Raw genomic sequence first — 72,089 nt, forward strand, 5'->3', positions numbered from 1 at the left:
ATGGTGACCTTTGTTACTTTGGTCCCAGCTCTCTGCAGGTCATTCACCAGGTCCCCCCGTGTGGTTCTGGGATCTTTGCTCACCGTTCTCATGATCATTTTGACCCCACGGGATGAGATCTTGCGTGGAGCCCCAGATCAAGGGAGATTATCAGTGGTCTTTGTATGTCTTCCATTTTCTGATGATTGCTCCCACAGTTGATTTTTTCACACCAAGCTGCTTGCCTATTGTAGATTCACTCTTCCCAGTCTGGTGCAGGTCTACAATACTTTTCCTGGTGTCCTTCAAAAGCTCTTTGGTCTTGGCCATGGCGGAGTTTGGAGTCTGACTGTTTGAGGCTGTGGACAGGTGTCTTTTATACAGATGATGAGTTCAAACAGGTGCCATTCATACAGGTAACGAGTGGGGGACAGAAAAGCTTCTTACAGAAGACGTTACAGGTCTGTGAGAGCCAGAGATTTTCCTTGTTTGAGGTGACCAAATACTTATTTTCCACCCTAATTTACGAATAAATTCTTTACAAATCCTACCATGTGGATTCATGGATTTTTTTTTCACATTCTGTCTCTCACAGTTGAAGTGTACCTCTGGTGCTAATTACTGACCTCTGTCATCATTTTAAGTGGGGGAACTTGCACAATCGGTGGCTGACTAAATACTTTTTTGCCCCACTGTATATGCGCACACATGTATCAGTGCAGTAAAAGAGGCACGAGCAATGCATGTGTGGTGTGTTTTTTTTTTTTTTAAACCTTTCCCTTTGTGGCACTGAGAAAGTTATGGTGATGATCTCAGTATTAATTATCCCTGCCAATACGACATGGTAATTCAGACAACTACACAAAATTACATTTTCGAAGAAGAAGAAGAGACTGAAAAATTAGGACTTCAAAATGACATACAAAATCCAGATCTAGGTATTAGGGGTCCAACGATACTCGTATCGATATTGAACCGTTCGATACAGTGCTTTCGGTTCGGTACGCATATGTATCGAACAATACAAAATTTTTAATTAATTTTATCAACTTTTCTTCTGACAATGCAGTCGTGTGTTGAGAGCTCAGTGGATCTGCGTTCAACTACTCCGCCTAGGCCAGTGTTGCCAACTTAGTGACTTTGTCGCTATATTTAGCAAGTTTTCAGACCCCTAAGCGACTTTTTTTTCTAACAAAAGACGTGAAAGCGCGTATCGCTTTTACTCTCAACAAGCAGCGAGTGCTGTAACGCAGTCCTTTTACTCTTATGCTGTTTTGTGGATCACAAGGTTTAAAACTACACACACACACACACAGTAACTCCACCAGAGTGCCTATTTCGGGTCACTTTTGCCGGTCCAAGCCCGGGTAAAGGAGCAGGGTTGGACTTGTGACATTAAAAAAAACAATAATTGCTAAAAGAAATTTAATTTGTAGTTCTAAATAAACTCTAAATGCAGTCAGGACATTTTTTACTCTGTCTCTTCCACGATGTTATTTCTCTCTCCAACAACATAGGTTACAATTAGATTAGCATGACCAATTATGCAAATTAGGCGATGACGTCATTTAGCAACTTCTAGCGACTTTTAGGACAACCAATAGCGATTTTCCTTACTGAGGAGTTGGCAACACTGGCCTAGGCTTCACTGTCGAGCGCAGATCCACTGAGCGCAGCACAAGCTAGCAAGACAGAAGCTAAGCTCGTTGCAACATGGCAAATTGAACCTCACCCACCCTCATTCAGATCTCGCCTTTGGAACTATTTTGGTCTTCATGTGAAGTATGATCCTGAAGGTAAGCGCGTCATGGACAAAAGTAAAACAGTATGTCAGATGTGCCACGCTATGCTCAATTACACGGGTGGGAACTAGTGCGTTAGCGCAGTTTGCTCGTTAAAGTGTTGACGCCGTCCAGCCCCATGCACGGTGCGATCCGCGGTAGCTCGTTAACGGAGATTTGCCGTGTTGTGGCATTAACGTCATTTCAGATTAACGCTGACAGCACTAGTGAATGAATATGACTGCACATTTACTCCGACATCATCCTAGTGCAAAGACAAGTGGAAGCAGACAAAAACAACAAGCACGCATGATACAAACTTTACCCGAGTCATTTAGACAGCTGTTAGCACATTATTCTCCTTATGGAGACCTGATATGTTTAATATGCTGCTGAGAATATACCCCCGAAGAAGCGTATAGTATAGCTTTTATTTTTGAAAGAGCCATTTCTGTCATAAACTCTCTTTTCCAAAGATGAGTGATTTCTCGATCAGATTTATTTTTTATTACTTTGTTGTTTCAGCAACATTAAATTTAAAAACTGTACTTGTGAGTTAAAATATATTTATAATTTTAATAAATGACAAATTAAAAAAAGCATGAACTTTTTTTGTATCGAAATAATATCGAACCGTGACACCAAAGTATCGAACATTTTGTGTATCGCTGCACCCCTACTAGGTATTTAATGTTGGATTGTACAAGCCATAAAAACCCCTTTTTTTTTCTTTTTTTTTTAAAGCTGGCTAGAGACATAGAAAAAATACTCAGATACGTGTCTTACCCACTAACATTAAAACCATTTTCTGACTTGTTCAAATATACCTCGAGTGTCTGGGCTTTAATTACATAAATGCCAAGAATATGGATTTATTGGAAGCAGGGTTTATGCAATAAATGACAAGTTAGCAGCACACTGAGTGGGTTTTATATGTGAATTAGAATAATTGTATTCCATATGATGTGCAAGGTATGTAAAATTGCCCTGTCAGCTTACGTTCTATACAAAGGCAGATTGCACCTACCTACTGAATAGTCTTACACTTTACTACACTTTTTCCTCTCCTAATAGGGTTAATTAATTTTTTTATAAGGCTACAGAAACACATACAAAAAGACACATCAGTACATATACAAAGATGCATAAACAGTTAAAGACACAATCTAGTCCACCACTTACAATAAATCCACTTTCAGCAGAGCCACAAATTGAGGTTTTAGAAGCAATCAGCATTTTGCTGCCTGACTCAAATAAATGAGGAAGACCATAAATAGTAATGCAGTTTCATCTCAAAGGGTAATTGTTAAGTAATGGTATGCGCTGTGAGCACTGAACACCACTTACACTTATTCCTAGCAAAATGATGTATGTGTGTGTTGGTGAGGGAGTCACAGAATGCAAATGGAGAAGAACATTCAATTGTCACTATATGAATAGACAGACAGATAATGCACCTTCATGCATAAATCCACTTGCTACAGTGGAAAAAATGGACAGATGGAAGCAGAAAAAAAGGAGAAAAGAAAACCTATTTTTTGATTGTCTAGTGCAAAAGCCATGTTTAAAAAAAAATCATATGATGCAGTCACAAAAGTTCTTGAAAGAAGGTAATTTCTTTCACTCAGCATCATTTAGATCTTTTCTTTGGTAGTTCTAAATGGCATGGTCTTGTCAAAGCATAGTGCACCAGATGAGAATCTATGAATGTACCTCTGGAAAGTCTGGAATGATAAAGGTTTTGTTGGCTCTAGTGTTTATCTAAAATGTATGGTGGACCTGAGAGGCCAAACGGGCTGCAATTTAAGAAAACACAAGCAATAAGAAAAACGCTGCAAAAGCACACAAAACACAACGGAAATAGGAAAAAAACACAAGGGAAGTGTTTCTGGGGACACAATAACCCAACGGACCAGTTGCAGGAACTCAAAACATGGTAGGCATGTTTTATCATGACTTATATACTGATGATGGATTTTTAGGTGAATAGTTAGGTTAGGGCTAACACACTAACCTCATTTTTTCTTTCCTCACAAAACCGATAAATCCTCCCCTTCTTTTAAGTGTCTCCCAGCGCAATTCTTAGCATATTTTGGTCGTGTCCAAATTCATGGGCTGCATCCTCCTGAGGCCGCATTTGTAGACGGATTACGTCACAGCACGCGCTGAAGGCTGTCCAAATTCGTAGACTCCTCTGAATGCAGCCGACAAATGAGTCCTCCTTCTCCCCGAATTTGAAGGATGGGTTGGGTGTGTCCTTCGTGGCCTACCATATCCCAGAATTCATAGCGCGGCCCAGCCAAACTCCAGTTTCCAACAATGGTGGCGCTACTAAGTTTTAAAATTACTCTTACTAATCTTTCTGGGTCACAAAATAAACTTTTAACATATTTTCAGGCGAGAAAGTAGCTGTGTAAACATCAAATAACTGCTCGGTTTATCAAGATATTGCATATTTGCAAAAGTGCTTCGACGTTTTTGGAGACGTCTGCTAGCCACCAGCTCGATAGCTAGCTGGGAGCTCGAGGGTTACTGATGCGGCCGAGAACGGCACAGCTCCCGGCACATCGTTTTCAGATCACCGCGGACTTTCGCTACTCGGGTTAAACGTAATATATAAGTCACTTAGACAACCTAAAAATGTTATTGTTGGGCTTTTTTCAGTGTTTTGTTTGTTCGTGAGTCAATCGGTTTGGCTGAGATTAAAGTTATTAGATAAAATAAAACTTTATTAATCCCCCGGGTGGGTTCCTCCTTGGTTTTTACACAGCTGACTAAACGTCAAATAGAAAACTGATTAAACAGAAGTATGAGACGGTCGAGAATTTACACCAGTGTCCTGTTATATTTTAGATAGCAAGGAGCAGACGGCTGAGTTTATTAAACTCCACCGAGACAGTGGTGACGCTAATCAGAAGGCTAGACCGTCCAATTTCCCCAGCCGTTTACTTCCGGCCTACCCGACCTTCTGAGGACCCGGGCCATGTAGACCGAAGGCCGGGTCCTCAGGAGGATGCAGCCCATGAATTTGGACACGACCTTTGTTTCCTGCAACTGGTCCGTCAGGTTATTGTCTCCCCAGAAACACTTCCATTGTGTCTTTGGAAATAATTTTTTTTTTCTTTTTTCCCCTATTTCTGTTTTTCCTATTTCCATTGTGTTTTGTGTGCTTTTGCAGCATTTTTCTTATTGCTGGTGTTTTCTTAAGTTGCAGTCTGTTTGGCCTCTCAGGGCCACTGTAAAAAAAAAAAAATTCAGGAGCACATTAACTCTGAGGTATGCGTTTTCTTCCAAGTCTAAACCTGACCCTAGATATAAAGTTAAATCCATAAGGTGTCATGAACTAGCTGTGTACAGGCAGATGAGGACCCAAATGCAAAACTCCCAGAGACAAAAGCTCAAAATCTCTGCTTTATTGCAGGCTTCACAAAGAAACAGAACTAAACTGGGGACCAAAGAGAAAGGTTCAGGGAAGAGACATTGACAACGCGACACTGAACTGAGGGAGACGTGAACATAAATACACAGAGGGTTAACGAGGGAAGTAGAAGCACACAGGGAACACAGGTCACACTGATAATCATAACGAGACACAGCAGGAGCAAACACAACACTGACCCACACTGACGGGAGACTATCAAAGTAAAACACGAAGCACACAGGGGCAGATCAGAGAGAGAGAGAGAGAGAGAGAGAGAGAGAGAGAGCACAGACATAACGGGCTGGGGAGAACATGGAATAAAACACAAGGAGGGGTAACGAGGACTCACAGATACACAGAGGGGGCACACAGGGGGTAAAGTCACGAGGGGAAATCAAATTCTTAACATCTTAACAGAACAACCCAGGAACCATGGCATGAATAAAGAACAGAATACAAAAACACACAAAAACTAAGAATGCTGGGTCAACATGACCCAGGATCATCATCATAAGTATTAAGACAGTTACATCATTTTGGTAATTTTGTTGTTATGCACCACAACAGAGGACTTTTAGCAAAATTCTAGAAGCAAGTGCAAACTTTTAGCTTTAATTAAAAGGAGTTTAACAAGAACTGCATAAAGTGTTTATTAATTATAGACAAAGTCATGTATTTTCAGTGTCTTTTTTAAAGATACTGACTGGTGTGCTTCATTTAACAAGCTTAAGATTTTTTCTGTGAGAGTTTAACCTGGGCTTCCTGTTCTTGAATTCAACCTTGTTGTAAATCATCTATATTTCTTGTGACTTGACTAGATGTTAAAGAGGTTATAATGAAAGAAGGAAATGAGTCACAACAGTAAGTGTCTTCTGTGGTCTTTCAGGGCTTTGAGTATTGTTGAACTAGCTAGTCCATTTCTTCTGTTTAAGAATGTATCAGATTGTTGATTTTGCCACAATTAAACTGGTTGCTCACTCTGATAGATTTATTTAAATTTTTCTTGCATTGAGAATTCAGTATTTGATATTAACTCTATATGTCATGGAATAATGAGGGAACAGGACTCACTTTGCCATAAAACTGCTTCACAGTCAATTGTGTTATTTGCAAGCCTCTAAAAAACGGCTGTAATTCATAGATAGTCAAAGAAATACTTTTTTCAAACCCCTTGAATTAAAGCTGAAAGTCTGTTACTCTCATATTGATAGTTTGATTAAGAATAAGTTGTGGTGATGAACAAAGCAAAAACCTCAAGAACTATGTCAAATGCCAAATGTTTGTTTTTGGCTTTTGGTTTTCAGTCATCACTATTCCCCACATGCCTGATGCCCTTCTCTCCTTCTTCTCTATCTTATCCATGCATTATGTTTCCTTTAATCTTTGCTGGCCTCTTAAACTGTGTTGTGTCTTTTTCCCCTTTTCCCTTCTCTGGTTATACCTTTACATGTGACTCGTTCAGAGCTACAACTTCCTACTGTCAGTGGTTCTCTGAGTAAATAAAGAAATGGGCATAGATTCCAAACCATATATTCCTGAGTAAGCACTGACATCCATAAGACAAGCTCTGACTCTACCATATCCCATGAGCTTCGATGGATAGTGCTTACATAACCACTGTGCTTTGCATCCACCCACAAAATTCAAGTGGCAAGCTAGCGGAAAACAGACTTTATTCTGTATTAAAAATATGTTTTTTTTATAGTAAACATGCTGCCACTAAAAGGCCTGATATAAACATTTAGTAAAATTAAAATACTTTAAACTGATACATGTATGTGTCCTGTCACTGAGCCAAATGTGACCTAGGCTAAGACACTGTACATTGCAACCTAATTTCCTATGGAAAAATAGGAATTGAGATATGATATAATTCACAGGTGTATAAACCGACAACCTTTCCTCCTGTTGTTCTACCTATATGCAATCGGTGGTGTGTAACTGACTGTCAGCACTTATTTTTGTTTACTTCACCATGATCCATACTCCCACAATGCCAGCATCCTGTGCAATTGACTAATGCATTGTAACTTGTTCTGCTTTATGTCAGAGTTCTTGGGGTCATGTGCTATTATAATAATCATCTATGTTTAGAATTCTGATTCTGGATTTGCCCCTAAAATTTTCTATTTAGGTTTGTTTTTTTCTTTTTTAAACAGAAAGCTAGAAGTACTGGAAGATGCACACCAGGTGAACCAGGTTTACCACTCCCCTCCACCTCCACTGCATCCCCTGTATTTGTGCAGCTAAGCCGGAAACTACACCCCACTACCACAATAGAATTCAATGTAAATAAATAATTATTTTTAACAGAGCCTGAAGTTTGTCTCTTAAGAACTCACTGGCATTGTAGATTTCTTGTGCTGGAGAGAGATAGCAAAAGAAGAAATTCAGTTCAACTTTCAATTCAATGTTATTTAAATAGTGCCAAATCACAATAACAGTCACCCAAAGGTGATAAATATTGTAAGGTAAAAGACCCTACAATAACACAGAGAAACCCCCACCATTTAGATGACTGCCAATGTGCAACACTTTGGCGATAGAGGGAAATAAAAATTTCCTTTTAACAAGCAGAAACCTGCTTCATAGCCGTTTATCTTCCAGTCCTCTCTTATTACGATTAGCGATGTGCGATAACACTGATTTCTAGTTTTTGGAGATCTGGAATATAATTTCTGTCTCTAAAGCACACAAAGTTTCAGACATTTTTTGTAGTGCATGTTTGAGTTAATTTTTTCCAAAGAAATAATTAACACAGTTCAGCAGGCTACATACTGAACTTGAAGGATAAAAGAAAAGTATCGATCTGATACCAATACTTGTGTTGGTATCAATACTATCGCTACTTGGATCGATCTCCCCACCTCTAACTATGATCAAATGGAAGGAGATCATAAGCAAAGATGATTATTGGTGAAATATATTTTTTAACTGTAATGTTATTAGGTCCACCATAGTTGATACAAGAATGGTGAGTCATTCTTGTCACGGTCTGGGGGGCAGACCGTGGGGGATGTTGGAGAAAGGACCCAAACGCTGGACTTAATGAAATGAACAGTGGGTTTATTTACAGTGAGGTAAATGTACACCACACATTGAATCTCCAAAAGTGCTCCCTCGACTCCCGTGACGTGTCTTCTCCCAAGTGCTGGTATCCCGTGCTCTCTGCCCCTGTGCCTTCACACACCCCGTGTGTCTTGTAGTCCTGTGTTCCACTCTCCTGAGGAAAAAACACAGACACAGCCGTTATGGCACCAACTCCAGCAGGCATACACTGACCAGCACTACAAACACTGACATGGAGTCTAACTCAACGATCCTGCGCCGGAGGAAGCTCCATCGCTCTGTTAAGTAGCTCCCCCGACGATCCTGATCAGAAGCAGGTGTGTGGTAAGCTAGGCGTGACCAGCAGCTGGCAGGGCCACACCCATCAGGCCTGCAGGTGGCTGTCCTTCATCCTCCAGCCTCACACACATACACACACCAGCATTGAACACAAGAACACAGTGCAGCAAACATACATCCAATACACTAATAACAATAAAGGTCCACACTGTTCACGAACCCCGAGTCCCCAGAACCGGGTCCGTGACAATTCTTCCCGATAAAAAAGGAATTTGAACAGATTGGAAATACTTTAAAAATAAGGAAAAAATATCCTACAAAATAGTAAAATTGATCAAGGTAACAATAGACCAAGACCATGTTGTAATGAAGTGTATGCATTTCTGAACAGGTGGGTTTTGAAATGTGATCTAAAAATTGAAACAGATCTGGTGCATTTCAAAAACTTGGGGCAGAGCAACTAAAAGATCTTAGCCCCATAGTAGTCCAGGAAGCAGATGGAATAGACAAAATAGAAGCTAAAGAGAAGCAAATTGAGTAAGTATGAAGAAAACTGGACAAATATGGAGGAGCAAGGTTATCGAGGGCTTCGAAAGTGAGAATCAGTTGAAGTTGTTGCACATCTTAACTGAAAAGCCTATAGAACTGTTTAATAACAGGTGTTAATTATTCAGTGGATCTGTTTCTGGTGCAGGCAGCTGAGTTCTGGACCAACTGCTGTTTATAGAAAGATTTATAAGGTAAACTGTAAATTAGAGAATCACAATACTCAAGATGCACAATAAGCACCTTAACAAGTACCCACTAAACACTGGACATCGGATAGACATGCAGATCATGTATGAATTTGGATTATAAAAGCCTTTACATAGAGGTCCTACGGATGTTAACACTAGTTTAATAGACATAGAAGGAAAAAAGAAAATGACTTATAAAAGACATCACTGTGCAGTGGGTATAGTGCAGGGGTCAGCAACCTTTAACACCCAAAGAGCCATTTGGACCCGGTTTCTACGGAAAAGGAAACACTGGGAGCAGCAAATACATTTTGTCATCCAAAATGAAGATAACAGTACACACACACACACACACACACACCCTTCATTTTGGATGACAAAATGTATTTGCTGCTCCCAGTGTTTCCTTATTTTTTATTTATTTATTTTTACCTTTATGCTTTGTATAAACAACTATAGTGTGTTGCTTATGAAATCCATGAAGTGCTACGGAGAAAATAAAATTTTATTTATGTAATGAACACATTGTAAACCCTTAAAAAAATGACTAAAAATAAAGTCAACCAGTTGAAGGTCTCTTTTAAATGTATTAAAAAGCTGAACTTAAATTATCCATGTAACAAACAAAAACAGTGAGCCGTCATCCTTATATCACCTTCTGGGCTTTCGGAGTGTAGCGTAGCCTTGACCTGTCACGAGGGAACAGGGAGGACTCGGCGCAGACTGAAATCACAGAAAACTGAATTTAATTCACACACTCCCGGTGCACTATATACAGGTGAAGGGGACCAAGGTTCCCAGGGGTACAGGAAAGAATCTGGAAAAGTGTCCTCTCTTGCTCCGCTCCACACGAACAGAACAATGCACTTGGAAAGGTCCTTACCTCACACACGCCACTCTCACTGTGGCACTCACGAACAGGCTTCGGTGTCCAAACCGAGCACGAAGAATCTGTATACAGAAATCAGGAATTAACACGGAAAACTTTCATGAAGAGAGCTCAAAACTGGCTTAGGTTAAAGTAGCACTGACGAGCGTTACTCAATAGTCCAGCGGCGAGGTGTTCTCAGTCACTGCCTTGAGTAGCGAGAGCAAACAAGGTGAGGAGCCACAGGTGATTGCTTGCAGGTGGTGAAGGCCAGGAGCCCATAATGAGCTCCGCGCAGGCAGCAAGTAGAGAGAGAGAGGAGAGAGACAAAAGCAACACACGTGTAGCCACACAGGGCCAGCCGGGCAGGCACGGGGACCATGACAGTACCCCCCCCCCTCAACGGGAGCCCCCCGGCGACCCACCAGGCTTACCCGGATGCCGACGATGGAACTCCTGGATCAAACCCTTAGCCAGGACAGCCGACCGGGGCACCCAGGAACGTTCCTCTGGCCCATAGCCCTCCCAATCCACCAGGTACCTCAAACCTCTCCCCCGGCGCCCAGAGTCCATAATACGAGAGACACCATACACCACCTGACCATCCACAAGCCGGGGGGGGGGGCTGGGAGGAGGGCACAACGGGGAGGAGCGCACAGGCTTGATCTGAGAGACATGGAAGACGAACCTTTGCGCCCAGGGTTGTGCAGAATTCTTCCCAAACACGCGAGGTAAACCGAGGTCCTCTGTCGGAGACGATATCGTCAGGGATGCCGTGCAGCCTAAACACGTGTGCGGTGAGCAGTCTCCAGTGCAGTAGGGAGCTTTGAGAGGGCAACAAAATGTGCAGCCTTGGAAAAACAGTCAACAATGGTTAGTATTACTGTGTTACCTGAAGAGGGCGGCAGCCCCGTGACGAAGTCTAGGGCGATGTGGGACCAGGGCCGGCCAGGAGTAGGGAGTGGCTGGAGCAACCCGGACGGCGGTTGATTAGGGTGCATGTGGAACAGGTGGTTACATATTCTTTAGTGTCTTTTATCAGAGTGGGCCACCAGAAGTAACGTTGTAAGAAGGAGATTGTGCGATGAATTCCAGGGTGGCAGGAAAAGTGGGCGGTGTGACCCCACTGGAGAACACGTGACCTAACGGACGTGGGAATGTAAAGCCGCCCTGGTGGGCCCGTACCTGGGTCGGGTTCGGTGTCTTGTGCCTCACGGATCTGGGATTCAATCGCCCAGGTAACTGCTCCGAACACGCAGGAGGAGGGGAGGATGGGCTCAGGGTCAGAGTCTGTCTTCTTAATAGTGAATTGCCGGGAAAGGGCATCAGGTTTAACGTTTCGAGATTCGGGCCTGTAGGTGATAGAAAAGTCAAATCGTGAGAAAAACAGAGCCCACCTGGCCTGCAGGGAGTTGAGACGCGTCGCTGACCGGATGTACTCCAGGTTTTTATGGTCTGTCCACACAATAAAGGGATGCTCAGCGCCCTCCAGCCAGTGCCTCCATTCCTCTAGTGAGAGTTTTACAGCCAGCAGTTCACGGTCCCCGATGTTGTAATTCCGCTCTGCAGACGAGAGGCGGCGAGAAGAGAAGGCACACAGGTGGAGTTTACCTTCAAAGCGCTGAGACAGGACCGCCCCAACCCCCGACTCAGATGCATCCACCTCCACCACAAACTGTTGATTGAGGTCAGGCTGTTGAAGGATAGGAACAGTGGCAAACCTTTCCTTTAAGCAGGTGAACGCCTCCTGGGCTGGCGGGTCCCACTGAAACGAAACTTTCAGGGAGGTGAGTTTTGTGAGAGGCAATGCGATCTTACTAAAATCTTTAATAAAGTGTCTGTAGAAATTGGCAAAGCCCAAAAAATGCTGGAGCTGCAGGCAATTGGGGGCTTGGGCCACTCCAGGACTGTTTGGACCTTTGCTGGGTCAGGTTTCAGATTACCTTGAGCGATGATGTACCCCAAGAATGCCACTGAGTCGACGTGAAAGTCACATTTCTCCCCCTTCACAAAAAGTCTGTTTTCCAACAGGAGCTGGAGAATTTGTCTCACATGAACTTCATGCTCCGCCACAGTCTTTGAAAAAACAAGAATATCATCAAGGTAGACAAAAGCACAGCGGTTAATAAAATCCCTGAGGACATCATTGACTAGAGCTTGAAAAACAGCAGGGGCGTTTGTCAGACCGAAGGGCATTACCAAATACTCAATATGACCAAGATGTGTATTAAATGCCGTCTTCCACTCGTCTCCCTTTCGAATTCTCACTAGGTGGTAAGCTTTTCGCAGATCGAGTTTGCTGAACACTGTTGCTCCTTGAAGTAATTCAAAGGCAGAGGAGAGAAGAGGCAGCGGATATTTGTTTTTGATGGTAATCTTATTGAGGCCACGATAGTCTATACACGGCCGGAGGGTCTTGTCTTTCTTGTCAACAAAAAAGAAGCCCGCGCCCACAGGAGAAGAAGAGGGCCGAATGATGCCTGCGGCCAGCGAGGTATTTCTCCATTGCCTCTCTCTCTCGGGTTGGGTGAGACTATATAAGCGGCCAGAGGGAAGCGGCGCCCCCGGGAGGAGGTCGATGGCACAATCGTAGGGCCTATGGAGGGGAAGCGAATTTGCTTTGTCCTTACTGAACTGCTGCCAGGTCGTGATAGACCGAGGGAATACCAGACAAATCAGAAACCTCTGTGGGCTCAACTGTGGTTAGCGGAGTGACCGGGGGGGTGGCAGTTTTAAGACAGTTCATGTGGCATTCAACACTCCGCCCCGTCACCCGCTCTTTTTTCCAGTCTATCTGGAAATGTTGCACCAGCCAGGGGTAACCTAACACAAGGGGAGTGAATGGAGCCTTGAACACGAAGAAGCTAATTCTTTCAGTATGGTTACCAGAGAGTGTGAGGGACAAGGGTTCAGTAACATGAGTGATGTCTGGCAAACATTGGCCGGATAAGGCAGATACACGGAGCGGGTTAGGCAAAACTGTGGTAGCAATGTTTAGCCTTGTGACTAGTGAAGAATCAGTGAAGCTTTGCTCAGCACCAGAGTCTATGGTGTCCAGAGTCCACAGAAAACTATTAGCAACAAATAAAGCCAGTCTAGGCAAAAAGTTGCAGTGTAATTCAAAAAATAAGAGCTAAATAAGAACATTCAAACACTGTAATGGAGCGGTGTGAGGGCCCTGAACTTCCTCTGGGTCTGCTGTCAGGGTTTACACAGAAAGAGGATGAGTCATAGTCTGTAGAGTGTTTACCAGTACCCTCTCCACTACTGGTGGGCGCGCCCTTTTGCCAGAGCCGGGCAGGTGGAGATAAAGTGACCCTTACGGCCGCAATACACTCACCAGTGGAAAATTGGCACTGACGTTCCGCGGGTGAAAGGCGGGAGTGTCCTATCTGCATCGGCTGCTCCCCTTCCTCGCCGTACTCACGGGCTCCTCGTGATTCGGGGGGAGGGTCTCTGGATGCCAGTGGCTCCCGCAGAGCGTGCCTCCGCACGCCCGGCGCGCACGCAGCCGATCATCCACCTGAATACACAACGACATTACAGCCTCTAGAGAAGGAGGGAGTTCACGCATCATTAATTTGTCCTTTAGGTCCTCGTTGATGTTATTTAGTAATGTGGTTCTTAATGCCTCCTGCCCCCACTTTGTTTGTGCTGCCAGGGTCCAAAAATCAACAGAAAAATCAGCCATACTGCGCTTACCTTGTTTAAGGTTAAGTAAGCGGTGACCGGCAGCTTCTGTGCTGGAGCCTTTATCAGACACAGCCTTAAACTTGGAAAGGAAGTCTGCATAAGTAATTTCAGGGTTTGCTTGAAGTTGAGCCTGAGCCCAGGTCAATGCACGGTCACGTAACAACTGAACAAAATAGGCAATCTTGACTTCATCGCTAGAAAATATATGTGGTAATTGGCTAAAATGCATAGCGCACTGCATCAAAAATCCTGCACACTTCCCCAGCTCCCCAGAAAATGCCTCAGGTGTAGGCAACAGTTTATCTAAAGACACAGAGGAGTGAGGTGGTGCAGCAGTGCTTGCAGCAAGGCCTGATGTTACCTGAGGAGATGAGGCAGAGGCTGGGCGCTCCGGGGGGCTCGCCTCGGGGGGGCTTTCCACTAGTGGGGTTCGTTGGGCGACGGCCTGAGATAAGGCTGCCACCTCTCCACTGAGCCAAACTAACATCTGCTTGTGCCGGTGCAGTACCTCTTCTAAGGTAACCGAGGCTGAGGCTGAGGATGCCGAGTCTGCTGTGTCCATGGCGGGCTGGACTATTCTGTCATGAGGGAACGGGGAGGTCCTTTCCTCATACACGCCACTCTCACTGCGGCACTCACGAACAGGCTTCGGTGTCCAAACTTCCAAACAGAGCACGAAGAATCTGTATACAGAGATCAGGAATTAACACGGAAAACTTTCATGAAGAGAGCTCAAAACTGGCTTAGGTTAAAGTAGCACTGACGAGCGTTACTCAATAGTCCAGCAGTGAGGTGTTCTCAGTCACTGCCTTAAGTAGCGAGAGCAAACAAGGTGAGGAGCCACAGGTGATTGCTTGCAGGTGGTGAAGGCCAGGGGCGGGAGCCCATAATGAGCTCCGCCCAGGCAGCAAGTAGAGAGAGAGAGGAGAGAGATAGGAGAGAGACAAAAGCAACACACATGTAGCCACACAGGGCCAGCCGGGCAGGCACGGGGACCATGACATGACCAGAATTTAAAAACAAAATAATAATAATTGGAAAAAAAGCACTACGCTCCTAAAAAATTAATATTTTCAAAATATCTGCATAATATTTAATTTACCTGGTTAATGTGCTTCGCGGGGCATGGCCCGCAGTGACGCTGCAGGAGAAGCATACTTACCTGAGTGGCAATCACGCCTCATCGGCTTGCTCTCTCTGCTGTTGTGTTGTTGTTTGTATGTGTCAGGCCGTGAGCTGGTCAATAAAGAGATGCTGAAGAGCATGTTCATGTAAACGGCGTTGGTTCTGCCGTGATGTGTTTACAATCGGACTTCTGCTCCTGAACCTCTGCCCACAGCGTCTGCTGTACGATCGGGGCTGTACGAAGTCACTTTCATCTTTATGCAGGACTCTAAGCTGTCGTCTGTGAGCCGTGAGCGGTGTTCGTTTTTAACAAACACCGCTCATGGTGGTTAGTTCATGGTGGAGAATAGCTGCTGACATACGTATGTGGATCCAATGATCGACACTCCACAAATTAGGCATACTGATAGGCCACTCTCGTCAGAAGTAAATACAAATGAATCTGCCCAGGCATCATTAAATGTTGTATTTTCTTCAGATATTTTTCTTTTCTTACATTTCTCCATACTTGGCCTACCTGGGGCTGAAAGTCTCAGTAAATGCATTTTGTTTCGGCGGGTATACCAGCTTCCACGAGTGTGACGCTTATTTTGAGCAACGAAAAATAATAAAATATAACTTTCTTTTTATTATTCAAGATCACAATAATTTTCCAATTTAGAACTACAAGTTTTAAAAAAAGAACACAAATAAAATACACTTCAGTTAAATACTTATAATTTATTTTTCCAAACCACGCAGAGCCGCAATATAAGGACTAAAGAGCCGCAGGTTGCTGACCCCTGGTATAGTGATATTGTTTGGAGTAAGTGAGAGACATAAATGATTAATACTGTGAAGATAAAGGTTGGCCGACCAGGCAATATTATTTATATGTGCCGTTAAGGGAAAGTACTTCCAAGAATGACGCCCCTATTCTTAACCCGAGGGAAAGGTATGACAACAGAATTATCAGTAGATAATGAAAAATTACTGGATTTAGACAGAGCAGGTTTTGTGCTAATAAGAATACATTCAGTTCTCCTTGTGGCTGCGTGCAGCAGGGCTGGGGGAGGGTCTGTGCTGGCGGACGTAAGTTACTGGCCTGGTAGCCTGGCTGCCCCTGAGTGGATCCGGGGCAGGCGTGGTGGCTTGGGGTCTCGGAGGTGCTTCGCCTCTGTGCTAGGGCTCTGGCTTGGCCTTGGGGGCTTAGGTCCTTGTTGGTGTGTCGCCGAGGTTGTGGGCCTCTGGCGCATCGGCCTAACTAGGGGGCTCTTCAAGTGACAGGGAGTTTGTTCCATCCTTGCAGGTGTCCACTCTGCAGGTGGGGGAGAGTATAGGAGAGGTGGAGAATAAACTTAACCTGGGTGTCTACTGTCTTGTGCAGTCTGGGAGATGATTGAATGTTAGGGTGGGTAAAGTTTCCTCTGCGGTGGGGTCGGGTGGGCTGCCCCGGGTCCTGTGGGGCTGGGCGGTCCTGCTGCCATAGGCCCCGATCTGGATGGGCCTGGGCTCCCTTGCCTTGGTGGGTGCCGAAGGACGGGGGTGCCTACTGGGGTCAGCGGGGGACACTCCCTGCCGGTAACTGATGCCCTCAGGGGTCGATGCGTTGTTGGTTCTTGGTGTCCGGGGCTGGGCGCTCAGGTATGTACCAGCTCACTCCCGGTGACTACTTGGCGGAGCCTGGTGCCTGTTGCTCAGTCAGGCCTCTTCCGGGGCAAAGGGGACCCTCGGGCCTGCGGCTCGGTTCACTCTGGCACAGCTAGCTGCCGGCAGAGCCAGTGGGCACGCCACTGCAGCCCCCTCTGGCTTCTGCTCCGTGGCTACTGGGTGACCCCTCATCTGAGGCTCTCCTCAGCTCTTCCCAGGAGGGTGGCACGGATGCCCCTCCGGTGGTCCTCCTTGGGCTCTCGCACTCTGGGGCCTCTGGATGTCTGGAGCCTGGATCTCCTCCATGCCTGCTTCATGCCCTGGGGGACAGGGCTATGGCTCTCTACATCCTCTAGCAGACCATTACATGGGGAAACCTTTTGAATACAAGCGCGCTGATCCACACAGGTGTGCACACGGGTGTTCACTGTTCATAGAGATAAACTACACCTTTATTGGCTGCTATTTCCAAGCACATTATGCGCTGTCGGTCCTGCTTGCTACACAACAACATTCAATATTTAGTATTTACTGCTGTTTACACTTAGCTAGATTAACGTGATGGTGTTGTGTTTAGTATGTTGCTCTGGGTTTTTTTGCTTGTTTTCTCTTCTCTTTCTCTCAGCAGGTGATCCAGGAGATTTTTTTTCTCTTCTTTCTCTTTTTAAGTGCACTTTCTCACTGTCCCTCTTCCCTTCATCTTTCTTTCTCCCTTTCCTATCCCTCAGTCATGTCTGTCCTGTCTGTAACAACTGAAAATAAAATAAAAATAAAATAAATAATAACAACAAAGGTTGATCAAATGGACCAATACGGCAAGGCCGTGATGATCCATTTGGCAAAGTAAATCCATTGGGTATCCTTGTTGGTCTTCAGACAACAATTCTGACGGCTAAAGAACCAAATGGGACAGGCAAAAAAAATAAAAAATACATTCAGTTTTATTGGCATTACGTTTAAGAAAATTAAGATTAAACAACCCTTTATTTCATTTAAAGAGAGACAGATGTGGGTGGGAAGAGACATAGAGCTGGGTGTCATCTGTGTAACAGTAACATTAGATGAAAATATTGCGGAGGTAGGAGATAGATAATACTGAGCAAAGGAACTAGAACAGAGCCCTGGGGCGCACCACAATTAACTGAAGAGGAATGTACAATATTAGCGCCAAAACATTGATTCTGTTCATCTGGATGTAGCGTTTTCGAAAAAGCTACGTCCAGATGAACAGAATCAATGTTTTGGGATTTATTTACCTGGATGATTGAGCATGCATCAAGATACAATATTAGTGATATGTGAGCAAGGAAAGGGGGGTGGAGAGTGGATCATGTTGGCATGTGAATGATTTTAACTTACAAATAATGGAAGATATTTGAATTATTTTAGGAAGTTCAAAACTAGGATAAAGAACAGATGGATAGGGGAAAAGGTCAATGCAGAACAGTTCACAATATTGCAAAAAGAGGTCAATTGTTGATGAAGGTTTACAATTTTGGTATAAAAAAATAAGTTCAGAAATTTTCTATGGAGTTTAGAAGAGTGTGTATGTGTGGCAAGAGTGTCTGGGGGGTTTAACAATGTTATGTAATGTGGAAAACACAGTAGGAACGTTTCTGCCAGCCGACTGCACAGTAGGCTGAGTCAACATGAGAAATAGCTTCTTTAAACTGTTGTTCTAGTAGTAGTTGTATACTAAATATAATGAAGTAGTATGTATATTGTATAATGACGTAGTACTTTATCCTTATAAATAGTAACTCCAGTTTTCCTGAAGAGACATTCGAAGAATACATTCTGATGAATACCACTGAGCAGGACGAAAAAAGGAAATAATTCATGTTTTCTGAGGAGCCAAGGAATCTTCAAGGTCTACTGATATAATGAGATACGCGGTCATCTGTGGAAAAGGCAAGTCCGATATAGAACAGTTCAATGGGGTGATACCAGTACACAAAATATGGTCCAAAATCTGTCCTTTGGAGTAGGTAGGAAGGTCCATGTACTACATTGACAATAGTCAGAACAGTCCATATATTGGTTCAAGCCAAAAGTATCCAGACAAGGTAAAAAATCTTTTGTGAATGAATTTTATGTACTTCCATGTGGATATTAAAATTGATAAAAGTCATATTAGATTAAGAAAGAAAAATCATTTAAAATGTCAGAGTTGGGCTTGAGTGGACAGTATAGTATAAAATATGTATTCACTAATTATTCCAAGCATACACTTTCTTTATGTTCAACTGCTTATCTAAAGCTGTCTTTCGATTTTAGAAATGGGATCAAATACTACTCTAATATGTTGTCTTTTTTTTAAATGTACAGTTCTCCAGCAACTCTAAAAGGAAACAAAACCTATCTTACTGTGGGCAGAGCCCAGCATCGTGACTCACGTTGTTGATTCCTCTGCTCAAAAAACTTTTTTTCGTGATTCCAGGAGTAGTGACATAAGTTGTTTACTCATCTTCTCCTTCTCTCATGTCTTGGTTTATTGTTTTTGACTACTATCTAAAGGATTATGACATCTGAAACCACTATTAAAAGGTGATTCAAATCTTCACCTGCCCACCCAACATCTGGTTTCAGTGTGCACAGTGGGAATTATGCTTGGCTATTACATAACACTACACTGCAAACATTTGCACAGAGATAAATGTGTTACCCATGCTCCTACTTTTACTATATGAGCTTCTTTCTTGTTTCAATAGAATATTCAAAACTTTGTCTTCCAAAAACTTCTTTGTCACTCAGTTTGTGGCCCACATTGAATGTAACTTGATTCTGCATACAGAAAATGTGTTTTTTTGGGTGGTAAATGTGGTAAATGTTTATTGCATAAACTGGAATCTTCTTTGGCCCCAAGTTCTCCTGCGAGCCAGTTTTTTCTGTCCTCATTACTTTCTCCGTCCATTAATATTCCCCTCTTCTTTGTAAAAGGGAATATTGCTTTTAATCATTATTACTAGTACCTATTTCAGATATTGATTCTAGTATGGTTCAGTGACATCATAACATAATGAAAAAACTTTCGTTTTTTTAAATGTGTTTTTTAGGGGTATTTTTGTGAAGCTTTTTGTAACTTTGATACATTACATTAACTCTTTAAAAGACCTGAAAAGGGAGCAAATTTTGCAGTCTTTCAAAAGAAGCCCCAAAATAATAACTTGGAAAGCAATAACTTATTAACAATTTATAGCATTCAATTTAATCTTCTTTTGTCTTCAAGAAAATTACATTTGATTCTATATTTGAATGTAGTCAAGTCAAGTCAAGTATTTATTTATTGTCATTGTCAAAGAACAATGAAATTGCGTTTGGGGCTTCCGTACAACCCGTAAAAAAAAAACAAATACCCCTTAAAACCCAAGTGTAAATATTTAACCCAGTGTGACTTCAGTGCAATGAGACAATCCTTAGCAACAACATGAGAACAAGACAGGTAATGTTCATAGGACATTCAGACAAAGACCTGAGAAACATGACAAAATGCAACAATGCAACCCGTTCAATTTTATTGTACTGTGAGATATGATGGTTGTCTATTTAAGAAAGAGGGGGGGGGGGAGAGAATAAAGATATAATGCACCAATGCAAACCAGTTCAGTGCTATTAAGAAGTTGGATATGGTTATTGTCCGTGAGAGGGGGGCAGAGAGGGGAGGGGGGCAGAATTCAGGAGCCTCACAGCCTGTGGATACAGGCTGTTGGCCAGTCTGGATGTTCTGGCCTGTATAGACCTGTACCTTCTCCCTGAGGGCAGCAGGTGGAAAAGGTGGCGCGCAGGGTGATGTTGGTCCCGCAGGATACTGTGCACCCTCCTCAGACAGCAAGTGGGGAAGATATTACTAATCTCTGGCAGAATTGTTCCAATAATTCTGCCAGCTTCTTTCACCACCCGCTGGAGTGCTTGCTGGTCGGCCTTGGTGCAGCTGGGGAACCACACTAGAAATCCATGCGTCAGGACGCTGCTGATGGCACAGTTATAGAAGTTCAACATCAGAGGTCTGGGAATGTGTGCGCTCCGTAGTCTCCTCAGGTAGTAGAGGCGCTGTTGGGCCTTCCGTGCAACTAAGGTGATATGGTTGCCCCAGGACAGGTCCTGTAAATTCATTAGATAGACTTCTGGGGGAAAAGTGTCAGTTATGTAGAGAAGCATTCCAACCTCAGAAAATCATGCATGCACTGGGAGTCTATGGACTGTTTGCGAGTTTATTGTCCATAAAAAAAGAAGAAGAAAATAACTGAACTCAATTATTTGCCGTGATTTGGACCCAACATTTAACTGAAAAAAACAAAACAACCAAATCTTCAAAAACAGTAGCATATCAAGGCTGAGTCTTTCAGAAATAAATATGATTAGAGGTTTGCTGCTCTGTGTAAGACTGTGTGGTGAAATAATACTTAAGATGTAAACCAGCACTGCATGGCATTGACCTTCAAACTGTTATGTGACACTGCTTGAAAAACATGCAAAATTCCATTAAAAATAAGGTTTTCTAGAGAAAAAAAGTTGAAAACAGCTGTATTCCTTTATACATAGTCTACTTATGCTTCAGGAACCTAGTTTAGCGATGATAAAACATTCTTTAAACCACAATCCATAAGCATCTTTGGATAATTAACACAATTTAGTGCTCCTTTCCCCAACTGCTGGACTAAAGCCAGACAGGTTTAAGAAATTACAAGCTGATAATGTCATGGTCCTGGGTTGTTGACCCAGCATTTTGTGTTTCATTGTGGTTTCATCTTGTGTTTGGTGTTTATTCTGAATTTGTATTCGTTCTTTGGGTTTTGTTGTCGTGTTTATTGTCCCTACCTGTGTCTTCCCCCTGTGCTCCATTTGGGTCCCTGCGTTTGGTGTTGTAAAACAGTCTTTCTTCTTCTTCTTTCTTACATTTGTATTGGCGGTTGGCAAACTAAAACAGTCTTTGTGTTTCCGGTTTTACTTTGTAGGTCTGCTTCTCGTTATGTCCATTAGTGTCAGCTGTGTCCACCCCGTGTGTCATCTCCTCATTACCTGGTGTGTATTTATAGTGTGTGTTGGCTTCTGCTCGTCGTTGGATCGTCTGTGTTCATTCTCTATGTTCCCCTGTGTCGCTCTGTCTAGCTGTCCTCATCTGCCACCTCTGAGTTTCTCCCGCTGACCTTATATCCCAGGTTTGTTTGTTAGTTTCACCCAGTTTAGGTTTATGTTCAGTTCTGCCCTCACCTCTGTTATTTTCACTGTAAATAAACTTCCCCTCGCATCTCCACCACCGTCTGCATTTTGGGTCCTCATTTATTCTACCACACGACTGCTGCCCCAGCCGTGACAGATAAAGGCTACAAAAATCTGTGAAAGCCACAAAAACCTAAATGCAGATAGGCAAACATCAAGGAAAAATGGCAATCACAAAAATAACTACAAAAAAAATGGTAAGGCAAAGCAAACATTGGCATAAATACTGGAAATGAAAACATGTAACAAATTAAAACCAAATTATACACTTTGAGAGAGGCACCCACTGAAAGGAACAGGTTTACCGAAGTGCAAATGGAAAAACAAAAACAAGAAGAGAAAGTGAAAATAATTATGGAATATCAACAGTTAAAATACTTAAACAAGAAATATTTGTTTTCAGAGAATCTATAAATATGTTTTCATTATTATGGACTCTTTAGGTTTGTCCCATAAAGAGTAATTTGTCAAATTACATTTTCCTCAGTCATTAACTGAATCACTTACCATCACAGAAATGTTACACAATGTCTGAAAAGACAACGACTAGCTAAAGTGTATCAAACAGTCATTGAATATTAAGGATATAATAAGTGTGTAACAAACACTGATTTGTGGTGTCAACGCTAACGGTTGAAAGTTATGTTCATTAGTATGTTCTGCTCAATTTTGTCAAGAGAGATTAGACTTGTTCTTTCTACTAATATAAAATGACACCCACGCTCTAACACTCTTATTACAGTATGAGTCACATTGTCCTTGCTATTTCAGTTTCTGAAATATGTTTTGTGTGTGCCTGTATGTGTTTGTGTGTGTACGTGTATGTGTGTGAAAGTGGTTGCATGTAACCATATATTACTTTGCTGCTTTGTCATTGAGACAGATGCAGAAGTCCATTATAAAAATAACATAAGAATACCACATAAGGTTTCTATATATGATTTATAACATTAATATTCTACCAAAAAACAGAGATATTACTGGAAATGGACCCACAGTCTTTCTGTGTCTGGAGGATTAAATTAAGTTGCAATAGTAATAAGTGAAAGTAAAAAGGAGTAAAAACAGAAAAAGAAGCATTTAAGTCTGTGTGAGTAAGAATCAAAAATACAAATGTCTGAGGTAACACAAGGCATAAAACAGTGGGGTGCTATGCCTACAGACAACAGAAGCAAACAGTAAATATGAAGTAAATCAAAAGAGAAATGTAAATCTATAGGTAATGTAAATATTGGGTTGCTTATTGTCTTTCTTTTTAAAATAATAATTTAAGAAAAACAAGCTCTAAGCACCATATAAATAATGGTATGATTTTGTACACCGCAAAAGAGAAACCAGTCGTTGACCCAGTGTTTTGAGTTTATTATATTATTTATCATTTCTAGTCTTTGGTTTCTTTATTAGAGTTCTATCTTATGGTTTATGTCTCTGTGTTTCCCCTGGTCCCACGTCTCTGTTCCCTCTGTTGTAGTGCCTGCCTGTGGGTCTGTGTCTGTAAGTTCAGTCTGTGTTATGTTTCCTGTTTTACTTTTAAAGTCTTTGTCTCATGTAAATGCGTCTGGTTTTGCTTCCTTTGTCTCGTTAGGCCTGATTTGCCCCAGCTGTGTTTCCCTCCTGTTACCCATTCCCTGATTGCTCCCTCTGTGTATTTAAGCCCTGTGTTTCAGTTTGTCTGTGTTGTGATCTACCGTTTACTATGCTGTGTGTCTGTTTGCCTGAGTTTTTTTTTTTTTTTTGGGAGTCTCAGTTTTGTTACCTTTTTTGAGTTCAGCTTTTGCCTCCGAGCGTCTGCACTTTGGGTCCACCATTCCTGCCTGCACACAGCCGTCTCATAACAGGAAGAAGTGGTTAATAATGATGGACAATGGGTCAACTTAACCAATGTTAGCTACTAGGGCTACAGCAGCTGCACCATTAACAATAGTACCAGCCAAAGTCCTTTAGTAAGTGATTCTTTTGAGTCCCATTCCATACAAGTGAGGAAGACATGGAGGAAGGTCAACCTGGTAAGAAAATAGGTTGAGGGACATAATTAGGAAGGAATAGAGTCAAGGATTCAACTGTCATATAAAAGTCATATAAATAACAGTTCATAGTCAGAAAGATAACAGCTAAGTCTATGTTTATGTATCTTTGCGTTCTGAATAATAAATTACAATGCATTTTCTCATTATAAATTGAAACCTTATATGGACACAAAGCTGTTTTTTCATGTAATGGAAATAAAAAAGACTTGAATAGAGTTCACTATGTGTTTTAGACATTATGTGTGCATATTTTATTTAGATGCCATACAACTTGAAACTGTAAGTGCTGACAACATAGGGCCATAGTAAAGTAAAGAAGGATACTAGAACAATGTGGGAACTGATATTATAAAGTACATAGGCCAAACAGATCTCATCTTTGTAACTGGATTATCGTAGCCACAAGGTGGAAAAATCATTGGACCAAATTCATCAGCAAAAAATTATACGTTTACTCAGCTGTGGGACAGTGACAATCATGGGTACTGAATATACTACAGGCTAAGCAGAACTTTACATCTCGCATCTACAAGTAATTTTTGACATAGTGGAATGGTTTACACATGCACTAGGTGTGAATTTTAGTGTTCTGTAAACGTTCTTTTCTTTGACTTTAATATTGATGTTTAAATTTTAAGAAGCTTTCTTGGATTATCTTCAAGTCCCAATGCAGTTGGCACAGTAACTTGTTTCCGCTACAGCACTGATATCTGTTTCTAAAAAACAGATGAGTTTACAAATGAGTTTTTTACTAAAATCATTCAAGGCAGATCGGCTCTTCTGTATCAAAAAAATGTAATAGAAAGAAAATTATTTTTGTTTAAATACTATAAATTACAATGTCATGGTCTCTGTGTCTCCTTGGTGTACCTAGGTTTCAGGCTACATGTTGTTTTTAGTTTGTCTCTCTCCCTCTCCTGTCTCTCACCTGTCTGCCTGGATGGGGCTCCCTTTGTGTTGACAAGATTGTTAGTTAATCATTTACAAATTAATAGTGTCTGTAGTGACAACAATTTCCCCCCCCAAAAAAGTGCACATGTAAAACTGTGATTTTAAGCGATGTGGTTGCAACCATGGCAAAAAGTTAGTCTAGAGCCCTGTACTGGCTTTTAAATCCTTAAATGGTTTGGTGCCTGTATATTTGTCTGATGTACTGCAGCCCTATGTCCTCAGTGGGTAACTGACAATGTTATTTTATTGTTATTTTATTTATTATTCTTACTGTACTTTTTATATTTCTGCTGTACAGCATTTTGGTCGGCCATGTGTTGTTTTTAAAGTGGTATATGTCAGATAACTAAGCAGGTGGACACAGATAGCAGAACACACAGACACCAGGGAATTACAGTGAATGGTGTTTATTTACAGTCAACGGGTTTATTTCCAGTTATGGGGGAAAACACAAAATGTCACCAGATTAGTTGGTTGGTTGCAGTCAATAGACAACAAATTTAGTTTGTGTTAACCAAATAGTAGCAAAACCAATAACTCAGGGGAAAATAAAGACACTAAAACTAAAAATCAGTTAGAGGGGGGCAGGTTTGTGCTGCCCCTGGCTGTAATAATGCTGTTACGTTAAAAAAAACAAGATATACTGTCCACTTTCACTCTCTATCTCTTAAGCAGTAAGTGGTTCCCTCGTTATTTAGCTAGCTGCACTTAAAAGGGAAAATCCAGCTGTTAGCTGTAATGTTTGGGTTTGTAAAGCCCTTAATAAATGGAGAAAGGGACAGGCTCTTCTCCACACTGTCCTCAACCAAACAATGTGTTAATGTGCAATGTAATCCAATGCACACTGATCAGTATTTAACCCTTTAAAGCCGGTTGGAGCGGGCACGCTCTGTTTTGCATAACTTTTTTAAAATCCCGGTAGCAGTGCAACCACATAAGCTAGTGCAATAATTTTTTTTGCATATGAAACCGGAGGAGATGTACATACATCTTATGCCATCAGCTTGTCCTAAGTCACGGTTTCCTTCCACATATAGCTTTGCAAAAACTGCATAAAAAGCACTTGCAGCAACAAAAACTTAATATTCCAGAAACGCGCTTTGCCGATCCGATCAGCTGTTTGTAACACTTCCTACGTCCATCAGCGTGAACTATCGCATGTCCTCCATGTCCTGCCCGAAACTGGAAGTGACGTCATTGTGCGAAAATGTAGTTTTTTACCATTAGGGCCTTGTGAGCCTATACTGGTGTTTTTAAAAGTTATGTTTGACTTTATGACTTTCTATGTCATTTCTGGGATGCTTAGGACTCATATTGCACTTCTGGAAATAGTTTATTTTGATGCATATGCTGCTTTTTTGCAAATTTGCATCATAATATTTATTTTCGTTTTTCCTGCAGTATATAAAAATTGGTGTATTTCAAAAATAAACATATGAAGACACTTAAAATAAATTTCCTGTGGTGGGAAACTATTTTGTGCAACTTTTTTGTATTTACAGTTTTGAGGGATAAGCCTCTTAAATTTCTCTAACTAGAAATATATGTTAAAAAAAACAAAAATGATTTTCAATTTTTTTGTAGTTTATTGCACTTTTTTGCAATGTATGTAATTACTATGCACTTAATGCAGACATATTATTAAGATTTGGGCTATAATGGTTGTATTGATGTATATCAACTTGAAATGCTCCCAAAAATGGCACTACAACATGTAAAAATATAATTTAAGCTCCGGCGGACTTGGTTCTATGGTAGGTCTTAAAGGGTTAAGGGTTAAGGGTTCACTGTTATCAGCCTTTGGAGCACAAACTGTCAGTAGGGATGGGTATTGATAAGATTTTCACGATTCCGATTCCATTTTCGATTCTGTTTAACGATTCGATTTTTTATCGATTCTCTTATCGATTCTTTTTTTTTTTTTTAAAGGAGAACACTAAGTTTGATTAGCTTAGAACTTTGTTTTATATCTTCTCTTTGAACAAGATAGAAATTTAGGAGTAACATGGCCTTACAAACCCAACAGTGAGATCTTAAGAGATCCAGCCTACTTTTTTGCATAGGTTAAAGTTTCAGAAGTAAAACAAAGTAAATAAAAATAATAATTAAATGATTTTTAAAAAGTTGCACACCTAATCTCTCATGTATATAAAAAAAAAATCACGTTTGTATTTGTGTGACATTTAATTTGAAGCTAAATTATCTTACAGAGTGGGAAAATAAGTTAAATATAGAAAAATATGAAAATGTAAAAAAAGATACTGCTTAATTAATCTGAAATGCGATTTCTGCTGCACAGTGCTTGTGCTTTTCTTTTAATGCAGCTCATAGACAGTACACCAGTATTTATAATTTCTTCTTTCAGTATATCCTCTTTAGCTCAGTCAAACATTCAAAAACTGGCTAAAGCCCAGAGCTACTGTTTCTACATAGAGGCTAGAGAGTTGACCTATTTCTGTCTTTATCTGGGTCCATTCCCTATGTCAAAAACTGTGATGAAGAGGAAAACATGACAGAGACTAACTGAGAAAAAGGAAACCATACCATTGTTTTATATAACTAAAAAATGTGAAATCAGGACAGAGAGATTGTTGCTAAGTAAATACAATAAATTGATACCTTGTATCTAACATTCTTTCCTCATGAACGAAGTAACACAAGGACAATGGACAGTGGCCTTCAAGTAGAGTTGTTATCACTAATTTGCATTCATAACATCTTTTTATTTAATAAAACCAAGATTATGTTCAGCATTAAACAGGGAATATCAAAAGCTCCTTCATTGTCAGATTGTTTTACTAAATGTTGCCATAGGCATCACTTGGCTAAATATAACATAAGTGACTCACCTATTCACCTTGCAACTCTAATAATGCAATTATGCCCAAAGCATAGTGGCCAAGCAGCGGATTCAAACAAAGCTGTTGTTTATGCTTTTTAACCGTGCTAAACATGAAGTAAAATGTGGAAAACTGTGGGTTATAGAAACTGTGGGTTTCTAGAAAAAAATGTTTATTTTCACACTCTCTGAACATAATCATCAAGTGTTATTCTTTCTGAAAGACATTCCCGTGTTATAGGCTTCAGTAGTTCCAACGCTTAACTAGTGTCATTTTTAAATGATATGCCAAACACTGATTTGGTTAATACTGTTTAAAGCTTTCACACCTTTAATCTGTGTCAGTGGTGCCTCACCATTTCAGTCAAACAAAAACTGGCCAAACCCGAAACTAATCTTGTCATAGATGTCAGAGTCATGACCCAGTTCTTCTTGGTTCTGGGTTCATTCCCTATGCCAAAAACTGGGATGCAAGGCAAAATGTGTCACAGAGACAGTTATAGGGGGCTAAACAATGAGAAATGGCAGTGCTTTCCTCTTAAATGGTCCCTGTGTTTAAATGCGTCAAATTTAGTCGAGAAGAAAATAAAAAATCTCAATCTCTGACTTCATGACAACACAAAATGCTGGCTCCAGCCCTGATTTTCTCGGATTTAGCCCAGTTTAATTACTACCGTATTTTTCGGACCATAAGGCGTGCTGGATTATAAAGCACACCGTCGATGAACGGGTCTGTTTTCATACATAAGGTGCACCGGATTATATGGCGCATTAAGCGAAACAAAATAGCCAGATGAGTCAAACTTTACTCAACTTCTTGCTTCCTCCACTTCTGTACCATTGATTCATTAATGTTGAATTCTCTCGCAGCTGCTCTATTCCCATGTTGTTGCAGTATATTAATGACTAACCTCATATTGTGGATGGATTATCTCAGTCATTCTCCCGACTGAAGTTTGGTCCGTTTACAGCATCCTGCCATGCGATTGCATTTGTCAATAACCAACGAGAACCCTCCCGTTAAATTTTATCAAGTGGAGAAACATTATCATTCACTGTGTTTATGTTATGCTAACATAGCTGTGTCACTAGCGATCACGTAGCACATCATTATATACCAGCTAGTCCAAACTTCAGTAACCCTACAAAAGTCACTGCTGTTTAGTTTTCTGTCTTCATTTATTTTGGAAGTGATAGCAGAGCTGTACGTTTTCATTTTTTCCAGAAATCTCTCAGTCAGAACATGGTATATCATGTTTAAGTGGAAACTAGCATTCTCCTAACTTCTAACTCTGTTTAATTTAACAAATTCTGTTTATGCCTGGATGTTAAACTTAATTGTTACACCTAGTAAAGCAGCAACGCTGATCATTTTATTAAAGATGAAAGAATGTAAACAGTTTTTAATTCTCAGTGATGCCGCTGTGTTTGTTTGACTTTGGGACCTGAAGCAGAGTTTGGACCCAGATTACTCCGCGAGGCTCCTGACTACGGTAGCCGTAATGCTCCGACAATCCATCAAGCGGTGGAGCTTCATAGTTTACCAAAACTATTTGTTATTAACTGGCAGTTAATAACAAGTAGACATTTTTCCTGTGAGCACCAGATGATACTCAATATACCAATTTTTTTTGGTAGACTATGTTGACAACTCACCTGCCTTCACATTTAGGTTAATCTACCCCATATGGAAAAGATATATATAAATCTTATAAAGTTTGTATCTGTCTTGTGTGAAACTTGTATGAAAAGCATACAAGAGTGAAAACAGATGTAAGATCGCTTGAAAAATTATATGAAACTTAATAATAATAATGCATTTTATTTTGAGGTCGCCTTTCAGAAACCCAAGGTCACCTTACAAAGAACAAAATTAATAAAAGGAACAATACTCATAAAATACATAAAATAAGTTAAAGTTGCAAAACAGAGCTTGACAACAGATGAAATCAGCACTAAAGCGAATAAACCAGTTTAAACAGATGTGTTTTGAGCTGTGTCTTAAATACGGAAAGGGAGTCAATATTTCTCATGGCTGGAGGTAGAGAGTTTCAGAGCCGGTGAGCAGAGCGACTGAAAGCTCTGTTCCCCATATTAATAAGGCGTGAGTACGGAACAGTAAGATGAATAGCAGATGATGATTAGTGGTGTGCGGATCGATATTGAAATATCGATTATTCCGATACTTTAAAAAGTGCAATACTGTAATTTTCTGCTGCTCATTTCTGTGCAATATCCCATCTGCCCCCCCCCCCCGTCATATTTCTTTTCAAGATTTTCTTATTTAATCACTAGTGTACATATATTTATATTTATAGATACATATATATTTAGTCATCTTTTCTCTTTTACCACATCTCTCTAATATTTTGCTCTTTACTATTTTTCTATTTATTTTTTTATTATTTTATTTTATTTTACTTTATTCTACTGTACCATGCTGCTCGTCAAACACATTTCATTGCAATGTTGACCCTGTGCTAACTTGCATATGACAAAACTGAAAACTGATACCAGTAATTTATGTTCTAGAACGATTCTCATATTAAAATATCGATATTTTAGTACTTTGGGGTAAATTTGTAGTTTTTCATTAACAGGAACACTGTGGAAAGAAACTATATCATTCGGATCGTTCCTCTTACGCCTTTCACAGTCATATATGAAATACGGCTGTATAAATGTGTCAGCCCCTGGCGTGCACACTCACAACAATGGCTGAGCGTGAACGGAGTCATGTGTGGATGTATTTTACCTCCACAAACGGCCAAGACGTGGTTTGCGATACATGTGGCAAGACAGTGAGGTATTGTGGCAACACCACTAACCTAGTCAAACACCTCAGAGCAAATCATATCACAGAATATGATGAGCTTATGTTGAGGCAAACTGAAGAGGAGGAGAGGGACAGGTGCTGCTAGGGGAGACAGACGTCTCTCGCAGAGTCCTTTAATGCTGCAGGCAGGCAACATGCTCAAATAGCGCAAAACTTCAGTTTTTTTATTTCTACATGATAATTCTACATTATTAAGCAATATGAACAAGTAGTCTGATGTCCTGTAATCATTATGAAGCTATATTATTACGATTACATAATACAATTATATATTGTATTATGAAATACAATGAAACATTAAGTTTTTGTACAGAGTATCGGTATCAGATCAGTATCGTCGATACCACTCTGAATTTTACTTGGTATTGGATAGGAAAGGAAATCAGTGGTATCACACATCACTAATGATGATCTGAGAGGGCGGGAAACAGTGGTGATATGGAGCAGGTCACACAAATATGAAGGAGCAGATTTATGGATACACTTGTATGTAAGAAGTAAGATTTTAAAATTTATCTTGGCTTCTATGGGCAACCAGTGAAGCTGCTGAAGAACTGGGTTAATATGAGCTCTTAACGGAGTACGGGTTGTGATCTGAGCTGCAGAATTTTGAAGAAGTTGGAGTTTATGAAGGGACCTTTTAGGGAGACGAAATAGGAGGGAATTGCAGTAATCAATACGGGACGTAATAAGACTATGGACAAGGATGGCAGCAGCATGGGGGGTATGGAAGGGACAGAGTCGGTTAACATTACGTAAGTGGAAGTATGCAGACTGGGTTATGTAACTAATGTGAGACTGGAATGAAAGAGTATTATCAAGTAGGACACCCAAACTCTTAACCTGAGGGGAGGGAAGGGTAGGAGAATCTTCAATGTTAATGGAAAAACTGTAGGATTTAGTTAAGATAGATGGTGTACCAACAAGTAAAACTTCAGTTTTATTACTGTTAAGTTTGAGAAAATTGGAGGAGAACCAGGATCTAATCTCAATAAGACAGTTTGAGAGGGATGTAGGTGGGAGGGATGAATTGGTTTTAGAAGAAATGTAGAGCTGGGTGTCATCGGCATAACAGTGAAAATTTATATTATATTTTCGGTATATATGACCAAGATGGAGCATATAAATAATAAATAAAAGAGGCCCTAATACTGAACCCTGGGGCACACCAGCAGAAACGGGATAGAGACTTGAAGAATGGGATTTAAATTGGATAAACTGAGTGCGGTCTGAGAGATAGGAGGTGAACCAGGCAAGGGGGGTATGACTAATGCCAGTGGATGCTAACCGGTTCAGGAGGATATTGTGAGAAATGGTATCAAACGCCGCACTAAGATCAAGAAGGATGAGGATTGATAGGAGACCAGAATCAGCTGCCATCAGAAGGTCATTGGTAATCCTTAACAGAGCAGTTTCTGTGCTATGATTGGGGTGGAAACCAGATTGAAATTGTTCATAGAGATTATGGTCATTGAGACGTAAATGAAGCGGGGAGGCAACAACTTTTTCAAGAATTTTTGAAATAAAGGGGAGATTTTATATAGGGCGAAGATTATCAAAGTTTTTGGGGTTTGCACCAGGCTTTTTGAGAATTGGAATAACAGAAGTATTTTTCAGAGATGAAGGGATGATTCCAGTGTTAAGGGAGGAATGAATAATATTGGTTATGAGAGGTGCTAACGAGGGAAGACAGGCTTTAACTAACACAGTGGGGAGAGGGTCAAGTTGACAGGTGGATGACTTAGATTTTTTAATAAGATTAGATACATCAGTTATGGAGGGAAGAGTAAAGCTTGAAAATAACTTGTATGTTTTGGATACTTACTAAAACAATATATGAAAGTAATGAGAAAGTGGCCACTTTCATGAGTAAATCATATAAGCCTTATATGATTCACTGTATGAAGTAGGCCACATCTTATGCAAGTCTTTTATAAGTTTTTTCTATTTCTTTTCCATATGGGACACCTAACTCAGTATTTTTTTCAGTGCCATTAATGACACAATGTGGGAATGTGAAATCTGTAAATCTTTGGTTAGGGAGAATTTCTAAAGCTGTCTGGAGCACCCAAGGTCAGTTACTCAATGGTAATAGCTTACATACATATAATTTTGAATATTTGACTGTGTTTTGCTCTTTGTTGTGCCTTGACTTCTATCAAAGATGCATAAATCTGGGGAATAGCATTCAAGACTAATGAAAACCTAATGGAAAATGAAAGCCAAGATTCAGTCAAAAATGAGCTCTAATGAATTCCAATGCCAATTATCAAAAGGCTGCAAAAAGTTTTTGATTTACTGTTTTCCTTTTCATAAACTAAAGTTTAGTTTGGATTTTCCATCAATGAGATGGTTGTGCTATGATTTATGCTTACCAGGCTAAAGTAAAACCATTGGTCTTTTCCCTCGTTCTCTCTCTCTCTCTCTCTCTCTCTCTGTGGTTCCCCTGGGAGAGCAGCGTGCGAGAATTAGGTCTCTCAGCAGACATGTGGGTATTTTTGCTTCGACAGTTTTAGGCTATAGCCAGTAGAATGAGATGGGATAGTGGATGGTATGGTAGCCTCCTGGACTCTGTTTGTGTGTTTGTGGCTGTGTGTTTCTAAGACAGACACACACAGAGAGAGAGAGAGAGAAAGAGGCAGAGGTAGAGCAACAATGTGTGCCACAACACACGCTTTTGGAGAGGGCACCATCTGGCCATGCGCTCAAAAAGTCATCTAGCACAAATGCTAGGAAATGGAAAATAGTGGTTGTGGTACATGTTCTTATAAATAAAATTTGTTCTTGAAATTCTGTTTATTTGCTTATTGTTAAGCAACCTGACCAACTTTTGTTAGCTGAATCAGAAAACTGCTCATGCCTTCTTTCCACACAGTGATGCGTTAAGTTAGCTTTACAAGATAATGCAATATAAACAACACTGCATAAAGGAACCTGGGCATTAAATTGCAGAACATACTTGCTCCAGAATGCCTGCCATATTGGACTTTTTAGATTTCCAGGCCAGACTGCTCTTTTGCCTGTGTGGTTTTGTCTAGGCTACTTAGCCTATGTGGCCTCGTTCAAGCTGTGGTGACTTATGCTGCTCTGCTGATGTGCTTAGGCCAGGCTACTTCACACATGCTGCATGGATTAAACCATTTTAACTGGTCTTCATTGGTCTTATACTGTGGGATTCTTAATTTATTATTTGTTCTTTGTTTTCTCTGATATCCCAAAAAGTTGATTAAGTTGAATAAGTTAATCTGGATGTTGCATTTTGAGTGGGAGAAATGTTTTGTTACTCATCCAAGTGACTTCTTCAGTCTCAGCTGACTGCAGGTTTCCCCAACCTTATAAACAGTACATATACATATTGACTGAAACTACCACCATTTACGAAAAAATAGGCTGTGAGGTCAGAGGCAGACAAGGGTAGGTGCACGGTTTTGCAAAAACTGTCATGGTCCTGGGTCGTGCGACCCGGTGTTTTGTGTTTAGTCTATTTTGATGTTTATTGATTGTTTAGGTTCATTAAGGTAGTCCAGCCATTTGTATATATCACCCTTGCATTACGTCTCCCTTGCCCTTCGTGTGTTTATGTCTGTGCGTCTTGTACTGTCAAGTTCATGCTGTCAGTATTGTCACCTCCCCCTGTACTATGTCTCCCCGGTTCATGTCTCATGTTTCCTGTTTTACTTTGAAGGCCTGCATTCACTGTCAGTGTATTCAGTTTCACTCCTCCTGTCCTGTCGTTAAGTTCATGTGTGTCAGCTGCGTTCCCATGTGTGGCCACTTCCCCTGATCATCCCTCATGTGTATTTAGTCTCTGTTTCTTACAGTCTGTGTCGCGTCGTCTGTGTTCCCACCCTCCTTGTTTCCATGCCCGGTCTGTTGTATTCTAAGTTTAGGTTTCTGTTTAGTTATTGCTTTTGTGCTGCCCTTATTCTTGTTTGTTTCTCTTACCAGCCACAATAAAAGGCTCGCCTTCTGTTAAAGCTCACTCCCGTCTGCTCACTTGTGTACGCACCTGGGTCCATTACACGCATTCTCCACTCGGTCCGTCACAGCGGACCGTGACAGTACGACACGACACAGACTGTAAGAAACACAGAGACTAAATACACATGAGGGATGATCAGGGGAAGTGGCCACACATGGGAACGCAGCTGACACACATGAACTTAACGACAGGACAGGAGGAGTGAAACTGAATACACTGACAGTGAATGCAGGCCTTCAAAGTAAAACAGGAAACATGAGACATGAACCGGGGAGACGTAGTACAGGGGGAGGTGACAATACTGACAGCATGAACTTGACAGTACAAGACGCACAGACATAAACACACGAAGGGCAAGGGAGACGTAATGCAAGGGTGATATATACAAATGGCTGGACTACCTTAATGAACCTAAACAATCAATAAACATCAAAATAGACTAAACACAAAACACCGGGTCGCACGACCCAGGACCATGACAAAAACAGAAAGACTGTCATGAGAATATTTTGTCACTGCTCAGTGACAAAAATACTTGAAATAAGACCCAGGAAGTGGTTACAGGAAGAGGGTGATAGATTGTCTTAAGCAGTTACAACAAGACAATGGTATTGACTGGACCTCATAAGACAGGCTATACCCAGTGGAAGCTACACCAAGTCTGTATCGTTTACCAAAGATACATAAACTTGGTTTACCTTTAAGATCATTTGTCTGAATGATCAACTTGGTCACCTATAACATCTCAAAGATGGTAGGCAGCTCTAAACACCATATCCAGAACACCACTGGATTTTGTTGAGAAGCTGAGAGATGGCATTATTGAGACAGATGAAACAATGGTCTTGTATGATGTTACATTTCTCTTCACTGACCAAGTGTGTTTGCTCTTGGAACTGTGTCTTCCTTCCACCTATTTCACATACAAGGGTCAGACCTACAGGCAGAAACATGGGTGTGCCTGTCATAAGCTGTGTGCGGCAGGCAGAAATGGAGGACCCAAAATGCAGACTCAAAGGCAGAACTAAACTCAAACCTCAGCTTTATTGCTGGAATCCAGGATAACAAAACAAACTGGAAAATATGTGAACTAAACAGGCAGGCAGGCAGAACACACACAGCGGGAAATGAGGGAGAACACAATGCTGAACAGAGGGACTAAACTAGGAACAAGTCACACAGAAAAAAACATCATGAATAAAGAAAAAAAGACTAAAAAACCATAAACACAACAACACTGAGTGAACGACCCAGGTACCCTAACAGTGTTATGGGTTCCCCATTTTCACTCATTGTGGCCAACTCGTACATGGAAGAAGTGAAAAAGAGGGCTGTGTTATCCTACCCAGGAACATCATCAAGTGATTGGTTCAGGGATGAAAATCCAATCTCAGGACGTACCAAAATTCACTGATCACGTCAGCGTGGTGAACCAACACATCAAGTTCACCAGAGAGAATATGAAAATTGACAGTTTAGCCTTCTTGGACTGGGAATTTTCCATCAGTAATGGGGGGCATTTAAAAAGTGATGTGTACTGTGTATAGGAATTTCTTTTATTTATGTATTAATCACATTATTTTATTGTATAATGCCTTGGTGCCACTGGATTTTAGCATGTCTCACACTCATACAGTTAAACAGATGGTGGGGGTCTGGTAAGGAAGTTGGGGGAAGCAGACAACTCCACAGGAAGAATCTTTTGTCTCTTTGAGGACTCTGGGGGTAGCAAGGGAATGTGAACCTTAAGGTGCGAAACAGCTGTGTACTGCCTTTTGTTCCTGAAGAAGGTATTTAACTGAGAGTCATGCTAGGCTCAGGGAGACTTTGCTGACTGTCTGCCCCGCAATCATGCAGGCTCTCCACCAAGCTGGGTTTTTCTGTTCTTTGTGTTTTGATTAAAGACTGTTAGCTACCGCTCACCGCTTGTCTGCAGGCTTTATTTAATGGAAAACTTCCACAACAACTTTAAAACAACACATTTGGATCGTTATTTAAGGTTTGACTTTATCATCCACTGGAGCACAAACGGTGTGTCATCAGGATGCTACAACACAGAGCGAACAACAGCCCCACAGACAGAGCATCGAGGGAAGCAGAAGAACATCACATCAAGAAGGCTATGAGTAAATGTGATTATCCCATTTGTCAAAGCTGGGAAGGCACCTAAAGAAAGCTCCAGGAGAGAAGAAGGACAAATGCTGCCTAAGTGAAAACTCTTAGTGATTGCTTATATGTCAAGAGTACGGTAACAGCTGAGATGCATTTCCTTTAAACACAACATCTCTGTTGCTTTCAAACCCCAAAATATGTTCTCCCAAAATTTGGTCCACCCCAAGGATCAGGTCCCCTGGCACAGAGTAATATAGTGTATGCTGCTAAGTGCCAGTAGGATTGTCTTGAGTTATACGTCAGGGAAACCAAACAACTCCTGGCTAAGTGGATGGGCAACATAGAAGAGCTAACTCGTCAGGCCAGGACTCCGCAGTCTATTTACACCTACAGGCCAGTGGACACTCTTTCAATGATGAGGATGTATACATCCTGGACAGGGAGGAATGCTGGATTTAGTGGGAAGTTAAGGAGACTATTTACGTGAAAAGGGAAAGACCATCTCTGAATCAAGGAGGGGCCTAAGGGTACATCTTTCACCATCTTTCAATGCTGTGACTGCAATAATTCCTGAGCTCTCTGTGAATGCTACCCATGGCCATAGATCAATGGAAGTGAGAGTCTTTGATCAGTGGTTGTTGATCAGTGGTCATGACAATTTGCATATTAATGATCAAGAAACTGATCTCACGGTCCACTGTTCATTCAGTGGTCCTAGTTTCAGTCATTATGCAGATGAACTGTTTATAAGGTTTCTCATGGCCCCTTGCATGCAACACCATTGTGACTGAATGGTGGTGGGTACTTGACTCTTTTGACAGATTGTGGATCTTTGGGGTTGCACTGCAAGTTCATATGTGAACACACTGCAGGGAGAATAAAAATAAAAAAAAAAAAAAAAAAAACCCACACCATAAGTATCCTGCCTGTTTCTGCCTGAACAATGACAAAGGAATTCTATTTTACTCTATTATATTCTTTTCATCAAAGTTTTTTTTAAGTATTTAGCATTTAAATGATTGAATATACAATCTTTTTTTACATTAACGGTTTTGCTTTTTTGTAATGGTTTGAACATATGTGTTCTTATAATGATGAAGCTCATAATTTCTAAAGTATATGTGTGTCAAGGATTCTTCATCAACCGACGGTAATGGAACTGACGTTAATGTGAAATATGTCTATCTGACTTGTAAAAGGTTGAATCTCCTTGTACCTCCAGAACTGCCTTAGATCTTCATGGCACTGATGTAGCATTTGTACAAAGCTCAGGCAGACCTAAAGTGCCCAAAACAAACCAAGGAAATATCCCCCACTCCATAACGTTTCTCCCACTGAAAACATTGCGTCTAGATGTAAAGAGACAACTTTTTGGGAATTCCCAACATCATTAAATGACCACCAGGTTTTTTTTTTTTAATCTAATGGTACAATGGACAGATAAAAATTCAAAAGTAGAAAATTACAGTGTGCACAAAGACAATACTGATAATGTGGATTATATAAGCTTAATTTCAGACAATACTTTAGACAGAAGACAGGTTGGCCTGACAAGATATTATACCAGGGCTGGATTAGACATGTAATCTGGCATACTGGGCATTTTGCTGGTGGGCCAACCCACCTTTGGGCGTATGGACCAGCCCAAAGGGCCAATCCTCACCTGCTGTACAAGCATTAATGTCAGCGGATTCATTTACTTTCGTTACTGACACTGGATTGGCCAATCACATCTCTTAATTCAACCGGTACCTTCCCTATTTTTGCTGTTCTCTCATGGAGCTTGTAGAAAAAAAGTTTAGTGTGGAAGAAGTGGTGAGAAGGTGGAGCTGAACAGCTGAGAGAAGACAATACAAAGAAAGTAAAAATAAATGCAGCAAAATGTGCCAAATTAATCAACATGTTAGATGTTGGAGCTGCTGCACCATAAGTAGTAGTACCATGACTCACAGTCACAAGAGGCTCCTGCTGCTAGCACCAGCTGTGAAGAAGTGAACAATAGATGGAGGGATATAATTAGGAAGGGAAAGATTCGGTGATTCAGGTAAAATGAAGGGCTATTTTCACCATGAGCCACTGCTAAAAGCTAAAGTAGGGGTGTCAAACCTCCACGGCAACTGTGCAGGAATAAAATATAAATTGTAAGATGGCAGAAATAAATAACAAACGGGAGAAATATATACAATCAAGGACTTGAGAACTAGGAGTTAAGACTGACTGAAGCTAATGTGAAGCTAGTATGACAAGCAGCTGTTGACTACCAAACCAGACACAATAGTGGTTGACAAGGAGCAGAAGAGGGCTGTTGTGACAGCTTTGACAATCTCAGCTGACAGTAACATCCAAAACAAGGAGCATGAGAAGATGCACGGAAGCCTCCAACTCCCATGCCTCTGGTAGAGGAACTGAGCATCAGGGTGACACACACCACCCCTGGTTGTGAAATGGAAATCGAATTTACATAAGCCTGCCTTTTATGCACCATCGTGATCTCTGTGTTGATTTGTGGCTTCTGACATGACATGACATGAAGTGAGGACACAGTCTTCAGTAAACAGGGCTTTGATATCTTCTTTCTGTTATATTTTAAAGATCAGCTTTTTCTTTCTTTCTTTTTTTTTACTCTTAAGACAGAGGTAGAGACTTTTAAAATTGGAGTGTTTGTTATTTTATTATGAAACTACCCACATGTTCTGTGCTCTCTTCATCTGGTCTGTCCAGTTGCTTCTGTCAAAAGATATGGCCAGTCTCTTTTTATTTCTTGGATTTCTCTTAATACCATTTTGCCAAAGTACCTTTTCAGTTTACTCATGAAACTTAATCTCCTGGCAAACATGTCATTTATGCCACCAATCCCTACCCACCTTTTTTTTAAGACTTTGCAGACTCGTAAGCCTCTAAAATGGCACCACCAGTGTTGCTTTGGCCAGCAAGTCAAACCACTGAATCCAGCAAACATCTTGAGTGTAACAAGGACACACAAGTGACATCTCACAAAAAAGAAAAAAATATTGTATCATGCCCTGGGATGATAATGCATTCGCTTGACGTGTATTTTAGAGACACAGAGCAGAGGGTTTCTTCTGTGGAATCACAAGCACTGGCTTGAATGAGCACTAACCGTGCTGACAGCCACATTTAAGACAGAAATTGACGTAAACACCCCTGGTGGGATTCAGGCATCAATCTTTCTCAGGTCATTGTCTCTTTATTCTGGCATTCATACATTTTCCCCTGCTGGCAATCTGCCTTTGGTTAGTTCTGGTTCTGTTAGGTTTTTGTTAGCCTATTGGAATTATTTGACAACTATGTGGCATGATTGATTGTTTTCAGTGATACAGTTAAGTACCTTCTCCATTAACAGCCTGCCAGCTTGCCTCTGTTTTCAGCCACTTTATAAGTTGAAAATGTTACATGTACACTCTGTAGTGTAGAATACTGTATGTGTGGTTTTCTATATCTAGGAACGTGGAAGAAGCAGAAGCATAGACTAGCGAAATGTAGTGACAAGGGCAGACAAAACAGTGTCCAGTTAAATCATTATTCATTATCTAATTATGTAAGCACTTTACAATAAACTTTGAATTACCACAGGCAGGCTACTGGTTTCCTGTAATGCTGTCAGACGTTTCAGTAACAGTGACAATATTCGTACTACGTTTTACAGTAAGAGCGCTATAAAGATGTTACAAAGCTGTAATGTTCTCGCCAGACAATGACACCTACACTTGCTCTGTTTCACTCAGATTGTGTGTGAGAGAACAAAATGTCGACATCTGTTTTATATTTGGATGCTCTTTTGTCCTGAACTTCATCCGCACTGTTGGGCCAATCACTCAGATGTGACCACATTAAAGTGCTGCTCAGTGGCCAGCACACACAAGCACACAAAGAGAGAGGGAGAGAGTTCATAAACTTAGAAAGAATTCATTGAAGCAAACCCCAATGTGACATTTAACTTCTTCTCTGGCCCTGTATATTTGCAGTGTCTAATCCTGTGAGAGTCCACTTTACAACAGAAACTTATAATACCTGATATAAAAAGATCTACATGGAGTTTAGCTTGATTTCCACGAAGAATTTTATGTGGACTGCCAAAGAATATTGAAAAAAGAAACAATGTTCTGTGGTTCTGAATATTTCAAATTCAATATAAACATTAATGGATCTTTTCAAAGGATTTTTTCTTTGTTGTTTTTAAAGTCAAAGATCTCCCCAGCCACTGTTTCTTAAAACCTAGGTCAGGGTACATTCTCACCCTCACCCATTCTCGCACTCAAATTTCAAACAAGCCCAGGCATTGAACTACAAGACTTTGAAAGAGAATGTTGCTGTGGACTCCTTTTTTCAGACTCCTTATATCTTTAGCCTCTTACTGTAGGCAATCAAGACCTCTTATTATGTTCAATGGATCTGTGAGCCACTGAATAAAGTATTAATTTTCCATCCATCCATCCGTCCGTCCATCCATTTGCAGGAGTCACCAGACTAATGAGAGATGCAAAGACCTCTCTCCCCTGCCAAAAGCTCCTCTAGGTCAATAACATAATCTGTATCCCACAATGGCCATTGACAATGGGTGCAATACACTGCACTCCTGGAGCACCCCCCACAGGATACTCTGAGGGAGTCAGTGAAATGCGCTCTCCAAGTCCACAAAATACATTTAGACTTGCTGGGAAAATATCACCTCAAGTATCCTTGAGGTCTAAACAGATTGTCCAGGGGTTCACAACCAGCCAGAAAGCAGCATTGTTCTTTCTGATTAACATGTGAACTTTCCTCTTTTGTGCCCCACCCTAGACTTTCCCGTGGAAGTTGAAGAGTGTGATTCAGTTGAGGCACCCCTTCTGGATTGCATTCTTAAAAAGGGGGACTTGAACCCCAGTTTACCAGCCAGAGCCATTGGTGCAGGGATGCCAGGAAAACCAGGATGATTCAACAAAATACAGAGCATTGTGAATATTATCCACCAATGGGATTGAATGCTATGAAGTGAATACTATACTATGAATAAATTAAAATGCTATGTACTATACAATATATATACATAGCTTTCTTTCCAAGTATTAATAACATGCATGTGGACTTTAAACAATGTCTGTTCTTTTCATAAAAAAAATTCAGTGCAAAGCATGCAGTACTTCTGCAAGTACTGAGCACGTGAAAAGATATAAAATATAGAACAACAGCTATTTTGTGTCTCTAGTACAGCGGAGAGTACATAGATGTACTACACAAAGCTAGATGGTAAATGGCCTGCATTTGTATAGCGCTTTTCTAGTCCATAGGACCCCAAAGCACTTTACACTACATTCAGTCATTCTCCCATTCACACACTGGCGATAGCAAGCTACATTGTAGCCACAGCTGCCCTGGGGCGCACTGACAGAGGCGAGGCTGCCAGACACAGTAGGCACCAGTAGGCAAACAAGGGGTTAGTATCTTGCCCAAGGATGCAGCCTGGGATCGAACCACCGATGTTTAGTGGCTGACCTGCTCTGCCACCTGAGCTACAGCCACCCCAGTGTGTGAAACTTACAAAGAGTGTAGGTCTTTTTTATTATTTAATAATAAAAACCTACCATTAGAGAACACAATAGTTTAACAACGTTTGTCACTAAGAATATTTTGAACATAGGACATATTCTTAATGACAAACACTTCTGTGTAAAGTAAGCTGTTTTTCCCAGCCAACATCAGACTCAAACAGAAAACAAAAGAAAAATATACAGACTTCCATGGTAATGAATATTGTGCATACTGATTTTAGATTTTCTTATAGGTGATGATAATAATAAAGAAATACATTGTATGTTTGTATTGTATGATACAAAATATCAAACTAAATCATGCTATCGTGTGGCACATAAATCTCAGATGGGTTTTTTTTCCTCTCCATTTTTTACCCACATCTTCTTTTGTCAATCTGTCCTTGTTAGTAAGTATAAATATAAGACAAGATAGAACTTGTAGGTGCCTAAAGGAAATCTGTCAGTCATGTAGTAACACTGACAGGCTCATAGGCAAATGGGTATAGCGGCACGGAGACAGACGGACATGAAAGAATGCAGCAGGTTGGCCAAATAAGCAGGCTATCAGGTAGAAAGACTGGCAGGCGGGTGGTCTGGTTGGCAGGCTGCCAAGTTGTGGTGTATGTGGACAGTGAGAAAGGCAGACCAGTGACACATTGGACACACTGACTCCCAAGCAGTCAGGGAGACTGGCATGAGGAGAGACAGCTAGATAGATAGACAGACAGATAGATAGGGAATTATTTGACTGTGCCTTCCACCATCCCTTGTGGTTCACAAAGGACATGAGGTATGTCACTGAAACCCCTGATGACAAGCAGAGAAACGGTAATGGAAAGTTTCAAAAGGTGAAGGCTGAAAAAGAAGGAAAGTTTTTGATGGACACAAAACTTTTTTTAAAACTTTTCTTTTTTTAACAATGCAATAACCCATTAGCTTTTAAAACTGTCAGTTTAAATGCCCAACCATTATCTTAATTTCATGGATATTTTGCATATTTACATGTTATTTAAGCAGTCCTGCTAATCAACCCTTTGATAGGAATGTTTGGTTATAAGTTGCTAAAGCACTGAAAAAATACTTGACATATTATTATTGCTGTCATGTATTATTAAGCATTTATGAAATAAAGACACCCCTTTGCTGTTGTGGGTGCATCCTTTTGTCTATTCATTGGCAGCAGTTTACTACAATACTCTTTATTGTCTCTGATGATTGATGTTGTCGGTGAGGTCAGTTTATTATTCAGTGATAACCTTAATATGTTACCCGAATTCATACTCATATTTTTGCTTTCTCGATCAGCGTCCCTAGAGTGATGACATTGCTTGACAGTGCACTCACCCACTGACCTTTATAAACATTAACAGACCTACCATACCTTTCTAACTGAGAGAAAATATTTTTTTAAATAAATGGAGTTATAATACACCAAATAGATTTAATAGCAGTACACCAGGTAAAGAAACAAAAACCTCAACCAAAGCATTTTTTCTGGTAAATTTAAATCTTGTTTTCATATCTTAACTGATAGTTATGATTTAGCACTACAATACTTTTGCTTCAACATCCATAAACGTATGTCATGGTCCCCTGGTCTTCCTGTGCCAACTTTCTGTTTTCTAGTTGTTTCTCTTCCCTGTTCTTTCTCTCTATCTGTCTCCCTCCTTTCTCAGTATATGTGTACGCATGTGTGTCTGTTTCAGGGGCGAGTTTCCTCCAGGAGCACCTGCCCTCCTGATCTGTACAACTGGAGTTGTCATCAATTTTCTCACCTGCGCACAACTGTTCATTTCCTGTCTGCTACTTGAGGCTGAAGAAATCCCTCAGTTGATGCCAGATGTTGTACTAACAGTGTTATCCCCCCAACAAACAAACAAACACACACAACCCTGACAAGGATAAGCGGAAGAGGATGGATGGATGAATGGATGGATGCTTCCAGTCTTTGGAGACTTTGAGAGATTATAGTGGAGATAAATATATGGACTTATCTGCCTGTTACCTCATTCCCCAAAACAGCTTTATGAACTTGTTTACTTCCAGTGCTCACATTAAACCTGTTGAGCATTTTTTTCATCTTAGCCTTGACATCGTGACCTCATGTCTTTGTGTTATACAGATTACATTTTTATTATTTACTGTCCTTCTTTGCCCTTCCTGTGACATGATACTTGTCAAACCCAAGCATATCAATGTTTTGCTGTAACATTCAAAGTGGAAGCTCTAACTAGTAGTCTCATTAGCACTGATCTCCAAAGTGTATGTTAGTGCAGCTGTACTGTGAAAAACTCTGGCCATCCATGTCCAGTGAGATGAATGAAGGGTTTGTAGTGGCCTTATGTCAGTCTTTTTGACAGTAGCTGACAGTCTGAAAGGGTGAATGATGGCTACTCATGAAGAAGAATGGCAGTTTTACAGTCCACCAGATGCTGTCACTTTTTTCTATTCTCCTATCTATTTTTGTGTGTCCAATATGTGTCTGTCTATGGGTGTGCACTGCCTAAGGCTTGTGTGTATTTTATTTATCGTTATAGAATGGTGACTGGTCTGGAAAACCAAGGGAAAACACATCAGGCAAAACATTTCCATCATGTCCCACTAACACGTCTGTAACTCCAGAAGTAACTCTTGATAGATGTTTTTTTCTTTGTTGACACCACTGTGTGTTGGTGTCAGTTATTTTAATATGACATGGCGTGAGACAGGCACTGAACTGTGCAGAAATTGGGAAACACATTTACAATATGAATAGGAAGGTTCTCTGTACTCCAAGATTCAACATTTTTTGCTATGAACATCACTATTTATTAACATTGCATATGTGCAGAAAGCATGAATGTCCCCAGAGCTCAGTTTAGCCTGGAGTATTCCACCATGACATGCGTGGTAAATCTCTACAGGATTGTCAAATGGGGAGGTTTGCTTGTCTAATACCATGACAGGACACTTTCAAAAATGACTAAAAAAATAAAAACAAAAAATACAGTTGCGCCTACACAAATAGACTTAATGATTATCAATTTTAGCTAACTTATCCTGCTTTACTCGGAGAGGTACTGAATAATTTTAATAAGACTTGCTACAGCCTTTAAAATACCTGCGCACATTTGAAGTATCCTTTCTCTAAAGTGACTTTAATGTATCATAAATATAATCAGCAGTCGTGTTATGAGAGAAGGATTCCAGCAACCCGATATCGTCGCTGATTTTAGTGACGTTTCATTGCGTAAACTTTTTTTTTTTGCCTTGTGCTGCAACCACAGCTACTGTAACGATAATTCAGCAGTCCGCAGCAATCATCCTCCTCCTTGCAGAGATACAAGAACTTTGCAAGTGCATCCCAGTCGTCTTCGTGAGCTGTGGCTTGGTTTGCCGCTCACAACACGGGCTTGTGTTGCCCGCTGGAGGCGAGGCGGGGGAAGGCACGCAAGTGGATGAGAAAAATGAAGCTTTCTGTGCTTCTCTGTCTCTCTCCCCCGCCTTCTGTAGATAGTCGTGGCCACCCTCTGCGTTTCCACAGCAGTGAGAGGAGGTATTGGCAGGGTGAGGGGCTGCTAACTCCACAATTTGCTCTCGCAACTAACGCCGAATAAATATGCTAAGCGAAAGAACTGAGTATCATTGTGATTATAATTAGATAAGCCTCATAAGGAGAGAGAGAGGGAGAGTCCTGACTGTCATCCACAGGTTTCGTAGTTTCACCCAGCCCGCACGGCTCTCGCTCCCAGACTCTCACTCATTTATTTATCTATTTATCCGTGACGCGCGTCCCCGCCGCGAAAGCCCGAGCGCTCCCCACTCTCTCTTCCCTTCCTCTTCTCCTCTCGGCAGCATCCAGAACCATAGAGCAGCCGTCCCCATCACTCGCTTTCCTCCCCTCCTCCTCTTTCTCTCGCCGCCAGATCGCTCTCTCTCTCTTTCTGCGTCTCTCACCCCCTCACCCCATCCACCTCCCCAGCTCTGTCCCTCATTCCTCTGACGCACGACGGGGAAACATACCCGAGGAAAAAAAGAAAGGGAAAGAAAAAAAGATAGCAGCTGACCCAGCCACAGTCGATATGATCCACAGATTCCTTCTACTGCTGAGCCGGAAAGAAACGCGGTCCTGAAACCGAGAGGAAAATACTTGCACCCAGCTATACCGTTGTTGAGCGCGCACCCGGGGGGCGGCTGTGGAGAAGGAGGGAGGGGGTAAAGTGGTGGAAGGGGAAGTGGACGGACACAAGCCGAGGACTTGCATTTTAAGCAAACTGCTTTGAGAGGGAAAAAATGTAGAGGAGAAAGAAGGGAAGAGAGTCAGAGTAACCGGAGAGTGAGAGTGGCAGAGATCGCATTCCTATCACGTCTTCATTTCTTCTCTCTTTTGCCTCAGCCACTGAGAGATCGAGAGAGAAGAAGAAGAAGAAGAAGAAGAGAGGGCGAGAGATAGAGAGAGAGGGAAAAGGAGAGGAGGGGAGAAGGAGATCTAACAAGATTCAAACTAGTGGTCTTTCCCCGATGCTTTGCAATTGGTGAGTGGTTATAGGCTGTTTCCATGTGCATGTGCATCATATGGGGAGCCTTACGCAGATGTGTGCATGAATGTGTGTGTGTGTGTGTGTTGCCGTGCTTATCGGTGTCTGCATAGCCACAGACTTCAAAATGGGACAACAAGCGTTCTTCATATATCGAGGATAACGGATCACCGGCATCTAGTTAACTGATCAGTGGTGAACCGATTCGTTCTTTATTCGGAAATTTCCTGCCAATGTCACGACGAAAGCCTACTGCATTATGCTTGGCATGTATTTCAATAAGCGCTCTGCTCTCTGCTCTGTCTTGACAGCAACGGTTTCGTGTGTGTGCGCGCGCGCGCGAAGAGGGCATATTCTCTATTTTTTTTGGACTGTAAGTTGTGCAGTATAATAATTTCACCATAACTTAGTATGATTTAAATTCAAGTTTAATCCTTTTCCAGGTTGTACTGGAATTACCACGCAAGATAAGCAGTACTTTTAACTCATCCCCGGCTCATTTACATGCGCATCTCTTCCTCTTTCCATCCTCAATGCCCTCCTCTCTCTCTCTCTGTGTTTCCTCCTGTTCCTTTCTTACGCCTCGGTCACCCCCCCCCCCCCCCCCCAATTTCTCTTTCTCGTCCTCACAGCCGGACATCGGACGCTAAGCGGGACGCACCGGGCAACAACAGGACACACTGCAGGAGGATATGTGAAGTTGGAATCCTACTAAACTAAGTACGTATGTTAAACGATCTGATACACCCCAAGGGAATATAAAACGGCGTTTAGTATATACATATATTTTTTTTAAATTTTCTTTAAATTTTATTACTACCTTTTTGGCATCGCATCGGCGCTTTTTTGATCCCCACTACGGAAGTTGAAACGATAAATCGTGGAGGATTATGCACAGAGTTGGGAATGAAAACAGTGATTTTTTCAACGAGGGAATTGCATGAAGGATTTTTTCCCTACTTTTTTCCGTCACATCATTTTTGGGGATTACAAAACATGTTTTCCGTCTTTTTTTTCTTTCGTTTTTTTACCCTTGTCGCTGGGCTTTTGATTTCAGCACCACGGACAGCGTCTTCACTCCCACAGACAGTCGTAGGGCATCTCCCTGGATTTTTTAATGCCTTCGTTTGAACGGAGAGCGCTGTGTGTGCATGTATGAAAAGTCACAGCATTAAGACAAGACGTTCTGTGTGTGTGTGTGTGTGTGTGTGTGTGTGTGTGTGTGTGTGTGTGTGTGTGTGTGTGTGTGTGTGTGTTCGAAGGGAGAAGGATGGAGATACTTTATCCCTATTACCATAAAGATTTGGAAGAATCTTTGATAAGTTTTTTTTTTATTATTCCTTTTAGATGACTGGCTCTATTATTTTTATATAACAAAACATTTTTTTTTGTTTTGCAACTGGACATTTTACAATATATATATATATATATATATATATATATATATATATATATATATATATATATATATATATATATATATGATCTTATTAATCATATGACGGTTGGATCCACGAAGATACCGCCTTACATCTTAGCTTCTCGGAGCAGCAGATTCGGCCACTGCGTTATTTCGCTTTACTTTTTCCGATTCACATCCAGTCTTCAAATGTTTTCAGTAGCTGAAAAAAAAGTTCAATTGAGGGTATTTTAGGAAAAAAAATACAGGTTTAACTACGCTGGAATAGACACTAATGTTTCAGTTATACAGGGAATTAACCCCAGGCAAAGGGCTGTAATTTCTCGTTTTCTGCAGATCGGATTAACGAAACTATTTTACCTATTTCAACACGTTACTGACGTTTTTACATTTGACAGTGAAGCTGTAGTGGCGTTGTTTACGTATTTTTCAGGCGTATATATTTCTTCTGTCACATTTGCTTGAGTCATAATAGTGATATTTAATTGTGCTGATATTTAATTTTAAGGAGAAAAAAAATAAGAAAGCGTCACAATAATCCGTATTTAGCCCCACTGTGGATACCAAGCGGGCACCTTATCCCGTCTTCATCCAGCGTTAGACCTTCAAAGCACCTGCTCCCATTTCCACCAAGCTTTTCTGGACTCTAGTTTATTGAAAGAGGGATTGATGTCCCTGTTATGCAATAAATACTGCGAAGGGGCAACTTATACTCACCACTAACCTCACCCTGCTGTGGTTACCTTCTTTATTCAATGTGATAAAAATATCTCAGGTGATTTTCTGCGTGCTTACCAGCATATTTGCTCCATAACAAATGACTTTTTCCATCCTATTTGGTAAAGTTAACTGTCTTAATGTAGAGATTTGTTTGTGCAGCATATTAGCCCTACAAAGATGCCTCACACATATTTTTTAAATACTCTTCAATATTGCAAAATTGAAAGTAGGGTTCCATGATTTTCTAATTCATTGGTATTATTTTCAAGATTTGCCTTGCATTCTACTGAAACTAATGTGACCTCCTCTTCTCTCCTCTCTTCTCTCTATCCCATCTGCCTGTCTTTTTTGACACAAACATTTCTTGGTTGAGGGCATGCGTGTACCTGTATGTGTAATTACGACACCCGCTTCCCTCCCCCACCCCCGCCCTTCCTCCGCTCCTTCTCTGTTTTCTGTTGCAGTGTTGTGAAGTGGCTCTGTCCCTGGAGCCAAGACTTCATCCCTTTGGTGTCAGCAAGGATGCTGTGGGTTACCTTGCTGAGCACCATAGCCTTAGGATGGACCACGCCGATCCCACTACTGGAGGACTCGGAGGAGATCGACGAGCCCTGCTTCGAGCCCTGCTACTGTGAGGTCAAAGAGGGCATCTTCCACGTCCACTGTGACAATAAAGGATTTACAAATATCAGCCAGATCTCCCAGATATGGAGCCGGCCCTTCAAGCTCAACCTGCAGAGAAACTCCATGAGGAAGCTTTACTTTAACAGCTTCCTCCACCTTAACAATGCCATATCCATTAATCTGGGCAACAACGCCTTGCAAGATATTCACGCCGGAGCGTTCAGTGGCTTAGGAATACTCAAACGGCTGTTCCTGCATGAAAACAAACTAGAAGTTTTCCGGAATGACACTTTCCTGGGCTTGGATAGTTTAGAGTATCTCCAGGCAGATTACAATGTTATCAAAAGGATTGAAAGTGGTGCATTCAGACACCTTCACAAATTGAGAGTACTTATATTAAATGACAATCTGATTCCTGTGCTCCCAAATTATCTTTTTAGGTCTGTGTCACTCACACATCTGGACTTGAGAGGAAACAGACTAAAGACATTGCCATACAAGGGCACACTGGAGTATATTGGGAGGAGCTTAATGGAAATCCAGCTAGAGGAGAACCCCTGGAACTGTGTCTGTGAAATTGTCCAGTTAAAAACATGGCTGGAGAGAATTCCCTACACAGCTTTAGTGGGTGAAATCACATGTGAATATCCTTTCCACTTACATGGGAAAGACTTAAGGGAAATCAAACGCAGTGAGCTCTGTCCTTTGCTCTCGGATGCAGAGATAGAGGCCAAGCTGGGAATTCCCAGGATTCCATTCAACAATGAGAACACATGGCCTACTAAACCTTCCTCAATGCTCTCCTCCTTTCACAACACAGCCTCTTCTGTGGAATACAAGGAAAGAGTTGTAAAACCCACCAAACGACCTCGACCCACAAAGAACCCCCCAACTCCTCGTAGCATCTACCCAGGCATCAACCAGCCCCCAATTGCAGGTTATCAAACAAGGCCCCCTATTCCAATAATTTGCCCTGCTGGATGTATTTGCAATCTTCATATCAATGACCTGGGGCTAACGGTAAACTGTAAAGAGAAAAGCTTTCATAACATCTCAGAGCTTCTTCCACGGCCCCTCAATGCCAAGAAATTGTATCTCAGTGGAAACCTAATACAGAAGATCTATCGTTCTGATTTCTGGAACTTCTCAAGTTTGGATTTACTGCATTTAGGTAACAATCGGATATCTTATGTCCAGGAAGGCGCCTTTATCAACCTACCGAACTTGAAAAGTTTATATTTGAATGGGAATGACATTGAGAGACTCACCCCTGGGATGTTTCGGGGGCTTCATATGTTGAGTTATCTTTACTTTGAGTATAATGTCATTCGTGAAATACAGCCTCATTCCTTTTCCCTGATGCCAAATCTCCAGCTGGTTTTTCTCAATGACAACTTGTTGCGTTCCCTCCCCACTGATGCCTTTGCTGGAACCAACCTTGCACGTCTCAACCTCCGCAACAATTACTTCCTTTCCTTGCCCGTGCATGGTGTACTGGAGCATCTGACCTCGATTGTCCAGATTGATCTCCATCAGAACCCCTGGGACTGCTCCTGTGATATCATTCCCCTCAAACAGTGGTTGGAAAAGCTCTCCTCTGTTATTGTAGTTGGAGATGTCATCTGTAAGACACCAGAGTTTGCTTTTGGGAAGGATCTGCGTTCACTTGAGGTTGAAGTCATCTGTCCCGAGCTTAAATATTCTTCAGGCCCATCCCCAGCTCTGCCTGGTGGGAATGACTTCACCACAGGGAGCTCTGACATGGGGGTGGCAGGTGGGAGAGGTGCTGTCCCACTGTCTGTCCTCATCCTTAGCCTATTAATCCTCTTCATATCTGCTGTGTTTGTGGCCGCTGGGCTTTTTGCTTTTGTTCTTCGTCGCCGGAAAAAGTTGCCCTTCCGGAAACGTTCTGAGGTAGATCTGACAGGGATCCAAATGCAATGCAGAATTTTTGAGGACCCACCAAGGCAAAGCAGTTCCGGGAACACTGGCACACCAGAGAAACCTACGCAGAGTATGCACACACACACCCATGCTAGTCACACACATGCTCATGGCCACGTCTATGATTACATCCCTCATCCTGTGACTCAGATGTGTAACAACCCCATTTATAAACCTAGAGAAGGGGAGATAGCAGAGGAGGAGAGAGCACAGTTTTCTGAGAAGAAAGACAATGGGAGCAGTAGCAACAGTAACTACAGAACCTTATTAGAGAAAGAGAGAGAGTGGACCCTGGCTGTCTCCAACTCTCAGCTCAACACCATTGTTACAGCCAACCACACCACGGCTGACATGGCAGGATTTCATGAGAATGGAGGGCTCTGCCCAACAGTGATTGACAGTCAGAGGCCCACACCTACTGTTGGTTTTGTAGACTGTTTGTACGGGACAGTACCCAAATTAAAGGACATGCATGTGGCGCATGCACACCCACCAGGCATGCAGTACCCTGATTTGCAGCAGGATGCACGGCTAAAGGAGACGTTGCTTTTCACAGCGGGAAAAGGTTGCTACCCCGACCCGTCCCAAAGTGATTACCTTGAGTTGAGGGCCAAACTTCAAACCAAGCCGGATTACCTCGAAGTCTTGGAAAAGTCTTATCGGTTTTAACATCTCTAGCCCATGGACAAAAAAAAAAAGACACAACGTCAACTTATTCACTTTGCCACCCTCAAAACAAACTCACCCAAAATCCATGTTAAAAAAATGAAACAAAACAAGCATAAAAAAACCAACTTGAAAATGCAGCATGATATAAAATAAAATATTATATTACAGTCACAATGTTTCCCCCCCAAATCACTTTGGAGGAGAGGCCATTCTCAGATAATTCAATTAAGTGCCTTTTTTTCAGAGTAGCCAGCAATGTCAACAGCCGTTATTTTTATAATATATAAATATCTCAATAAGTCCACGAGAGAGGAAAAGAGAAACAAGAGGGGCACTGGGGAATAAAACATACAAACCATCCTACATCTGTCACTAAAATCCATTTTTATGGAATTACACGATGCTGTACCAGATTCACTGAAGACGCACGGGAGCTGGACGTCTCCCTGATTTTGGGGTTTTTCTTTCTCTCTTTTTCCCCTGACTAGGATGTACAAACACCCGGAGGCCGTGCACATTAAGTTTGTAGGAAATGATCAAAAGAGAGAAAAAAAGAATATATATACATATATATATTAAAATGAACTGCAGTTTGCTGCATGCACTTGCTTCGGTGCAGGAAGTGAGAGGATTTTCTCAGAACTATCCAATGACATTATGAACAGAGATACTGCAACGCATTTACAGTTCAGTGTTCTATTTAATTTTTATATCTTATTAATATGGTTATTACTATTAATGAGGACTTCTGTCTATATCAGGGTGCTTCTCGTAAAAAGGATGCGCCGACGCACGGATGGCAAAAACATTTGTGAATATTACTATAAGACAATGCCGAAGGTTTTCTGGATATTTCCACACACTTTGTTAAGACCCAACCCTTCTCCCCCTTCTCCCCAACCCCCCACCCCACCCCTCCATTACTTCTGGATTCCCCATCGCCACCCACTAACGGCTTTGTAGGAGGCACTTTTAATGTTTTCTCTCTCACAAAGATTTGAAGAAAAATGTGCATATATTTATTCTGTAATTTCAGTGAAGAATTTAATTGTAAAGGTAATGTTAAATCAGTGTATAGTGATTATGCGTCTGGTATAGCCTTCTTAATAAAAACAAACTCTTCAATCAAATGATGAAAGGCTGAATTGGGCAGGGACGTGTGTGTGGAGCACTACTGACAGGGACTATATTGGGTGTCCTGTTACAAAAAGGCATGATGAAGCTCTGGTCAGCCATCATGAGAAAATGCTGCTAGAGTCAGAATAACAGTGTGCTAGACAAGAATGTAGCGGGAAAAAACATTTAAACTAAGTTCAGCTTAGTGATATTTTTCAGATTAGTACTAAATTTATATACGTTTTAAGTTAAGTGTTGGTAAGATAACCAGATTTATTTATTTTTCCTAAAAATTTTTATGTCTATTCATAGTATTCCCTATGGTCTTTACCTGCTGAATGTCTTAGTGTACCGTTTTTTTCACCTCTACATTGCTGGTCTCAGTTGGATAATACCTGGAGCAAAAATCAAGTGCAATGCCACAACACGTCACGTGAATGCTGCGGGGTTTGAAGTGGATATAGCAGTTGATACCAAATCAGTGAGGCATGCTGCGATTGTCATTATCTAAACGGGTATTGCTGATGTAGGCTAATAAAGAGTAATTGAGAGGGTGAATGAAAACGTGATTGGAAGATGCTCTTTGAATTTGCACATCTAATTTCTGTGACTCCCTCCACAGTAGCAGTGTGGATTCGCTCCACTGGAGGGCGATAAAAAGGTGTTCAGATTCAGTTGGGCATTTATTAGATTTGATGCAGTTATGAGGTGATGCACAAATTGTTCATCCTAAAAGGTCATACAATCTCATATTCAGATGAATGGTCATATGAATTATTTTTAAAGTATATATATATATATAAAACAAAGAAATGTGAATAAAATGCAGTGACATAAATTTGATTAACTTCAGTTTCATAACCGCTTAATTTTTTTCACATTTGTTGCCCTTTTGCTCCACAAACATGTGCGTGTGTGTGCACATGCACATGCACATATACATATATATTTATTTGTTGTTGACAACTAATAAATGGTTTAAGGTAAATTAACCTCCATTATTCTGCTCCACAGGACTCAACGTTTGATTAATTTAATGTTTTGTAATAATTCAAATGTCCATGTTTAAGCCTCATTCATTTCTGGGCCCATGGCAGACAAAAAAGAAAAATTAAGAAATATATGGTTGAACCTGCTACATTTGGGTGAAGATGCTATAGAACAGATGCTGTCATAGGATCTTGTGAAATTCTAATTATTAAAAGAAGAAGTTCTGTGTTTTTGATACATTTGTGATCATCTATGGAAGGAAGCCGTGTTTACATTGTTTTGAAAATGGGGATGATATGTACTGGGTTTTGTAGGAATGGTGAGAGTTGGTTCATATGTGTCAGCCTACATTAAGTGAAAGAAAAGTAGCACACCTGATATTTTCCTGTTAAATAAGAATGCCCTTAGCTAGTCAAACAGTCATCTCCAATATCAGTGATCTGGTCTATAAACTCGCATAGTATGTAACATTTTACATTGTGTTGTATTCATTGTTTATTTTCAAATAATTATTGCTCAAATGTGTAGCAGCCACACTCACATAAAGCCTGTAGACGCATGGTTGCATAAAGTCAAGGGTCTTTGTTTTCTGCTTCAAAAAGCTTTTCACTGCTCCCTGATGAAATTTGCTCTTGCTTTAAATTGTATCACTTACACACATATGCAGATACATTTATGCACAAATGCAACTACACACACACACACACACACACACACACACGTATATATATATATATATATATATATATATATATATATATATATATATATATATATATATATATATATATATATATATATATATAGCAACACACATAAAAGCTTCCTTTATCTGACTGACCCTAAGGTCAAAATATATGATCAGCATTTTTAGTGTGCACTCAATTTGATTAAAAATATAATGCATTACATTGTCGACTCGCAAGTCACACCATCATTTCTTTTTTAATGATTCATAAAAAAAATGGGATCACTAATAATTTTGCTTTACCCCAGTATCTTGGCTACCTTTTATCCTAACCCACCCACCATAGTATTTCACAAATGAGTGCTGGGCTTTGTCCCATTATCTCATGCTGAGTGGTTTTATCCCAATAAATCCTCTTGTTATCCTGCGCTAATATCTCCAAGTGATTTCATACTTTAGTGGAATGCTAGATAAAGGCGACCAATAGGAGAACAGGATTGATGCATGTTTCTTTTCCATGTGGAAAATTGCTTTTACCTATTGATGTTGAAATTGGCATTTGAGTTAACCTATTCCTTCTCTCAAGGTTTCTACACCAGCAAGGCTAATGTGGGGTTTTTTGGTGCTGTTTTGGTTTGTTCTTTGCTTTCACTGTGTTACCGTATCTCTGTTTTATGGATTCTTTTCTCTACTTATGTTTTACTGCCTGCCTAAATGCTTCATTGTGATTCTGGGCTTTGGCTCCATTGGGTATTGGGATCACTGAAAATTCTGAAGACTTCCATCTAATTATTTAAACAAATTCGAAATAATATTGAAGGAGAAGATCTGTGCTGATATTGCAAGAGCTTTTGTTTGTTTCCACCTTAATTTTATCAGGCTATTGATGAAAACTGATTGGTAGTTTACTGGTAATTTTAGACTGACTGCCTTTTTTCATCATGCAGTTATCACAAAAATGTATGAAGTATAATATAATATAGGCAAATGCAAGCAAACGAACACAAATAACAGATAATTCTATTTTAATTGACTGATTTAATCCTTGACCATGGCCGTGCTGTTTCATATGAACTCATTTAAGCTATACCACAAGTTTATTAGATAAGCTTTTGTGGGCTCTCCAAACTACTGAGTTTATTCCAAGCATTTGATGTAAATGTAAGTGGAAAATCTTTATGTTGTATGGAATCAGTAACCCAAAAGTGACTGTGACATGCAGACTTTTATTTGATCTCAAATGGTGTTAGGTATGGTGTTATAGGTGGTATAGTTTGCCAGAGGAGAAGGCAGAGGACATAATGATAGGATGATGGAAGATAGATAGAAAGACACACAGTCAGCCTTGAAGAGCCTGAAATGAAAGAGTATAAAGTACAGAGACAGCGTGTTAGGAAGCAAGGGTTGTGACCATGTATATTTTGCATTTGTGTGTGTGTGTGTGTGTGTGTGTGTGTGTGTGTGTGTGTGTGTGTGTGTGTGTGTGTGTGTGTGTGTGTGTGTGTGTGTGTAATGCCTGATATGCTTTCTCCATTTGGGAAACAGAGAATTATCTCCAGTTTGCTGAAAAAGCCAATCTGTCTCTGACCATGGTGCTGAAGTTGCAGTCTATTGCAGGTGCTGTATACAAAGGCACGTTCTACTTTTTATGCATATGTGTGTTGGTGTGTGGTGGGAGACTTGGGTAACGCTCTCTCTAGCCTTTCTATATTTATTTTGTTTCTCAGAGCTTATCTAAGTTTTCTGTGATAATGCTGATGACTCAACTAACTTCTGGTTGTCTTTGTGGTGTCATGAAAGTGCTAAATTTAAATCTGCTGTAGGTTTGGCCATAGCACTAGCATCTGTGAACAGAAAGACTTTTCTTTTACATGATATAAGCACATTTCATTCAATAGTGATGAGCTTAAGTGATTTAAAATAAATCTGTTCTGTGTAGGAATAGAACCTTTAAATATTTATGCCCTCATTTAGAGCTTTGATGTCTGTAACGAAGCATGTTCTCTAATATATGAGCCCAAAATCTCCCATAAGCGTTCAAATGGGTGGAGCTCTGGTGATTGCAAAGCAAGTAGCATATCATTTTCATACTCACTGATGACCTCTTGTGCCTTGTGGATGTGGACATTATTGTCCTAGAAGACTACATTTTCATCTGCATAGAAACATTTCATCACAACAACTTTGTGATGATTTTCAGTGCCTCTGCAAATTAATATAAGCATTAATATAATTAATATAAGGTTTAAGATTGTCCTTTTTCATAAAAAGATAATTTAAAAGCATAATGAAAAGCCCCCCCCCCCAAAAAAAAAAAAAAAAAAAAAAGCTATAGTTTGCTTACTACTGAGATCATGAAAAACCCTTTAACACATCACTCATCTATGCTGCAGTGCAGGAGCTCAGCTGACCCAGTATGTTGGAGAGAAAGTGAGAGGTGGGGGAGAAAGAGAGAAGAAAGGGGTGCAGAAAATTGTACAGTGAGAGTGAGGGAGAGAAGGTGAATCTCAACCCTCTGCAAGTTCTGCTGCTGCCTTTGCTCTAAAGCTCTGCATTCGTATTGTTTGCTAGTGAATTTCAGGTCCCCTGAGACCATGGCCCACTCTCCTTTCTGAAAATACTGCAAGTTTGGGAAAAGTTGCAGTCATTTGTGCTGCTCAGCAGTGTGCCACAGTTTTAGCTATTGTATGTAAGAAAGATTAACAAATCTGTGTCGTTGTCTCTTTTTTTTTCAGAAAAGAGGAGGGGAGGACAAGAGGCATAATTTCATAAAATAAAATATGGAGCATGGTGTCCCTGGCTGGTGTTCTGAACAGTCCATCTCTCTCTCTCTGTTCCGCAGTGTGGGGCCTACTTTGTGCTTTAGCGTGGAGTAAATTTACTATGGACTGCTGCAGTTGCCTTCTCGTTATTCTGCTCCCTCTTTCCCTCCTCCTTCTAATGAGATGACATTTGCACAAAGTCACTCATCTGTTTCCTCCCATGAGTCCTGATTTCACATGGTTTTCATTTTCCTCTGCCTCACTTTCAACCTGTTTGTTTTTCCATCTAATATTCTACCCTTCTGCCCCCTGGTACAGCTACCCATCCATGTATGTGTTATTTAGTACATATCTACACAAACAGCAAACGGTTTACCTACCGACCTTGATGGTTGTCTGTATGTCTTGGATGGGCAATATTTGACCAATATAAAATGAGTTCAGTTGTAGAGTTGCTTTTCTTTGTCTGACATGGTGGAAATACGTTTTCTAGTAATCTCCAGGGATGAGGCTAGATTACTGAGTGTTTCTGTCTATACAGTGCTAGCCAGGTGCATTGCATTTTAGGGGTTTACAAGTGACCCAACAAAATAGGCAACAATGCTTGAAATGAGAGCCTGCTACCTGAGTAGTTTATTTTGGACATCAAATACATGACTCTCTGCTGGGCTGCTGTGTTTCTTGATGTTGCAGACAACAAAAAAAAGGTACATATGATTCCATGATGTTATTGGAACTTTAAATGGAATTCTTTCATCGACTATTTATACTTTTTTTAGAGAGAAATTAAGTTCAATATAAGGGAGACTAGTTTCTCTTGTGCTTCTGTGTAGTGGTTTGACATTCAGCTGCTCCACTCAGATCATGAATAGTTTAGTTGGCCAAGGTCACCCGCTGGTTGCTTGTTTAGCTGATGTGCCTGGTTGTTTAAGTGCATAATGTAAAAGCTGCCTTCAGGGGGTTGATTGCTGATGCAGATTTAGAGATGTTTGGCATTCAGAGGTTTAGTGAAAGCGAAATGTAGCTGCTGATTTAAAGATAAAAGCATCAAAGCATGTGTTTAATTTCTGCCAGTACACCCAGCCTTGAATGGTGCAATGCCGACCTCTGTGCCAGCATACCATGCTTATTTGAGTGACATTGCAATTGTGAATGAGGAGCAAAAGAAGTTAGAGGGAAGCAGAGATGATGACTGAAGAAGAAGCGAGAAATGGAAGAAAAAAGAGGGGAAGTAGAGATGAAGGGAGAGGGTCGGGTCTTTCTCTATCTGCTTTTTCCACAGTACAGATTATGGTGCACTTGCTGGCTGCTCAAGTTGTGTGACTATGGATGGAACATCCCACACTAATGCTTTAAATATGTACTGCAGAGTAAAGCAAATTAGATTTGCATGTGATATAAATGATTTATGTTTTTTCCAGGGTTACCGTCGAGCAAACCTGAATTTACGAGGTCAATTGATGTATACATTCAAATGTAATTATTCTACATGAATATTGCTTTTATACATATGAATAGAATTTATAGCTTATTTGTGTGTGTGTGTGTTTGTGTGTATGTTGTTGGCTTGGACTGTTCAATTGGCTTGCTTACTTCCATTAGTCTGAGGCTATGGCAATTGTACAGAGAGAGGGCAAGTGGTGGAGGAGGAGGCAAGTGAGCAGTAATAGGGGGAAAAGAGTGATGTAGGACATATGGCAGAAGACAGAAAGGGCAGAGGTATGCCTAACAGGCTGGCATAGAGGGAATAAATAACATGTGTGTTTTGATCTTTCACTGGAATATCTGGTATCTGTTATGTTTCCCCCATGAGGCACAGCACGTTGTTCATTTGCGTCTACTGCTAATGTCGTAATGTCTTAAGAAGCCTAATGGTAGTTAAGTTACTGTGTTACAGGTTGTGTTTTAGAGCCCCGGTAGAGCTGCAGATATTTTTATTTTATTTATTAATGTGGGTGTGTGTATGTGTTGATAGGGTGGGCTTGTCAGGGTGGGGGGTTCATTTGACTTACCAGTGAAGAAAACTGGTGTGTTCCCCACTGATCTAATGTTAGTCAAACATTTCTGCTTGGTTAGTGAGCATAATGATACTCATATATTATGTGTGTGTGAGTGTGTGTAATGATGTGGAGCTGTTATGCTTGTTAAAGTGCTCTGTAAAAACTACTACAGCAGAGAGAGAGAGGGGTTTGTGGAGAGTTTTGCCTAATGTGCAGGGATTGCTTGTGTTGTTAGTGTCATCTGAACAATGGAGGAGTTAGCTTAATTAAGGCCTGGCGGTTTGAGAGGATCAGCGCACCCTCACAAACACACTTCGATACACTTCAATAGGTTATAAGAGTAGTGTACCCCCTCCCCACCCCCCGCAATATCATCTTTGGAATTTATGGAGAAGCCTACAAGTGTGAACTCAGGAGAGCTTGTGTTTCGTATGGTCACTGTTAAGTGATTGTATCATTTCTGTGGTGGTGTAAATAGAGTCACACCAACAGGGTGAACTTGAAGGTAAGCGATTTTTTTTTTTCATTTAAAGGCATCACAGATGACTCTTGGTGAGGTTTCTGCTGCTGCTGTGTGTTGCTGGTGTGTTGCTGGTGTGTGTGTGTGTGTGTGTGTGTGTGTGTGTGTGTGTGTGTGTGTGTGTGTGTGTGTGTGTGTGTGTGTGTGTGTGTGTGTGTTTCTTTGAGCAATGTCTAGAGATTGTGTGGGTTGTGGAGAGAATCCATAATGCAGCCCTATAATTCAGGCAGAATGCTGATTCACAGTAACAGGTAGGACAAAGGCAGTATGCTTGCATGGGATGGAGTGGGAGGGGTGCAAATGCCTGCATGGGCTGCATGTTCCTTTGCTTACAAATGTAGAGCGTGCGTTTTTACAGATATTTTTTGTCAGTGTACATTCCTGTGTTTCCCTGCAGGTTTTATGTGAACAGTTGTATATAGGCAGGTGCGCATTCAAGGTATCCATTGTGTGTGCGCATGTCTGTGTGTGTGTGTGTGTGTTAGAGAAGCCGAGGACCCTTAGACATACAGAACTCGACAGAAAAGACCCTTGGATTACGTGTGTGTGTGTGTGTGTGTGTGTGTGTGTGTGTGTGTGTGTGTGTGTGTGTGTGTGTGTGTGTGTGTGTGTGTGTGTGAGAGAAAGAGACAGTTGGATAGTCAGATAAAAAAAAACACACATACACAGGAAAAAAGCCCCCATCCAATTCCCTGTAAGCTGCTGTCACTCTTCTTCCCACTATCTCTTCTTCCACCCTGGTCTGTTTTCCCTCTCCTTTCCTGCCTGGAGATGAGAGGGCAGGGTGTGATAAGAAACCAGGGGAAAAGAGGAAAGAGTGATGAGATGGAAGGAGGAGAGAAGAGAAGAAGGGAGATAAACAATGTAGACACTGCAGACAAGTGAAATTATCGACACCATACTAAAGGATGAAAGGGGAGATGGGGAGGGGGGTACTGTAAAGAGTATACAGTATTTCCCAATGTCCAATGTATATGCATGCTTAACTACTCTGAGTAATTTTTGGAGCTTCTTGGCTTCAAGAATGAGTGAACGGCGAAGAGAAGAGTTGAGCAGATGGACATGTAAATGAAGAGGTTGAACTGTAAAATGTAAGGCTGTATATTTTATCAATGCAATCTGAACTTGCACGGAAGGCAAAAGCTAGGGTAATTTATCACAATTTTCACTGGTCATTACACCAAATTATTTTGTTTTGAAAAAAAAAAACGAGAGAGAGCGAGAGAGACATCACTTGGGATTTGCAGAGAAAGATTGCTGCTTCATTTAATTGGAGCATTTAGCATTTTTGCTTGCATCAGTTTTCTGAAAGTGAAAAGAAATGGAGGCAAATTAGTAGTTAGGCAAAGGGGAACAGGAGGTGCGGTTATACCAAAAATAATGAAAAACAGGGATGGACATATAAACATTTGTCAGTTCCTCAGTGGCCTCAGGCCCCTTCTTTTGGTCAGCCAGTCCATTGTCTTCTTGTATCTCAGAAGTAGCTTTGAAAGTGGACTCCCTCTTTCTGACCAGAGTCTCTTCGTCCTCTCTCACATCCTTATCCTTCCCTCCATCTCTTGGAGCAGCAGAAGCAGCATTTGATGGATCGTTTGGGTCGGTAGGGTTGACAGGCAGGTTGATGTAAGAGACAGAGAGAAGGAAAGACATGGTGTGCATTTGTGTATGTGTGTGCTTCTAAAAGACAGAAAGAAAAAGGTGGTGAGGTGGCCGCCCTCTTTCTCCCCTTCACCTGTTTTTCTTTTTCTTTTCATCTCCCTTTGAGGGCCTCATACTTTATGTCACTTCTATCAGATGCTAATACTTTGACCCCAACAAGCTTCTGCCCCACCCTTCTTTGTCTTTCTGTATCAGATTATTGTTTTATAGGTGAGATGACTGCTGCTAACCTGTGGGAAACATAACTTCTAATATATTTACTCACTGAACAGAACAAAAATAATTACTCACAACAATGGCAGCATTATGATTAAGAAAACAGTGCTGATCATCACTTTACAAATCCAATGTTGTGTTGGGGAATTCTCAATTGTGACGGTCGTGGTGGCCCACCCACCACGACACTGTTGCAAACCAAACACAAGCCAGTGGCAGGATCTTTGGCCGTAAACAAAAAGCCCATGCAATCCTGATACTGCAGAACACCCCCACATAGGTCCTGTTTCTGAGATCCAGTGGTTCAGCCGTGTCCTGGCAGCTGGTTTTAATGTTGTGGCTTATCTGTATTAATCCTATTTTCTCCTAAAATGCGTATAGCTTCAAGCCATTGTATTATTGTTGTATTATATACCACCCATTTGCAATATGAAGTGCCAGCCAGGCGATATCTATCTAGCTTAATTTAAATGTGATTACACTAATCACATTATAGCGCTTTTCCTTAAAGAAATGCTTTTCACCTTTAATTTAATCCAAGAGCACCCTGCCTTGCACAATTAACCCTTTGACACATATAATTTAATGCATGAGATGGAAGTGTAGTAGTCTCAGCAGAGCACACGTTTACATGAAATGGCAGAGAGCTGTTGATAGTGCTTTTATGTTACGCTTATCTATGGTGAGCCAAAACTCAGAGCAGAAAACTATTGATTACAGTCATGGATACCTAAACTGTGCTTTGTGTCTAAGAGATAAAACAGCGCTTTAATGTCATATACTTCCCTTAATGTCTTATACAAGCTCTTACCTTCACTTTACTATCATGACTCTGTCTGTGTTGTAACACAACACCCAGACTGATCACATATTGTTCAATTGTTGAGTTTAGAGAGAAACAAGAGGACATGGATATACCATCTTTATTTTCTGCATTTTGAACTCTTAAATGGGTGAATGAATGCTCAAGTATGCATGAGTACACAGATCCAGGGTCTTTAAGAGCTTGAAGTGGACTGACACCGAGATTGTGGCCAGGAGCTGTTGGTTATCTATGTATGTCAGAGGGAACTATTATGCCTCAGTGGGCCTCAGTGGGTCTCAGTAGGATATAAAGGACTGAGAATGACTTGCAAATGTATTGCACTTGTATCTTCCACGTTAAGACAGAAACACACACACACACACACACACACACACACACACACACACACACACACACACACACACACATATGACATTAGAGTCAGAGCGTATTGTTTTACATTCCTGAGAATGTTGTGTTCATGGGTTTATACTTTGACATCCTCAGCATCTTGTTCCTGTTTTGGTTGTTCAAAATACATGTGAAACACTCATGAAATGCGACTATCTATAGGTAAGCAGGTGAAGCTGTTTGCTGTTTTTTTGTTTTGTTTTGTTTGCCCAGATTTCGCTTAAAAATGTATGTGGGATCTTAAAGGTGCCTATCACAGTGTAGGATGAGTTTCACTCATTTGTCTGACAGCACACACTTGAGAGAGCTAAATTTATGATTGAGTTCTCAAAAGACATTTAAAATTGAGAAGGGTGTTTTGTAATCTTTACCTTTACCACTATTGTCCTCTCCTATTTATATTCTGTGCTAACCCTGCTTAATTAGCTTTACTTCACTGTTTTTTTTAATGTCATTGTGAAAGAGTTACATGTCATCTATTCATGTGTTGTCACAATAACTAGCTTTTAAAAGTGTAGCCAAAAGTGAAAAGAAATAGTTCAGTCATTTGAACAAGATTCTTTTTTAAAAAATAGTAACAACAAGAGAAACAGAAAACTAATTTTGAGAAAAAGATGGAAAAAAATGTACTTTCTCATAACTTTGTGTCTGTGTTTGTGTTGATGTCTGTGTTTGTGTGTTTTCCTGTGTGTTCACATTGTAGATCTGAGTTTAGGCTGTTGCTTTGCAGACCTGATTGAATCACTCCCCTGGATTGGTCGACACATCAGTAAAGCCTGACATGGCAAAGGGCTGCTGCTGAGCTCGCACTGCTTTATTTATCACCCCAGTGTGTGTGTGTGTGTTTGCATGTGTGTGTGTGGGTGTGTGTTTGTGTGTGTGTGTGCGTTCTTGAATATCATGGTTTCTCACAAGGATATCTTTGGTATGGATGCATGTGTGTGTGAGAGAGGAGCTGGAGTAAGTTTGTGCGAATGTGAAAACATCCACATATATACACACGGGCATTCAGGACTTTGGACTCAGTTCAGCTTCTGTGTTCTTTGTTGTATATGTGATATTTATACCACAAGGACAATGGTGAAGTCAGGAACAAAATTCCAATGAAGTGTGCGTTTATTTGCATCTATGTGTGTGTCAGAGTGTGTGTGTGTATGTTTTTACAACACAAGGACAGTGATGTGGAGAGGAGCTGCATACTGATTAACTGAAGTCGAAGAGAGGGCCTTTGTGTTGGCAGGCAGATCCACACAGCAACAACAAGTCATTCACCTAATTTAGGACACACACACACACACGCACACACACTTCTGAATCACAGATCTCACCCCTGAATCTTTCTCAAAATGCTGCAGAAGCTGCATGACGAGACACTTTGAGAGGAACATTTTTTGTCACCAGCTGCTGTGCTGTACTTATGCTGTTTATCTTTCAGTAGTCTAATAGTTTTTTTCAGCTAATTATCGTTACAGCTATATAGATATGCCATAACTCTTCATTGTCTCTGAATCAGCAAAGAGGTCATTAGAAAAGAAGGAGGGGGATAGAGTTGAATGAAGGGAGGATAATGGATAGAGGGAGACATGGGGTGAATGAGAGGGAGGACAGAAAAGATCAATGCAGTCTGTACTTTGAGAGAATCTGCATATCATGGAACAATGCAAGGCGGGAGTGTAGTTACAGAAATACAGGAAAGCACACAGCAAGTTTTCTTGTTTTACTTTCATGGAAGGAAACAGGAAGACACCGGCAGGAGAGGAGTTGAGAGCAGAAGAGGTGATGAGAACGTAAAGTCTCTTTATGTCAACTTCAGGGAGGGTGAAAGCATGTGGCAAGGGTGTATCTGAATGAAAGATAATCGAAGCTACGGAAAGTGTGGCTGAGAAAGAAAGAGAGTCACGCTGCTGGAGGAGTGAGAGTGACAGACCGAAGGGGGATTTGCAGTCTTCTTCAAAGATAAGCACACTGTTTTCTTTCACACATACTCATGGTGACACCATGTGCAAGTGTGCACGTACATTAAGACACACAGACACATGCACACACAACCAACACTTTCTGTTGGAGCAAGCTCTTGGCATCTGACAAAAGTTCACCCTCTCACGTTTCCATAGCAACGAGGACATCGTTGTTGCTGCACATACGGCCCAACAGCCAGCCTGACGAGAGAAAAAGAGTGAGAGAGCAAAAGATAATTAAGGTTTAAATGAATATCCTAATTTGATTGGAAAAAAGAAATGATTGGAATGTCATGGAGGAAAAAGTGTGTGCTTTTTTAAAAACTGACATTTAACCAACATGTCATTTGGTAACAACAGAGATAGACAATAGAGATAGTGAAGTTAGCTGGGGTAAACCATCCAAAGCAAAGGTGCACAAGAGAAGTGAAGAAGAGAGATTAGGTCAAAGTGGAGCAGGTGGAGACGAGTGTCACAGGTGATTTATGACAGAAGAATAGAAGCGAGGTTTAAATGGAAGGTTTGCAAGAAGGTGGGGGTTTGGAGACTGTGGCAATGACACAAAGACAGAAGGTGAAGCTGCAGGTGGCAGATTTGAAGATTTTTGTATGGAGTGACCAAGAGGGACAGGATTAGAATGAGTAGAAGCATAGTGGACATATTGGAGAAAACATGTTGAAGATGGAAAAGAAGAAACCCACAGAGAAAATTCATGAATGTAGTGAAGGAGGACATGAAAAGAGTTGGTGTGACAGAAGTGGATGCTGTGGATAGAACACAGTGGAAGCAGATGATGCACTGTGGTGACCTCAATGACTGTATAAAAGATGGACGACGCAACACCGCCTCCTCCCATTGTGCAAAAATGAAGCCAACATATCCCGCTTGTGGAGGCTGCCATCTTGCAAATTTGGAGCCAGAGTCTGTGCAGTAGTGACTTGAGGTGGAGCGACTGTGTAACGCTCCCGCTCACACACCCGCTGGACGTGACCGCAAACACGCCCCACTACACTTTTTACGTAGCTCGGCTCGAGTTTTTTGCTGGTTTACCGCGACTGACGACTCGTTTAATTAAGGTAAATACAACCATGTCACTGTTTTTAAAAAAAGACACACAGCTTATCGTCTTATAGTTCTGAAACATCTAAAATCATTCTGTTGTTAATTTGTTTGCTAGATTAGCCACTAGCATACGCATTGTGTTGGAGGCTTGTTGCTAGCTAGTTAGCGATGCTACACACCTGTTACTCTAATAGTCTGTGTTATTGAATGATTCAGCACTCCTTATGTTTTTTTTATCCATTTTTAGACAGCGATGAGATCAGCTGCACACTCCACAGATGCCCAGAGTTACTGTTAATATCAAAAATATAATGCTGTCCTTTGAGATTTTAACATAAGACTGTGAGTGTAATGGATCTAAAACTGTTTAAATCTTCAGAGCCCTCTACAGCCTGGTAAAAACATCAGCAGAACGTTTCAGTAGTGTAGTCTAATTTGTTGTTTTTTTCATTTAATAATAGAATCCATATTATATCAACAGCTACATTCACTCTGGGGCGAAACTAGTGAGGGAGACCATCAGGACCAAGCTGGGTTTCTAGGTCCAGAGGTTTGGAGAAACTTCTTCCCTTTCTTTCATCACAGCTGTCCTGTGCCATAAGTTCTGTTGACCCACTGTAAGAGGCATCATTTAAGAAACACCAGGACCACTGAAGCTCATCACACTGATTAAGCAGGACTCATGATCTTTACCAGCAGCTCCCTCACAGGGAAATCTTCAGCACTCCTCTGTAGGCCCGCCCCAGGAGATGGATGAACCCAGCATTTCATGAACACTGTGATGGAGACCTTTGGTTTGTGTAATATTATAAATACTCGGATACTCCCCAGAGGCTCCAGTCTTTTACATAAAGATATTATATTCAGTCCTGTAGAAAGTTATATATTTAAAAATATATTATTCTCTCTGGTTACTCTGGTATGAATAACTCTGAATCACTTTATGGTAAATAACACACCATCTGCAAAAAACTGTGAAAGAATTCCAGATGACAAGTTTGTAGTTCAACATACAAGTGACGACCTTTGACCTTCATCAGGTTTTATTTAATTGTGTCAGAGAAACTCAAACGTGCTCTTCATGCAGCTGAGTACATCAAGTGTTTAAAACAGAAGCTTTGCAGGTCTGAGATTAGCAGCTCTGTGAAACACCAAACTGAGGTCCTGTTAATGCTAGTGACACAGTTACATGGATGATTAATCCTTTTATTTTTTTGTCCTTAACTTTATCAATAAAACAGCTGCAGCTTTCACTACAGCACATGTGGTACTTTAACCTTTGTACTGTTTTCATCAGTTCATTTTGCAGTTAACATGTGAACATGTTGGATGATCTGTCTGCTGTCATTGGGTGGTGCTGAGGTCTGAATCTGAGGGCAGCCCTTGTAATCACAAAGAGAACAGAACCATCAAACTTAAATATAAATTTTATCCCTCAAAGTTGAAATAAAGCTGATTCTTCTGTCCTCACACACTCAGGATCTGAAGTTCTTTTACATTTTTTCAGTATTACAGTACACTACAGTACTTTAATCCATAGTTCCTGATTAATGAGTTACTGAAGTACAAGCTTTTAAAAAAAATGTTACTGTCTTTACAGATGTGGCAAGAGACTGAAAACATGCCGTTTTTTGCACATCTTTAATATTCAGCTCTGCACAGGAACTGAAGCAGGGTGCAGCCTGTTGCTTTTACAGTATAATACTTGTAATAAAAGTACAGTAACAGTAATTAGTGACTGAGTAGCCCGGAGCGTTTCTCTTGATTTCTTTAGTCAGGGTAAATTCATTCACCTGCACGGGTTAGCTAAACGAACCACCACAGCCGAGTGCTCATTTTAGCTAGCTAGGTCTCAGGACCTAGCTAAGGACGGTAGTTACAGATTAGCTTACAAACACGTTTAACTTACCGAAAAAGTGCAGCGGGGCCTCGGGTCCTTCTGTCGGGTAGTCCAGTTTACTGAAGAACACCTCAGGCTGTCAGGTTAAAACACTCGGTCGTGTTTTCGTAGAGTAAATGCTGGCCCTCCTCTCAGAGCCTACGTTCTATCTGCTATTCCCGAACAGAGATACGCAAGTTTCTCCGTGACTGCAGCTGTCAGTCAAAGCTGTTATGATGACGTTTCACCCCAATTTAACATCACCGCGGTAGGAATTAGAATCAAACTTATGGGAAAGGAGACCCCTTTGGACATCAATCAGCATGATGAGAACTATTGAAAACAAAAGAAAGAATCTTTGGAAAAATATTATCTGAGGAGAATAAATTTATTTTAGTCGGACCCCGACTAACATGGAGGAGGCGGGGTTTATGACCTATACTGCAGCCAGACACCAGGGAGCGATAGAGACGTTTCAGCTTCATTTTTGGGGATATATACCAAGTATCAGACTGTTATAAAAATATTGTAAAATTGGACTGTTAACAAGGGAAACTTGCATTTGATTATTTTTTTTATTTTTATTTTTTACAAAAATCTATACAGGCTGAACTTTTGTAAAGCACATACAGAACCAGAAACACCTTGTCTCAGCAACATGTCAGCTAGTTTCTTGATGTTTAGATTTCCTTTGATCTCTTCTTCTTTGAGTTTGTTTGGCAGGCAGAGAAGATGAGTGAGTGAAGCTGTGGGTGTTTTATAAGGCTGAAGCTGCCAAAAGTAACTGTTCTACAAGTCTCTCTGTACTTGGCAAGATCACACACAAATATAGTATTACATGTATTATTACGTGCCGTATTACATCTTCTGAAGAAAACTGTATGCAAGAAAGCATAATTAGTTTTAACATATAAATATATTAGATAAAAGCAATTTACTGTATATGTAAAATTCCCTTTCTTCAGTTTAATCAAATATGTGTTTGTCCAAACCTACTTTCAAACTCTTTCATTTGCATTCCAACTACACACATGTAAAGTTTTGCTAATCTTTGCTTGTCTACCACATTAGCAAAATCATCCATAAAGGATTTCAAAAGTACTTCTCCCTACATTAGATGTCTTTAAGACCTGCATTTTGGCAGAATGACAGATTTCAGTCATAGAGTGAATACAATACCAGCCTTACAGTTGCAGTTAATGGTTATAACCATCATTCTCTATCACCAATGAAGATATGCTTTCATCTTTTTACAGGCGAGTTGAAGGACAGGATCAACAGCACAGCCACACCTCCAGATGAATGATTTTTACAGGGAGTCATGTATGTTATTCCAGTAAAGGTATCTCAAGTGAATGGTGGTCTTTTGTAACAACCACTATAGGCAATGTGCATTCTTCGTATTACACTCATTTCAGATGTTTAAGTTTTGATTACACCAAATATTAACTCACACTGATTAACTGATTTCATGATGCATAAAACAAGCTTTATTTAAATTTAGCGTTATTTAATTTTGGGTGCCAAAATAGCGCTCTTTAGATATTATTGAAAACCTCATAGATGAAGAATTTTGATGTGAGATTAAGTATGCTAAGTATGCATGCTCAATTTAGGTTAGTATAACGATTATACTATCTTCTGGTATCTGACAACTAAACTGGGGAAACTGACAGAGCAGTCTAAGCCCTAAAGAGTATGTTATATGCACATACATAGGAGCCATAAATATACACAACACTTTCCTCCTCTCCTGAAGAAAACAGATATGAAATAATGAAACTCTGCTGATACTCCACAGAAGAGCAGTGTATCAGCAGTAAATAAATCTCAGCAGAGAACACAAACTTTTTCTGTATTTTTCAACTTTTCTAGTTTCTGTATAATATCCTTATATTCCACTGAACCTCAGGTCTCCTCAACTTTATAAAGTCACTAGCAGGTTTTATAGGACTGTATAAGACTTACAGGGAGAGGAAGGATATTCACACTTTGACCATTTTCATACTCGATACCAGCATCTGGTGATCTTTCCATCCAACCATCAGTCACACAAACATCCACACCAAGATAGTGGTTAATCATTATGCAGCAGTTAAAATAACTGTCACGCTGCACACTGACAGCTGCTGTCATACTCTTGTTTTATAAGCACGGGTGTCTACACGTGGACAAAACACCCCTGCTGTTTTAGAGAAATGGCACATATTAGCCTAAGATATGATGCAGCAGAAGCTTGGCTTGTGTGTGTGTGCATGTGCGTGTGCACACACTCATATATAGTTAAAGTCACACATATGGGTTGTTCTCCTCATTTACTTTGCTGTTTGTTCCCCCACAGGGGTGTAACATCTGTGCCATGCTTATGGGGGAAAACGGCATAATGGGAGCACTTAGATAGGCCACCTGCATATTACGGCTTGTGCGGCCATTTGTGGAATAACAGCTACAGACATATGCACGCCGACAATCACACAGTGAGAACAACCACAACACCACAGTCTAATTGCTTGATGACTTTGTCTCCCAGGAGGTTGAATAACTATATCAACATGGGCAGTTCTTTGTCATGCCACAATTTAGTGGGCCTGATTTCAGTGAGACAAACAAAACAAAACAATATAAAGATTTCTTTTCGATCACTAAAAACAAATGCGTTATCCCTTTGGCAAAGGAACACAACATAGTGTGGGTAAGGTAGATGTTTTGGGAAACACGGCACAGATTATCACAGTCAATTGCGTTTATTGTTTATTAGAAAAGTTTAGCTATTTTGACCAGGATTCATAATTTTTTCTATTTAATTAGCCTGTTGTAACTCAACAGCACATGGGATCTATAAGACTGTTGCCACTATTTAACAAACAAGCTGAGTTGTATTGGAAAATTACATTATTGCTTTGTGCCATAGTTGACTTCAGCACCTTGGAGACATTCTAGTTATGCAACAGTGGGATTACTCAACAATGGAAAAAGACAGAGAAACTGTGGCACCAACAACATTATGAGTCCAATACATATAATTAGCTGTGTTGGTAAACTTTTATCTGCCTGCTATTGACACTTTTTTTCTTAAATGACAGTAGGGATAACATAACTACTGGAGTGAGTGTGACTCAGGAGGTAGCACAGGTCATCTAATAATCTGAAAGGTTGGTGGCTTGATGCCTGTCTGCTGCAGTGTGCATGCCAAATATCAAATGTAGTGCTAAGCAGAATAATAATGCACTATAATAATATTTTATTACAAAAAAGTAAAAATGGTACTTTGAAAGGTTTCTGTTGGGTTTTACCAACACTATCTTCCACCTGACTTAGGTATCACTAAGACTTTCATTTTAAATGCAAAAATCTAGGACAACAGGTTAATTATTGGTGCTGCTGTCTGAGTGCTCAGTACCATGTTTGCATGGACTGTGATTATATCGCACCTTTAAGCTACCAACTGAATGTAGGTACTTGTTAGGGAGGCAGACCCACATTAAAGTAAGCAAAGTGGTAAACTGTGGAGTCCTTAAGAGCTTCTGTGTCACAGGAGTTACGTTGAGTGTGAATGTATAAAGGTACTTGTTGAAAACATTAAAACAATGGTTATATTATAGTAAGCATAATGATGGTAAGTAGCAGGATCATAAAAAGGTGTTCACAAAGGCCACTCTGCACTCAGTGGAATATTATTTTTACCACCTGGTATTAATAATACCCAACACTACAACAAGGTATTTTGCCAATTGTACATATGCGTGTAAGAGTATGTTGTAATAGCATATACAAAATGCAACTGGCTATGAAGACTGAGAAAATTCATGACTGTTTAGAAAATCTCTCAATCTAAGAAACTCCACAGAAGGATTTTGACAAATGGAACCCTGCTAAGAAGAATCAACAACCACATCCACTCTCACAACAAAACTTAACAACATTCAACCCATGTGCACATACTACATGACAATATTTGGAGAGAGCTCATTTGGTAGAAGCAGAGATACAGAATTCAGTTAAGCTATTTGGCAGAAAGAAATCCGAATTTGATAAGAATTAGGACAT

The 72,089-nt window shown here is 40.7% G+C and overlaps 1 protein-coding gene across 1 annotated transcript; it reads left to right on the forward strand.

The window, feature by feature from the left end:
* The first annotated feature begins 18,203 nt into the window (after positions 1–18,203).
* Positions 18,204–52,012, forward strand: slitrk3a (SLIT and NTRK-like family, member 3a). Its single transcript, XM_085370633.1, has 5 exons — positions 18,204–18,492; positions 43,789–46,596; positions 46,911–46,972; positions 47,232–47,319; positions 49,204–52,012. Exon 5 carries the CDS (start codon positions 49,262–49,264, stop codon positions 51,974–51,976), a length of 2,715 nt encoding a protein of 904 aa, XP_085226759.1. The 5' UTR covers positions 18,204–18,492; positions 43,789–46,596; positions 46,911–46,972; positions 47,232–47,319; positions 49,204–49,261; the 3' UTR covers positions 51,977–52,012.
* Positions 52,013–72,089: the final 20,077 nt, after the last annotated feature.

Source organism: Diplotaxodon limnothrissa, linkage group LG14 (genome assembly GCF_057381915.1).
Source record: "Diplotaxodon limnothrissa isolate DT_005_m linkage group LG14, D_limnothrissa_male_GT1.1, whole genome shotgun sequence".
In the NCBI taxonomy this organism is placed as follows: domain Eukaryota; kingdom Metazoa; phylum Chordata; class Actinopteri; order Cichliformes; family Cichlidae; genus Diplotaxodon; species Diplotaxodon limnothrissa.

Coding starts and splice junctions, on each gene's coding strand:
- slitrk3a (XM_085370633.1), top strand. CDS start 49,262: ATGCTGTGGGTTACCTTGCTGAGCACCATAGCCTTAGGATGGACCACG.